Source organism: Thalia democratica, chromosome 5, assembly GCF_965202585.1.
Source record: "Thalia democratica chromosome 5, ktThaDemo2.hap1.1, whole genome shotgun sequence".
In the NCBI taxonomy this organism is placed as follows: Eukaryota; Metazoa; Chordata; class Thaliacea; order Salpida; family Salpidae; genus Thalia; species Thalia democratica.
Window position 1 is genome coordinate 68,267,587 of NC_139169.1, and position 72,089 is coordinate 68,339,675.

The 72,089-nt window shown below is 25.2% G+C and overlaps 1 protein-coding gene across 1 annotated transcript; it reads right to left on the reverse strand.

Annotated features, from left to right (window-relative positions):
* Positions 1 to 11,674: 11,674 nt before the first annotated feature.
* Positions 11,675 to 48,508, reverse strand: LOC145836800 (polypeptide N-acetylgalactosaminyltransferase 4-like). Its single transcript, XM_082944573.1, has 15 exons — positions 48,386 to 48,508; positions 47,340 to 47,393; positions 44,376 to 44,583; positions 43,870 to 44,101; positions 29,805 to 29,865; positions 29,119 to 29,354; positions 21,287 to 21,459; positions 19,972 to 20,091; positions 19,627 to 19,762; positions 15,671 to 15,899; positions 13,595 to 13,781; positions 12,882 to 13,006; positions 12,564 to 12,659; positions 12,014 to 12,160; positions 11,675 to 11,797 (listed from the first exon to the last, which is right to left on the reverse strand). The coding sequence occupies exons 1-15, from the start codon at positions 48,506 to 48,508 to the stop codon at positions 11,675 to 11,677; spliced, it is 2,250 nt and encodes a 749-aa protein (XP_082800699.1).
* Positions 48,509 to 72,089: the final 23,581 nt, after the last annotated feature.

Sequence of the window (72,089 nt, forward strand, 5' to 3'; positions counted from 1 at the left end):
GAAATATTAATTAATTAATTTCAAAATTTATTGACCTTACTGTTAAATTTTTTATTCAATTTACTTATGTGAAGTGCACTTTAACCCAGAACTAAAATCGAAGTTTCAAAATTTCTGTTGCAAAAACTTACTTGTTTTTTAAAGACTGCCAAAAAGTTCGAAAATGCTCCTTCTATACAGCCCCTTAACTAGTCATGGCCTCCCCTTTGGCCCCTTAACGGCTTATGGCCACCTGACTTCCTAAAATAGCCCCCAAGGGGGCTACTTGGCCCACTTTGGGAAACCATGTTCTAATTAGTGATGTACCAGACCCACAATTTCGGATCTGGCCGGACCCGGATCCGGACTTTTTTTTCAAATTAGAATCCGGCCGGAACCGGACTCGGACTTTTTTTTCAAATTAAAGTCCGGCCGGAACCGGATCCGGACTTTTTTTTCAAATTAGAATCCGGCCGGAACCGGACTCGGACTTTTTTTTCAAATTAAAGTCCGGCCGGAACCGGATCCGGACTTTTTTTTCAAATTAGAATCCGGCCGGATCCCCGGATATCAGACAAAAATGGAAATATCCGGCCGGACCCGGATAGTAAGTCCGGTACATCACTAGAATAAACTAGCCTGAGTCCGAATGAGGTTTTTAAAAACTGAAAAAATAAAGTATAATCTAATAATAAGTAGAACAGCTAGCCACAATGTTTACAAAATAAGATGTTATTTACAATTAAAAATCTGAAATCAAGTTCTTGAACAAATTACACTAGAAAATTACAAAATATTGAAAAATGGATCAGCTTAAAGCCAATCAAAATCTAAAAGAAAACTAGCCTGAGTTTTTATAAAAAACTAAACTAGCCCGAGGCAGTCTAAGATTTTCTAAAATTCCCAAAAATTTTCAAACTAGCAGGGTTGCCACTGTTTGTGTCATTAAAACTATCTAGAGTGAGTATAAACATGCTTGAGTCAGAATGAGGTTTTTTAAAACTGAAAAAATTACTTCAATCTAATAATCAGTAGAACAGCTAGCAAAGGTTGACAATTTGGTAGTAAAGTTGTGGACTGATTGTAATACACTTAACTTATTAGTACTACCCATCATATTTAAATCCTACCTTATTTAATTAATATCTAACAAATACTAAATTCTTACTGAGACTACTTTCTATAATCAGACACGAGAGTTTTGAGTGATGAATCTTTTATGTAAAGCACAAAAAGAAATACTAGCATATACAAAATTATTAATTACTTTGGTAACAATTTAAAAACTGGAAGCTCTTTAAATCTATATCAAAAGACTTAAAACAATAAACTAAAAATTAAATAAAACTTTTAGTAAACAGGAAACTGTAAAATTTTTAAAAAACTATTAAAATATAAACCTGGCTTAAATATTTAAACAATTAAACACCAGTTGAAATATTCACTTTTAAAACAAAACACTACTTACAATAACCATCCACAAAAACGTTCAAAATATTTTGTTGCATCAAGCTGCACACCAAACTAACTAACTGCTTACATATAAACTGCCTGTCATGTTCTGATGTATTGTTGCATTAGTATTTAGTTTGAAACATTTCGTCATATGAATCTCATTGGCTCGTACATTCAACCGTATTAGCTCTAGATATTCTCTGAGCTCAACTTTAAACAATAAATAATGCAAGTATTCATTCCACAGTTTTCAATTTTACAACATATGTAAAGAGTCACATTTCATGAAATGTTTATTTCATAGTTTAAATGTATACAAATGTAAATTAGTCACATGTACAAAATGAGCCAATCACAGTAGATGTGTAGTTTTAACTGACAAAAATGACTCTTATTAATTTACACAGGGTTTGATTTTGAAAAATACTTTTCAGTATGCTCTTTTTTACTAACTAGATCCGGGTCCGGCCGGATCTCTTTTAGGATCCGGCCTAACCCAGATCCGTACTTTTTTTTCAAATTAGAATCCGGCCGGAACCGGACTTTTTTTTTAAATTAGAATCCGGCTGGAAACGGATCCGGACTTTTTTTTCAAATTAGAATCCAGTCGGATCCGGATATCAGACAAAAATGGCAATACCCGGCCGGACCCGGACCCGGATAGTGAGTCGGGTACATCACTAGTATTTAATATGTTTTTTTTTTTTTTATATGATTCAAAATTAAACGATTCTTTGCAATGTCGCGTCATTTACGAGCTTAAATGCAAACAAATAAATCTGATCAGCACCAATTTTGTTTGTTATTAATTTAGCGATTAATTTTAACAATCGGAATAAATTTTTTTAGCAAATTAACAAATAAAAGTTTGAAAAAATTATATATTAAACAAAAAAATATGATCAGCATCAACTTTGTTTTTATAAAAGTAGCGATTATTTCAGCTTATTTGAAAATTTTTTTTTTTAATTAAATAAAAAAATAAAAGATTGGAAACTTTAAATGTTTTTATTTTAATCTAGAAATGCTAAGTACAATCATCGATAAACTACTCGGCTCGAATTCGTTTTTAAAACAAGGCGTCTGGCCGCTAAAGTGTTTTTCTGGTAAATTTAGCCCACAGAGAAGAAAAATTATCCACGTCTACTTTAATAAGTTTTAAAACTTTTCATATTCTCAAATATTTCTAAAATAATTACAAAATATAGTTACTTTATATTAAAAAAAAATAAAACATGTTCTACCTGTAGAACAAAATTTACTTTTTTTTTCTAAACTACTGCAATATATAATACTTTATTTTCTTTTTTTTTGTATAATATTCGTAGCAAAGTTTTATACCTTTAATTTTCGAAATAAGCAAACAACATGAAAGTATTTTTTTAATTTATTTTGAATGATAAGTAATAAGCGAATGATAAATTTAACAAAAAATAATAGTTAGGATCTGTTTTGTTATATTACTTATAATATGACATAAGACGCAAATAACTGTAAATATATATTTGAGTGAATTTATTTCGAATAATTTCTTTCTAAATAAAATTTGAGCTTTTTCGAAAATTTAGCGGCTTTTCTATGTATTACGTCATTAACAGAACTTAATGCAAACATTATTCAAGCATGGATTTTCTCTAAGTTTATAATCAAATGTTCTTTTGGCTATTTAAAATCGTCATCTTTCTGGTACGTAAAAAGATAAGTTATTGCATGTTAAATATTTGAAATGCTTATATGTTGAAATTTTAAAAAGAAAAATATTTTCTATTAACAAATTAAAACGGCTTTGAGCAGTTGAGTGAACACTTCAAATTTAGGAATTTTTATGAAAATTGAAACTAGCTTGCAAACTAAAATGGCTGATACAAAGCAGTAAACAATAATAAGTTTTAAGAAAACTACTATATAAAATATTTAAAAGTTTCGATTTTTTAAAACAAAGTTTTGTAAAATTTTTTTGCACATAAAACGTATTTTAAGCAAGTTCAGTACACTGATTAAAAATCGATAAACTTTATTAACAAAAGAAGAATACAAATTTATTTATATTACTTTCTATAAAAATAGTTATGTATTATACTGAAGGCTGAAAAATAGATAAATATTAAAACTTTGTATTAAAAAAGTTGAGAGTTTATTGCAACTCTAAACTTTTATACTAGATATGCTAAATAATATAAACCTTGTTAAAACCTTGATAATAATCATTATTATTTTGTATAAAATAGAAACGACTGAAAAAAAAAATCAACAAAAGGCCAACTTAATTAAGATATGTTTACTACATAAAATCCATTATAATAGATATATAAACGAATTATAACTAAAAAATCATAAAAAAGAAAACTTAGTTAAAAAACAAGTTTCTAAACTATAATTTGTAGCTTTTTGTTCAAATTTAGTTATTTGTATATTTGTTACTACAAATGTTTTTTTAAATAAAGTTAAAATTTTATATTAACTATACAACTTATATAAGATATACTATATAATAATTTTAACGTATTATTAAACATATTTATACAAAAATTATTCAATTTCAATATTTTTTATTATTTTAAAATCTATTTATTGTACAATTTCTTTAATATTTTTTAGAAAACAGTTTGTTTTTTATTCAATACAACAAAAAGGAAAGTGTAGCACTTATATAACTATAAAATAATTTTAATAATTTAACAGTTTCAATTTAATAAATTGGTAAATTGACTAAATCAATACTGTTTATTCAACAGCAGTCTCACAATACTTACCGTTATGTGATATATAAGATGAATAGTCAATTTAAACCATACTATTAGAAAAATATATGAAAAAAAAGTTGAAACACATTATATTATATTAGGCCTGTGATGTTAGGGCCCTCTAAAAATCAAGTTTCCAGTTAAATTAGAAGCCAGGATATCCAAATAATATCAACAATTTTTGCTAAAATTTCAGTACGTCTGAAAATTTTAGCGCTTTTATACAATTTTACGTCACAAACAAGTTCAAATGCAAGCACGTTGCAATCATTTTGCACTACTGTTCAAACATACGCTTTTCAAATTTTAATTGTTCAAAAATTATCTGATATATTTCTTTAATTAATTACAGTGAAATTTATCCATTTAAACTTATGTTAAATCAAGATATTTTAATTATTCAATGATATATTATTCAATAATACATAGCTGGAAAACTTAAAAGAGCAAACCTTATAACATAAAATTATTTTTAAGCACAATAAAAAGTTCAGTAACACCTAAGTTAAAAGACGTATTTTATCATTAAAGGTCCGTGGTATAAGACCGTATAAAATCAACCTTACATATAGATTGGTAACCAGAATATCTAAGTACGTGTAATTATTTACAAGATAAATTTTCAGCGCGTTTTAAATTTAATGCCCTCGTTCAATGTTACGTCATAAACAAGTTCAAATGCAAAACAGCATGTATGAATGCAATGCAGTTTAAATTCTAGTTAATAAGCAGTTCTGATAAATGTACATTTACAATATAGTATCTATTTTAATTGAATCTTTAACAAAAGTTGTTTGTATAAACTTAAAGTTTAAGCTGTCAGGAACATCTTGGTTTTTGTAATAAACTAATTAATGAAATTTGACTGAAAAGACATCATACAAAAATAAAATTGATTTTGATGGTTATGAACTTTTTATTTTAGCTAATAAAACGATTAAAGAAAGTAAAACTTAAAAAACTTAAAATTATTGCTAATCACAAGAAAAGGAACAACAAATTTTAGCTTATAAAAGCTATTTTAGTACTAAAGGCCTGTGATTTTAAGTACTTGTAAAAAGTAAACTACAATTTAACTTGATACCCTACTTACCCAAGTATATATATAGTTTTTAATTTTTAAATTTGTGTGTGTTTGTTAATTAATCTCTTACATACATTATTACGTTACAAACTAGCTTAGACGTTAGCATTATAAAAACAGTTTATTTAAATCATTTAAAACCTTATAATTACAACGGCTTATTATAATTTGTATAGGATTCAAGTAAACAACACAGTAAAAAACAAAAAGTAATGAAATATAATTTTAATGAAATTTTTTTAATGTAAATACCAGGTAGAAAGTTAATATCATAATAATTAAACTTAATTTTCAAAACACCAAATAAAGCAGAATTTTAGTTGTTTGGTAATTAGGTAATACATCATCGTAGTAACTTTGTTATTGATAAATAAAAGAATTATTTGTAGTTACTTTTTAGTAAATTAGGTACAATTAACATTGCATTTTTTTTTAATTTGGTAATTAATTTGAAAAGTCTGTTAAAATATTTAACAACGACCAAAAACAATTGTACTTTTACACAGATAACATTTTATAATTATCGTTAAGTCTTATGTTGAACAAAGTTTTTTTTGAGTTGTTTTTTTAAGCAAACTCAAAAGTAATAATTTTTCTTAAATTAAGAAAGTACTTACTACTTAAGTACTACTTATCAAGAAGTATAAAAATCTATTGTACTAAAATTTTATTCATTTTTGCTATTGTGTATAATATTTTTATTTCGTTAAATATTTTTAAGAAATTCAAGCCACGTCTTTAAATGCGTTGAAATTTATAAATCATAGATATTTTGATTATGGATTGACAATAAAAAATATAAAAGTTGTTTTAGATGGTATTTATATAACGATTTTTTGTAAATTATGCATTTTAAATTTTTCAGAAATTTGTGAGTTAGTTTTATTCTCATTAAATATTTATTGACTATCAAAGTGTGCTACTATGAATATTTAATTGAAAACAACGAAATTGTTTAAACTAATTTATTTAGAATTAATAATTTTGAATTTATGTTTAAAAATTCATTAAAAAAAATAAATAACATGTTTAAGTTTTTTTTAACTTTACTTAAAATTGTTTATAAGCAATTGTAGATGTTTTTGCGTTTTGTAAAAAAATTTGAATAAAATTATTTAGTATACCAATACATTTATGTAACTAAAAATTTCTTATCAAAGCAAACAAGAGTAGGTGCCAAAAAGTTCTACTAAGTAGCTTTTTCTCTTTAAATATTATTTGACAATTATAAAGCCAACTGTAAATCTTTAAATTAAAAAAAGTATAAAGTTTTAAGTGTTTTAATTTAATATTTGAGACTTTTAAAGAACAAAATGAAAACTTAAAACTAGAGTAAGTTGAATTTGTTCTTATTTTTGTTTAAAAGTGTAATTAAATTGATAATAGTTTAATGGCAGTAGCTCTAGTTTTCATTTATTTTCTATGTTAAATACTTGAAAACATACAAATAATTATGTACAAAACTAATTATATTATAAAGTTTCAATTACACTTTATTTGTACAACTTTTATATGAAGACAAAACAAAAGACTTTACTTTGTATAAATAATAAACGAACTAGTAACAAATTAAATAGCTTTATGCAAAAAGAGAGTTTTTTAATAAGTTTTCTTTATTTTACAACATATTTACAAAGTCCTCTAACATTCCTCAGCATGTGTAACTTAGATAGTGACTACAAAACTTTTTACAAAAAAAAAGTTGAAGTCATCTAATATTAGAGACCAGGCTAGGACCAAGTTAAAACATGTTAGTTACTAAACTTGTTAGAAAAGTATAAAATAGCTAAAAACAGTTATTATGAAAGGTCTGTGAGTAAAAAATTGATATTTGACTTGTTAAAGCTACAAACAATAAAATATTATTCTATTATGCTAACGTAAAAGGTCTGTAAGGACCTATTAAAAATCAAATTAAGTTGAAAGGTTGGTGTCCTGGGTATCCTAAATTACATTTTCGATTGCTGAACTTAATCTTAAAATATTGCATTGTTACGTCACTAGACGGCTCAACCGCGAGCGTACTTGTTATGAAATTTTGTAAAATCTAATGGCATTTTAACAGTGAGTTTTTCTGAAGCGGCTTAAAATTACAATGATTTTAATAAGAAAATGTTATAAGAGTATAACAAAGTTATGAATATTCTCATTAATCATCAAAGAATTTATGGTTAAATAATAACAAGTTATAATTACTGGTTATAACAATACGCAGTCTTCAAGGATATTCACGGAAAAAGTTAACATCTAGAATAAATTTAAAGTGAAAGCGATTTAATTAAGAATAAAAAAATTAAATATGCATTTTCAAATATGAGTACATCACTATTAAAGCCAAAGTTTTGTTGATAATTTTACAAGTTAAACACATAACTGCTTGAAATCGTCCCGTATAAAAAGAAACTAAAATTTCAAAAATAAATAGTGAATACACTTTGTATTTACAGTCTGGTTTGTAATAAACTTGAATTTGTAAATCCATTATATACGGAAAAACTTATACTTTTTTAGCCATTACTAAATTTACTAAATTAACTTAACATAGACTTTCAAAATTTTGAGAAAATTATTTTTAAAGTGAAGCTAGATAGAGTTAAGCTAAAAATTATAAACATCAAAACTAAGAACATTTACATTCTCCTTATATGTTTATTTTTTTACTAACTAAACCTATATTTATATCCACTTCTCTTTTTGTGTTAACTTATTCTATAAATAATTTTTACAAACTATTTTTAAAACAAAGTTGCTGTAAAAATGACAAAATTTTTACTGAAGAAATTAAACACTAAAAGAATGAAACGTTCTCTTTGCAAAGTTTACAAACGGGAAGCAATTTAGAATAGCAACAGTAATAAAAATTGATTAGCCATTTCATATATTGTTAAATAATTCTGTTTAATTAATGTTCAAAAAACTTTATTAAAAATAAATATTTGGAGTAAATATTCAAGTATGTTATTTTTGTATAAAGTGTTTCAATTTGAAAAATATTTAATAAATGTCTTAACTCACTACCTTAAAATTTAACAAATAGGCACACGTTTCAAATAATGATATTTATTATCTCTATTAATAATTATTTCATTATTAAATTTTTGATTTTATTTGTACGTTGAATGAGTAAACAGTTTATACAAAAGTTTCTTATGGTAAACCTGAGACAACTTTGTAATCTTAGTTGAAATAAATTTGCACTATTCAAAGCTTAATCTTAAAATAAACATTAGTTTTGCCAGCAAATAGTCATTCATTCTACAAGAGCTTTTAAGATAAAACATAAATGATGAGATTATTTACGTATTTTAAAAGCTGTGTAATTGAAAAAAAAACATAAACATTTAACGTGCTAGAGCAGAACAATAACATGATTTCGAGCAATTTTGTTACAAAACCATTTACATTTATTAGTATTGAAAAGAGGCATGGAGTTAAAAAACAAGGTCTAAGTTTGTTTTTAAAATTTTTTTTCGTTTAATTTTCAGATATTTATCTTAATATTATGTGATTTAATGTTTTTTCTGATACACTGGTTTTGTGAGCACAGTTTAGAAAAGCTTTGAAAATTTTCATGAAGTCATATATATATATTTACTTATTTTTATAGTTAATATAAAACAAAACTCTTGACCAAAAGAAATAAACGATGTTTTTCAGTTATTAGCTAAATAAATATCATAAAATAACAAAAGAAAAGTGTGATTCTTCTTAAAAACAAGTTAAATTGAATTAAATTTTGACTTAACCTACTTTTATTTGAAACTTAATAATTTTAAACTACTACTACTAACAAAGTATATCACGTTAGCTACTTAAAAAAACTACTTAAATACTGTTCAAATTCTTTTTAGAAATTAATATAGTTGTAAAAATAATAATTTATTAATTTACAATATAGAATACTAACATTTGTAAACTACTTAGTTTTTGAAAACATACAGTTTGCCAAAATAGTTTTTGTTTTCAAAAGTGTTTAGTATGCTCGTCAATAGATCACTATAAAGCTCTGAAAATGTGATAGTTAACAATTGTTATTTAACGTTAAAAGTATTAAGTCCCGAAGTATTTTATAATTTACAAGAACTTAAAACAAAATAAACCTAACTTTAAATAAGATGTTTTAACTAAACAGTGTAAGAATAGTTAAGGTATTTTCATTTTAAACAGTATTTTATTGATGTTAGAAAATTAGAATTAATTTACTTTTTTTAAACAAACAAGCAGTCAAACATTAATATTTTATAACTAAGGCATATTTACAGTTCTAGTATCAAAAACCTTAAATGTTTCAAAATTGGTATGAAAAAAATTATATCCATCAAAATAATGTTTTTAAACAGATTAAAACTTATTATTTTTATGTAAAAAAATGTTATTTTTCTATTTAATGTAAACCTGGATGAACAGCCTTAAGTCAAACAAAAATTATTTTGAGCCGCATTGTGATACATGTTTTTTGCGGTCGCATTTAGTAAATAACCACTTTAGAAAAAACAATAACATAATCTCTAACCAAATTTTAACAAAATAAGCACTAGTATTTGTTAGTTACATTAACAACCTACTTATAATATTTTATCACAACCACTTTTGTTCTTATTGTATGTTTTAAGCCAAAAAGTACATCGCGGACTGAAGTTTGCTGACCGCTGGTGTAAATTATAAAGTTAATCGAGTATTTTTTTTTTAACTTAATACTGAAGAACTTTATTTTCTTTAAACGTTAATAGTAAGCATCAAAAACTATCTAAAAAACTTTTTAAAATACAAAAGTAACAATTGTGAAGCAATTATAATTATGGCTTCTTTATGCATTCTTATATAAATTTAAAACGTATGTTTTATAATTAATGAATATATATTACTTTAACAATATGTTTACTTAAACTTTTAAAAAGTGGTGTAATATATTTTCTATATAAGTTTTTTTTTTGAAAAAATTGCTTTTATAAGTTATTAAGTCTTGTCTTAAAGCCATTAGAAAATCTTAATTTACTTTGCAAAAGAAATTACTATTTAAAATATTATCTAACAACTTGTATGTTAATTTGATTGTAAATAAGCTCAAATGACATAAGCTTAAAACTATACAATCAAACAGTAAAATAACATATTCTTAGAGATTTTGGAATTGTAAACAAAAAAAAAAACAAATGTCTACAGATACTGTAATTATTTTGTATATTTTATAGATTAGTTTGACATAACAAAACTTAAATTGTATTTAATAAACCACACCGAAGTATTAGTGTTGTAAGACAGATCGAAACTTTTAATAACTATAGATACGAATTTACCAAATTTTGAGTAAATTTATTTTAAAAAACAAGTTTATTTGATTCTGAAGTGTACAAATTAGCAATAAAGTAAATAAAAAATCAGTAACAATGCCTTAGTTTGTTAGACTTTAAACCACCCTTGAACCTCTTTAAATAAATATTTAGTCAGTATAAGTTAAAAAAAGTAAAAAAATGTTCGTCAGCAACTTAAAAAAAGATAATTTTCAGCGAATTTAATTGCACCTTCGAAATTGGCTTTTAATAAAAATACATTTTTGCATCAATTTAAACTTAATGTTTTAAAACAAATCTTAACTTATACGAGAGCAAAATCCTAAAAAACATGTACTTTGAATATAAGCAAGCTCAATGTTTTTCAATTACATAACTTGCTTATAAAAGAAAGATATAGTACATAATAATTCAATAAGTACATAAGAGATTGTTTAAAAAATATAAAAAATAATTAAAATTTTAAAGTATCTTTAAGACTAAAGTAAACTTTTAATATTTATAAACTATTTTAACTGTTTTTGTGAAAAAAAGAAGTAAGAATGGTAACATACTGCTAAAAAAAAGTTAACTAAAACAAATAAAATTTTGTGTACAAATCAATGTGCCTTAAAATTTAACTTCTATAAATTTATTTTCAAATAAGAATCATAACAAAACAATTATGCCAAGGAATTTTTTAATTTTAAAAAACTACACACAATATTATAGCTACGCTGCTAATAAAGTTTATATAAATTTTTTTATATTTATGAAGGCTTGAGAACTTTCTTACAAAAAGTATAAAAAATGTATATTTGCTAAATTTTAATATTTTAGTTTTAACGAGTAATCGTCGAAGGAATAACTTTTTAAAAAACTAGGAAAGATGTAATAAGTAAAGCTTAATAAAATTTTGTTTTTAAATCTAATGGAAATTTATAAGTATCTAAATAGTTATTTAAAACGAAATGTTAAGGTCTAACAGTTATAAAGTATAATAAACTAAATATTAAGATCTCCTAATGTTGAATTGTATATAAAAACAAATATAAATAACAATTAAATATTAAGGAATGCCAGCAAGTTTTTAAGTTCTCTAGAACTTTTTTTTTATAGTAAAAATCATCTAATGTCTTTTATCATTTGGCAGTAAATGCCCATTGCTGACTTATGCTTTTCGGGTTGCACTCAACCATTTTAACTTTGCCATCTGCTTCAAAATTCATACATAAACCGCTTTCAACACTTTGCAATAAGTTTCCCTGTAAAGAATGAATGTAGATATTATAAAAAATATTGTATAGTTGCTATGCTATAAATAAGTATTGATAACAATAGTTCATCTAAAAGAAAAAAAAAACAGTACTAATGATTACTTTGAATATATAATAGTTAACAAACTTCATTTAAGTCCTAAATTTTTGGTAAAAAAAAGTTTAAATTTGTTGATAAATAAAGTTTTTAAACGATCAACTTACTTTCAAATAATTCCATTTAGCATGTTTTCCGAGTACTTGAGTTTTATCAAAGCAATCTATGAGATCATACTTTTCATTTTTATATGCAAGGCACATTTCATGTTTAAATTCCAAATGAAGCTCTCCTTTTGAATTCAGCTCGAAATACTAAAAAAATTGAGTAATAATTTTTAAAATATAAACTAATTTCAGTTCTAAACAGATCAACACTTTAAGGTTTAAATTTTCCTTAAACTTTACAGTTTTATTATAAATTAACAATATACCCAAACTTAAAAAAAATGAATTTATAGATGAATTGTAAAAAATAAATAGTTATAAAGTTTAAAACTGCTTTAACTAGTGAAACTTTAAAATAATTCTAAACTTTTTATAGTCTTTTAGTTATAATTTAGTAAACGTTTTATTTATACTTACAACACTTCATAAAATATTTACGCTTTTTTTATTATCTATTTAGTTAGTATTTGAATTCAAAGCAAACAATTGATAAGCATTAGTTTATTTTAAGTTTTAAACATGTTAACTTAATGTCATATAAATTTCCCACCTGATTACCGTAACCATGACAACCGTATGTGGTTACTATGGTGTTTTCCCTACCCCTTACAGCTATGCACAATTGTGAGTTTGATTTTGGATGAAGCTGTATTCGTTAGAAGCATGCTTAAGTTGAAATTAGTTGTGTCTTTTTTTTAATACATCTAACATAAAAAAAGTTCAATGACTTTTTTTCTGATAAACATTTAAGACTCTATTTAATAATAACTATTTTAAACAAATTTTTGTTCAGAACGGTATAAATAAATGAATGTTTTTCACAAAAAATTTTATAATTTTTATTTTTATAATTAAAAAAAAAACGCACCAAGCCATGCTGATTAGGCAGATCTTCAGGAACGTATTGTTTCGAATGCACGTTGTCGAGATACCATTTAAAATTGTTGCATTTCAAATCTTCTCTCAACTTCAATCTGTCCGATACATCTCCTGCTTTTTGCTGTTGATAAAAGCAGCACTAAATTAAAGCTTTAGAGTTTTATCAAATGGTTTTTGCCATTTTGTAAAGTTTTACTAGTTATATTTATATATTTTTCGTAAACTAAAAATTTAAAGAGTTCAAATTATTTAAGTATGCTTTTTTGAAGTAGACGACTATTTATTAGAATAATTCATTAAAAACAAACAATTTTAATTTTACTTTATGTCATTCTGTTGTAGAAAAAAAGTTTGTAGTCATATATTAGTACTACATCTACTTACAAACATATTTTATTAAAAACCAACACTATTCATTTCTTTTTGTGGAAGTCGGTTGTATAACAGATGTTTGTAATAATCCATTACTACTACATCTATTTATATTTAAAATTATCAAAAACCAACACTTTTAATTTCGCTTTGTGGAAGTCTATTTTAGAACAGATGCTTGTAATCATAAATTATTAATACACCTACTTACAAAAATATTTTATTAAAAACCAACACTTTTCATTTCGCTTTGTGGAAGTCTATTATAGAACAAATGTTGGTTATCATATATGTTACTACATGTACTTAAAAAAATATTTTCCTTAATACTAACACTGTTCATTTCATGTTGTGGAAGTCTATTGTAGAAGAAATGTTTGTAGTCATCCAGCCACACATCAGCCACTCTCATGACATTCTTCCAAAAAGTTTTCCTGCTGTAAGTATTCTTGCTCCTACTCACGTGACCAATATGCGAACATGGAATTAATAATAACTGTCCACCGCACATCCATTGCTGTGAATAAATAAATAATAAATATTAACTTTTAAATATATATCAACTTTAAATATATACTTAAATTATATTAAAATATTAGCATGGAATTAACGATACTTATCGTCCGCAAATTCATTGATGCTAAAATAAAAGTATGTATATACTTGTAGTTTTATTTATCATTTTTTTTTTTTGCCTATACTTTATTTCTTAAAATAACAGTAGTTTTTTCATCTTATCATTAAGATATTTTTGTTAGTTTGTGGGCATTGTATGAGTACCAATTTTCCTCTGTAGATGTATAATGCAATCGATATTTTTTATAAAGATTTTTCTTTTAAATTAAAATTTTGTTATTCTACATCTATTTTTATGAATGTATGGGCATGAAATAAGTAGCAGTGGCGTTGCATGGCATTTTTCCTAGGTGGTGCAGAAAAAATAAATCGATTTGCCCTAACTCGAGTTGACCCCGCTCGAGTTGCTTCTGCTTGATTGTCTTTGCTCGAATTGCTTCTGCTCGAGTTGCTTCTGCTTGATTGTCTCTGCTCGAGTTGCTTCTGCTCGAGTTGCCTCTGCTCGAGTTGCTTCTGCTCGAGTTGTCTCTGCTCGAGTTGTCTCTGCTCGAGTTGATTCTGCTCGAATCACCTCTGCTTGTGCTGCTTCTTATCGAGTTACCTCTGCTCTGCTTAGCTTTGTTTTCATTTTTTGTTAACAATAGCTTGTGGAATGATTTTTAAGCCTTCACTGCTTTAGGGAATTTTCAACTTAGCTTACTTACCGCAAGATATTGACCTTGCGGTAATTCTTAAAGAAATTTTGCTTTTTTGAGTTCATTTGCGGCAGTCAGCTAAGAGTTTGCGGCAGTGAAGGAGCAAAATGGTCGTTTTCTAAATTTGAGTTTTATAAGAGGTTTTGTTCTAAAATATAACCAAACATTAAATACAATTAAATTTTTGTTACAAAATTATAAGGTGGTGCAAATGCGGCAGTGCAACACCCACACGACGCCCCTGATTAGTAGTAATTGATCTCCGCGCATCTAAAGCTGTGAAAACATAGGATAAAATTGTATAGAAATCCTGTTTTATAAAATTACTGAAGCAAGCACTTCAAATTTTGTTAAAATAAATAAATGATTCACACATTTAAAAACTACAGAATGCTGTAAGCTAGGCTGGAACTGAAGTAATCAATCTGTCAAGTATTATCAAGCAAAAATGTTAAATTGTTCAACACCGGGAATCTAACCCGGGCCGCCTTTGTGAAGGCAAGGAATCCCAACCACTAGACCACGTAGGACTTGTTTGTACCGCGCTTGTAGTATTCATAAATTATTTAGACAGCCAAGTGAGACGTCACCATGGTATAAATCTATAAGTATGGTGCAATAATTCTAACGCACAATGAACAGCATTGAAAACTTAACAACTGAGTTGCTAGTCAATATACGTAAAACTAACTTGTTTTTATAAACTTACGCAATTACAAATAAGCTTAAATTTATAACTTAGTTAAACTAAGTACCTTATTTGTCCTGACATTGAACTGAATCATTTTAAAAATATTTTGATTGTTTACAAATTTTAGACTATAATTTCTTGAACTTTAAAAATTAAACCGTAGAAACTTTTCAATAATTATAATAACTTGATATAACTAATTAAAAATACATAAAGCATTTTTGTTGCTAAAACCACGAAGTTTGTATATCAATCTTTTATTTTCACCACAAAGCTACTGACATCTTGACATCTAATGTTATCTTGCATCAGAAATTGTATACAAAAAAATGTTTTACTTATCTAAACAATTTTGCTTAAAAAAGTTTTCCAAATCGAAAACTCATACAACGTTTTCGCCTCTCTACATAGAAAATAAACAACAAAAAGTAAAAAATTCCCTACCCTGAAACTCATTTCCACGTTTTCACCTCCCCACACCTCCATTCCGACGTCGTAGCTTCCTGACGTCACAAACCACTCCTTATCTACGGCGAACAAACCACCCGACATGGTGGCCGTCTTGGTGACCTGCCCCGGTTGCGGGTACTCGTCTTGGGGGATTCCCCGCCAGTGGAAGTACAGGTGCCACGTGAAACCGCCAAATGACGGTATGAACCCGCCGTAATAATATCTAGAGAATTTTAGTATATTTAAAAAACGAATTAATGACATAATTCTTGTTATTTTTTAACTTATCGGTTAAGGTTTTTTATCCTCAGCTTTTGAGTTATATGGTTACATGACAATTCAAATTCGGACAACTCAAAATCCGACAATTCAAATTCTTTAAAAAAAATTTAAACTCTTTTTTGCAAAATACTAAATAATTTTTTAGCTATTTCTTGTTATTTCTTAACTTATCAGTTAGATTTTTTATGTTCAGCTTTTGAGTTATATCATTACATGACAATTCAATTTCGGACAACTCAAATTCCGACAATTCAAATTCTTAAATGAAAATTTAAAAGACTATTTCTCAAAATGTAATACAAATTTTTTAAAAATCAAATATTGTTTTTGAAATATTTTTAAGCTATTTTAAAATTACTAAAAATAACTATGTTTTTTTTTTACTTTATTTAAATCATATCTGAAAAAATATTTAATATTTTGTATAAAGAAAAAATGGCTAGTAGATATTAATAGGAACTACATGTGTATTTCTTAGATTTGACAAATATACATTACTTTTTTATATGTTGCCCTTTCAATTTTTTTTTAGGAATTTGAATTGTCCGAATTTGAATAGTCGTGCACCCGATTTTTCTTAACTTTAGAATAGTTGTATTATTTTAATTATCAATAAAAGGTACGAAACTGTTGTAGTAATTTCTTTATAAGTTTTATTTATTTTATAGAAATTTTTTCGTTTAAGATTATAATGCTCTCTTTTAAACCCTGTGCTCACTTTTTTGATAGTATTGTTTGAAGTTTGTATTAATAAATTAAAAAAAAAAAACTTAGTTTTTGTACAGAGTGAGCAAAATGTTTTCGAATAAATTGAATATTTTTTATTTTTTGTGTTTAACACAATAAGCTTAACAAAATTACAATTTATTTCATTAAGAACCAAAGTTCAAAACTAGTAACGGATTAAATATAATTCGGAAAACTATTTAACATAGCAATGCATATTAGAGAAATATAAAACTAAGAATAACAAAAAAAGCTAATTTTAAATGTATTAATGTAACTAAATGAAGTGCTTTTAAAGTGTTTTTGTAATAAAGTGTTATATATTTTAAACAAAACCTTTATTTTCAGTTCAAATATTTTATTTTCAAAAAAAAATGTTTTAATATTGCGTTTGACTATTATTAGTATTCTAAACACTAGGTAGGATTACTTGGATACATCTTTGTTATAAAGTCTACTACGAGAATAGTGGCGTTTAACATTTTGACTATTTATCAATTCTTTAACGTGGGAGTTTAATCAACAATTTTAAACTTTGTAAACTAAAATTATCTAAAATGACCAATTTTCTAACCACAAAAATACATAAAACTACTTTTGTTATAAAAAAAATTACATTTTAAACTATTGAATTTTTAGAAAAAAAATCTAAAGTAGGCTGACCACAAATTACGACAGTTTACAGGCTAAAACATGGGAATACGTTTAGATTCTGTCAAAAACAGTGTTTTTTACAAACGCAAAATACACAAAAAAAAAAAAAAAAATAATATAAATATTAATTTTGTTTTATATTTTGGCATTTCAAGATTATCGTAAATAACAAACAGTTAAAAGCTCAAATTTTATTAACTTTAAAGTAAGAGTTTTTCTTGACACTAAAACTCCAATGCTATTTTTAAATTTATATAAGAAATTAATTAAGTTAAATTGACAACAGTAAAGTATGTAAAGTTTTCAATAAGTCTAGTACTTTTAGTTTTTTCCGATTTTTTTTAATGTCGATTTAATACGAAAAAAACGCTCAAGTGATACATCAAAAATTATTCCTTTAAGCTAAATTTGGCGTTATATTTGCACTTTACTTCTATACATGGGCTAAATGCGTGATAAAAATACTTGAAAAAATTACAAATAAGAGTTTTTCAAAGTTTTTAAAGGTATTTTTTATTTAAAACACATAATTTTTTATGAAGTACTAAATTGTCAAACGTTTATAATAATTTAAATAAAAAAAGTAAGTATTTATATCTATATATATTTGTCAAAGATAACTATGAAAACGGCTTTGATTAATATAGTTTAAGTAAACTTTTTTAAAAGTTTAAACACAAATATTATGCTTTTTAACATAACCAAATGTAGAAATCTATTACAAGTTAATACCATTACGTTTCTTTTAAAAGCTATAAAAAGTAGATAAAATAAAATTAAAAAGAATAAGTTCATTTTAGAACTGTTAAATGCAAAAAAAAGAAAAAAAAAAGAAGTAACACAAGTATATTGTATAAAATATTGTGTTAAGTTATTAATTTGTAGAACAACTTTGAGTATCTCTACAAACTTACCATTAATTAAATTTTGAACTTTAGTCTTATTTTGTACTTAATTTAAAACGCTAAAGATCTTTTAACAAAAACAAATATACTTCAACAAATTTTCATTAGTTTGATTCAATTGTAAAAAAAAGGAATTAAACTTAAAACTTTATAATTTCATCAGATATTAGTTAATCAAGCAGATTACAAAAAACAATAACTAAATTTCTCAATAAACATAAGCAAGATAACATAAGAACACTAATTAACTACACAAACATAATGAATAATCAAAATCTTTCTCCTTACATAACAACGGTTTATTTAAATGAATGTATATAGCTTTAATTTTGACCGGTTCAAAAATATTGTCACAACTTGTAAACACTTAAGTTTAATTTTAAACTAAAATTATTAAAAGGAGCTACATAAAAACACTATTTTGTACTGGTGAAAGCACAACAAGTTTAACTTACTTTTCGGTTAGTTTAATAAAACAATATAATAGAACTTTGAGTGTTAAATGTAGCTTTAAGTACCTTAGAACACTTTAAGTACCTTAAAAACATTACTTTGTTATTTTTTTTTTATCTCGGACAATTTTAAGAAAAACAATTTTGTGAAATTTTAAATGACCTTTTTTTAAGTAGTATTTACTTTAATTTTTAATGACTTTTTGTTTTTAACGATTTTTGTTTTTAGATTTAAATTTCCAAATGCAATTGAAAAACGTTATGCTTGCTTTTAAAAATTAACACTTTTGCTTTTGAAACTGTGGCAAAGGTTTTGAATTTAGCTTCTACTGCATTCAAAACGTTTTAAATTTGCTTTTTTAAGAATAACCATCTAAGTTTTGTTTACCATGCAAACAGTTTATAAATAAAGCATGAGTTTGCTTACCGATATATTTCTTTGTTAGTGTATTGACAGAAAAAATATATATTATACACTCGATTAAATCATGAGACTTTTAGAAGGATTGCTAATAAAGTTTTCAGTTACAAGTCTGAATTTACTTATAACATATGGGAAAGGTAAAACTTTATAAAATTTAAAAAGCCCTTTTTTTTGAACTTTTAAACTATAATAACTAATTACATAAAACTATTTCTCTATTTTTTTGCTAAGAAAAAATTTCGAATCGTTTAATTTATTTTTGGCAATTATTAATTTATTATTTAAATTAAATTTCACATATCTATTTATTGAAGTTTAAGCAAGGTGTATAAAAAATGTTAGAGTCTATAAAGCAATTTAAAAAATCCATTTAGTGAATGTAATTCATAAAACATATTAAACAAAATTTTTAATAAATAAACTAAAAAGTTTTTAAACATTTTAAGATTAAAATTATATTTTTCCAAGTTTAAAAAAAAATCAAAATAAAACAAAATTTTAACAAACTTGAATGTATAACTGTCAATATCATCAGTCACAGGAATAGCGATTGTTTTCGGGTTTTTGAGAATTTGTTCCAATAAAGGTTCAAGCCAACCTTGCATGCATTCACAGTGACCATCTATAAACGCTATTGCTTTTCCTGTGAAAATACTTAAACACTTAAACTTTATGATTTGTAATTGTAAAATAAACCTTGAATAACTCTACAATGTTTCCTTTACCTTAAGCAACAATAAAATTCCAATACTACATTCAAGTATACTTATAAACATAAACATTTACTGATACAGTGGTTTTATAATTGCCATTCTAGTAATCTAAAGTACTTTAAAATCAAAAACATCAAACCTTTAGCTTCAGCCACCCCAATAAGTTTTGATCTAATTAATCCCTGCCTCTGTGAATTGTGTACGATTCTGACTTTTTTAAGTTTTGCCACTTCAATTTTCAATTGATCTAGGAAATGCTCTGAAATATTTTTATAGTTGTTAGAAACGACAAGTAATATATCTAGAATATAGCTCAGATAGTTAATGTATATTTTTAAATTTTGACAAAACTGTAACTAATACAAATAAAACTGATTTAACTTAATTGTACCAAAAAAGATAATTTTAATATTTAAGTTTGAAGTCAAAGTTAAATATTTAGATAAAATCTTTAATAGAGAGTAAGTAACATTCTAATATAAATTAAATAAATTTTAAGCTTATTCTTATAATTCATGTTAATTATCACTTAATTAAACTAAATATAAGGTTGATTATTTTTAGTAGTTAAGATTTTTTTCTGGATATTCTATTAGTTTTTATAATTTTTTACATATTTAACTTTAACTAGGTTAACATTTAATCTAACATTTAACTTATCCTTTTAAAAGTTTTGAGCGCATCTTTTACAAATTACCTAGATTGGTTATTTGCCAAACATTTGAATTATTTATAAACTAAGAAAGTTTTTGATCGATTTGGCATAAGTAGCATTATTTAGCTTTTTTTTAGTGTTTTTTGTGTTTACTTTAGTTTGTAAACTTAAACTACTATTTGAATATTAATAAAAATAGATTAATAAAACACAGTAGTTAATGCAAATCCTAAACTTTAACTTTAAAAGATGTTTTGTTTTGTTGTAGATTTCATATCATAAGTTGATGACATGACATATAAAAAACTTGGAAAGTTTTTTTACGAAAAGATACTTGCTTTATCTATAATTAAACACATGGCTATTAAAAAAAAATATATCTAAAAATGTTTTACAATACGAAGTATTGTTTAAACAAATAATAATATTGCTTATTGAATGTAAAATAAAAGCGCTCAAAATGTTTGGTCCTAAGACCTGGTGCAAGAAAAACTTTTCGGTTATCGAGTCGCACCCACTTGGATACCTTTTAACGTCTTGTCCAGGACAATATATTAAGCCTAAACTAATATCAAAGCTAAATATTGGAGAAATTTTAAAAACATGAAAAATCAACAATGTTATTGTGCTTTTAAGACAATAACTACGATATTTAAAACTAATTTTAAGTTAGTGTAATTATAAGTAAACGAATTAAAATAAAACAACGCTCATTATTTTAAAATTTCAATAAACGAGAAAACTTATAATAAAAGGTGTACTTAGTATTCAATGTTCAAACAATTCACAAAAAACAAACCATTATCGCTAGCATCGTCCACAAGTATGATTTCAACCAACAAATGGTCCGGGGTGGTGTGTAGAATTGAATAAATGGTTCGCATCACCAGCGATATTGGTTCGTTGTAAAACACCACCACAACTGATGTAAGTGGTAAGTTAGCGTAATCAAACTCTGGTCTCACTTTGCAACTGAAAAATAATAAACAAATATAAAGTATTGTTTTTATCTACATAGTTAACTTTGTTTAACTATTTTAGTTTAATTATTTACTACCACTAAGCTTTAAGGTAATCGAACTCGAGTTTTTCCTTGCAACTGATATTTAATTTAAATATATTTTTTAGTATTAGATCCTTTTTTTTTTTTATTAGTTCTGATATATTGTTGTAAGTTACAGTAATCTTATTTACTTTATTTGATGCAATAGATGTCAATGGTAAGTTTACAAAGTCGATTTTCGGTCTTTTTTGATACCAAATAAAAAAATCATTTAAAATTTAGTTTTAATTGCTTATTTAATAAAGTTGTTCTAGCTTTATATGTTTTTAAAATTACTATTGATATTAGTTAACAGTTTGAACTAGACTTTTTTACTCGAACTTGATTAGAAAGTGGTTATAGTTAAAATATTTTTTTAAGTAACTGTTATAATTCTAACACTAGTTATAATTTATACTTATTGTAATAATTTACCTACAAACTTGCAACTTTTATTAATATATAATAGGAAAACTAAAAAAATCATTTAGATGAAAACATCATATAACACCTGTTTCTGAAATAAAATATAAGTTATAAATATATTTTCATATAAAGGCTTGTGGTATTATGACCTTTTACAATTCGAATTTTGAGTGGGATTGGTATAAAGATTGTCATTTGTCAATAATATTTATTTGTAAAATGTTTGAAAATTGAGCGCTTTTATACACTTTTCCGTCATAATAAAGCTGAAATAAAAACAATATAAAAACGAATAGCTTCTTTGGTTCTAAACTCAAAAACGTTTGGCTCATTAGAATTATATTTTAAGTTACTTTAGGCAAAACTCAAGTTTGTGCATTATTTGTTAAATAATGAAGATTACAATCTTTTTTTGAGTTCCAAAAATCTTATTTGTTTATTGTTAAATTTCTTTAACAGTTTTTTAAAAATAATAAGTTTTTTAATTCAAAACAACAAAAAGGAAAGTGTAGCACTTATATAACTATAAAACAATTTTAATAATTTAACAGTTTCAATTTAATAAATTGGTTAATTGACTAAAACAGTACTGTTTATTCAACAGCAGTCTCACAATACTTACCATTATGTGATATATAAGATGAATAGTCAATTTAAACCATATTATTAAAACAATATTTAAAAAAAAAGGAAACACATTATATTATAAAAGGCCTGTGATGTCAAGACCCTCTAAAAATCAAGTTTTCTGTTAATTTGTAAGCCAGGATATCCAAATACTAATAGTAATTTCACGTTAAAATTAAAATATGTTTGAAAGTTAAGCTTTTTTTTACAACTTTACGTCATAAACAAGTTTAAATGCTAACATTTTGCAATCATGGTTTCACTACTGTTCAACCATCTGCTTTAAAATTTTAATAATTCAAAAATATTCTGATATAGTTCTCTTTAAATAAATGTTAAAATAAAATTATCCATGCAAACTTATGTTAAATTGACATAAACATTTTTATTTTTTTCAATAATATATTATTAAATGATACATAGCTGAAAAAAGTTACAAACTTACTAATTAGAAATAGTTTCAGGGGTTACTAATTTTTTGTCTTGGAAAGTAGTAAGATTAAAAAAAGCAAAATTAAAATATTTAAATTATCCTTAAACACAATAAAATGGTTAGTAACACAGTTTAAAATACATATTTTATCGTTAGAGGCCTGTGGTATTAAGACCGTTTAAAATCAACCTTACATATTGATTGGTAACCAGGATATCCAAGTACGTGTAATTATTTACCATATAAATTTTCAGTGCGTTTTAAATTTAACCGCCCTCATTCAATATTACGTCATAAACAAGTTCAAATGCAAAACGTGCAAGCATGAATGCACTGCAATTTAAATTTTAGTTATTAAGCAGTTCTAATAAATGTACATTTATAATATAGTTTCTATTTTAATTATACTTTTAACAAAAGTTGTTTGTATAGACTTACAGTTTAAGCCGTCAGGAACATCTTTGTTTTTGTAATAAACTAATTTATGAAATTTGACTGAAAAGACATCATACAAAAATATTATTGATTTTGATGGTTATGAACTTTCTATTTTTAAAAATAAAACGATTAAATAAAGAAAAACTCAAAAAACGAAAGACTATTGCTAAGTTACAACAAAAGGAACAACAAAATCTAGCTTATAAAAGCTGTTTATTAATAAAGGTCTGTTATTTAAGACCTTGTAAAAATAGACTTTAAACTCACTTTGTACTCTAGTTACCAAGTTATAATTTTTTTTTTTTTTTAAATTTGTGTATGTTTGTTAACTAATCTCCTTCATACATTATTACGTCGCAGACTAGCAAAGATGTAAGCATTATGCAAACAGGTAGCTTTATTATTTCTATACTTTATAATTACAATGTCTTATTATAATTTGAATAGAATCATGTAAACGACATAACAGAAAACAAAAAGTATTGACATAAAATTTTAACAAAAATTTTTAAATTTAAAAACCAGGTAAAAAGTTAACACTTTAATAGTTAAACTTACTTAAAAAAACAGCAAATAAAGCAGATTTTTTTAATTAGTATGTTATTAGGTAATACATTATAATAAGACTCTGTATTAAAAAAAAATAATAGAAAACTTTGTAGTTACTTTGTAGTAAATAAAATACGATTAACATTGCATTTTTTTTTAATTTGGTAATAAATTTGTAACAAATAACAAAATATTTAACAACGATTTAAAGCAGTTGCACTTTTACAACGATAACATTTTGTACATTTTGGTTAAGTCTTATGTTGAACACAAGTAACTCAAAAGCAATATTTTTTTTTACTTGTCATAAATACTTAAAGAACAACTATTTAAAGCCATAAACAAAAATCTGTTGTACTAAAATTTTATTCATTTTTGCTATTGTGTAGATATTTTTTTTCGTTAAATATTTTTTTTAAATAAAGCCATATCTTCAAATTTGTTGAACACTTTAAATGTGTTGAATACTATAAATAGCATTTAAATTGGTTGTTGATTTAGACAATAGTAAATAAAAAAGTTGCTTTAGATGGTATTTATATAACAATTTTTTGGTAAAAAATGCATTTAAAATGTGCCAGAAATTTATTAAGTAGATTTATTCGCATTAAATATTGATTGACTGCCAAAGCGTGCTACTATGAATATTAAATTGCAAACAACGTAATTGTTAAAGTTATTTTATTTAAAATTGATGCATTCGAATTTGTTTTTAAAAATCTAAAATAAATTTTAAATCTAAAATATTTTTTTAAACTTTTCTTAACTTTACTTTAAAACTGTTTACAAGAAATCGTAGATAGTCTTTTGTTTTGCTATAAAAAATAAAAATAAAATGAATTAGTATACCAACAAATTTCAGAATTAAAAAATAGATAACAAAGCAAATAAGAGTAGGTGCCAAAAAGTTCTACTACGTAGCTTTTTCTCTTTAAATATTAATTGACGGTTAGAAATGCATCTAAAAATCTTTATAAGTTTATATATTTATTTTGATATTTTCATTTCGTAGTTGAGACTTTTATAAAACAAAATAAAAGCTTCAAACTAAAGTTAGTTAAATATAGCCATGGGCTCCCCGTTAGGGCCAACTCTGTCAAATATATTTATGGGCTTTATAGAAAGAAAGGTGGTCTCTAAATACAAAGTAACTTATTATAGATATGTCGCAATTGTTTTGTACTAGGAAAAAATGAGAAAGAGATAGATGAACTTTTTAATGTGTTGAACAAAACACATTCTTCAATAAAATTTACTTCAGAAAAGGAAAACAATGATGAATTAGCTTTTCTTGATGTCTTAGTAAAACGACACAAGAATCAATTTTTGACAACCGTTTTTAGAAAGAATACTTTCACTGGTAACTACTTAAACTTCCATTCTTTCTGTAGCATGAAGAGAAAAACAAATTTAATAAGAACGCTTTGCCATCGAGCACATAAGATCTGTTCAAGCGAATTAATTGATGATGAAATAAAACAGATAAAATTGATATTTAATAAAAATGGTTATCCACAAGAACTTTTTAATAAAACTATAAATTTACATCTAAATAGTTTGAACAAAATAAAGCCAGTAGGGCCGGAGAAGTGCTTGATTCCTTTAGTATTGCCTTATGTCAATAAGAACTCAGGAATGTTAGAAAGAGAGATTTGTAAATTAGTAAGTAGGACGTATCATTCGGCTAAGCCAATTGTTATTTTTACATCGAAACCAATGTTCAGACCTGGAGGAAAAGATCCGATAGCAGAATTTAAACAAAGTATGGTAGTTTACCAGTTTAACTGCTTCTGTGAAGCTAGTTATGTCGGGATGACCTCAAGACAATTTGGCATAAGAATAAAAGAACATATTCCAAAAAGCATTGATGAATTTTGTAAGAGTAAGGAGAAAATTAAATCTATTAGAGTAATAAATGCTTCAAAAAGATCTGCTATTTCTGAACACTTAGTAAATAACCTTGATTGTGCTAGTAATTATAATTTAAAAAGATTTAAAATTGTTAAGAATTGTTTTCATATTTCGGATTTAATTAAACTTGAGGCTATTTGTATTTTATTAAGAAAACCTAAATTGTGTAAACATAAAGATTTTGATTATACTGTTTCGTTGTTTTCTTAAATTGTTTTATAAGTTGTTGCTCTGTTTTATTATTTTTTTTAGTTGCATTGTAATTGGAAGTACTTATGTATTGTTAATTACTCTTTGCTTTATTATTATTAATTACGTTGATTGCATTTCCACTATATAAGTTAGATTTAAAACTTTATTTTTATTGCTTAGTATACAACTGATGAAAGAAGCATGAAATATATTTTGTCCTAAATATTGAGTCTTATTTATACTGTTTGAAATAATTTAGTTAAATATGTTGTTATTTTTGTTCAAAAGTGTAATTGCTACCACATTTAGTTGAACAGTAGTAGCTCTAGTTTTCAATTATTTATATCAAATACTTGAAAACATACAAATAATTATGTACAAAACTATAAATGTAATCAAGTTTCAATTAAACTTTGTTTGCACATCTTTTATATAATGACAAAAAAAAGACTTTATATTGTTTAAAGAAATAAACGATGTAGTAACAAAATAATGAGCTTTATGCAAAATGAAAGTTTTTGAATTTGTTTTTTTTTATTTTGCAACATATTTACATAGTACTCTAATATTCCATTTAAAAGTATATTTACCATCTATAACTTAAATAGTAACTACAAAACTTATAAAAAAAAGTTGAAGTCATCTAATATCTTACAGACCAGGCTAGGACCAAGTTAAAACTTGTTAGTTACTAAACTTGTTACAAAAGTATAAAATATCCAAAAACAGTTATTATGAAAGGTCTGTGAGTATAAAATTGATATTTGATTCGATAAACCTACGAACAATAAAATATTATTCTATTATGCTAACGTAAAAGGTCTGTAAGGACCTGTTAAAAATCAGATTAAGTTGGAAGGTTGGTATCTTAAGTATCCTACGTTACATTTTCGATTGCTGACATTAAACGTAGTATTTTTCACAATTTTGAAATATTGCATTTTTATGTCACAAGACAGCTCAACCGCATGCGTGACTTGTTTTGAAATTTTGTAAAAGTTTAATGGTATTTTAAAAGTAAGTTTTTCTGAAGCGGCTTAAAATTACAATGATTTTAATAAGAAAATGTTATAAGAGTATAACAAAGTTATAAATATTCTCATTAATATCAAAGAGTTTATGGTTAAATAATAACAAGTTATAATTACTGATTATAACAATACGCAGTCTTCAAGGATATTTAAGAAAAAAATTAACACTTAGAATAAATTTAAAATGAAAGTGATTTAATTCAGAATAAAAGTTTGAATATAAATTTTTTTAAATGATTACATTACTAATTAAGCCAAAGTTTTGTTGATAAATTTACAAGTTAAACACACAATAGCTTAAAATCATACCAATTAAAAAGAAACTTAAATTTCAAAAATAAATAGTGAATACACTTTGTATTGAGAGTTCCGGTTTGTAATAAACTTAAAATCGATTGAAAAATAAAAACAATTTTTTAGTAAATAAATGTTGTAAATTCATTGTATACGGAAAAAGTCAAACTTTTTTTTTAGACATTACTAAATTTACTACACTAACTTATCATACACCAAATAAATATTGAGAAAATTCTTTTAAAAGTAAAGTTAGATAAAATTAAGCAAAACATTTCTAAAAATTTAAACTTAAACCATTTACATTCTCATTTTATGTTTATTTTTTCAATAATAAAACTATTTTTTTAAAGTTAGACAACTAAAAACTAGTATAATTTTTATTGTTTTACAAAAACATTTGATGTTAGTCGACACAAAACTTAAAAATTTACAATTTTGTTTGATATTTTAAAATTAGTATTTAAAATTATTCTATAATTATTATTAACAAATCAATCATTTTGATATTTAAAATAAAGTTGCTGCAGAAATAAAAAAAACTCACTATAAAAATTTAAAACTAAAAGAAGGAAAGTTTCTCTCTACGAAGTTTTACAAACAGGAAATAATTAAAAATAGCAACAATGGAAAGAAAAAAGATTTGCACAATAATTTAACTTCAAGTGATTTTTTAATAAATATTGTTAAAAATTAACTTTTAAACAAATTTTCAAATATTTTATCGTTGTATACAGTGTTTCACTTTGTAAAACACTGAGTATACATCATAGTTCATAATTTTTCAATTCAACAACTCGACACACATTTTATATAATGTTATTTTTTAACTTGAGTAATGATTATCACTTATTTAACTATTTAATTTTTATTTTTATCTGTACGTTAAATAAGCAAACAATTTATACAAAAGCCTTTTTTAATAACAAACCTGAGAAAACTTCTGTATTCTAAGTTGATACAAGTTTGCACTATTAAAAGCTTAATCTTAAAATAAACATTAGTCTAGCCTGAAAATAGCAACCTTTTCTATAAAAGCTTTTAAGATAATACATAAATGATGAGATAAAATTTTATGTATCATTTTAAGCTGAGTAACTTTTTAACAGAAAAATTGAAAGTACTTGAGCGAAACAATAAAGTTATATAGAGGAGTGTAAATTGTAAAGTGTAAAATGTATTAAGGAGTTTAGAATTCTATTACAAAACAATTCAAATAAAACACAAGTTTTAAAAAGTTACCTCTAACTTTTTTTTCGAAAAGCTTTTTATTAATTTTAGGATATTTATCTTAATATGATATGATTTAAAGTTTAAATTGATACACCAATTTTATAAGCAAACTAAGAAAAAAAAAAATACGAAAAGTATAAGAATGACAATCTTAAAATAACTTTAAAACTCTTGTTACACATATTATATAGTTTTTAAACATTACTAGTTAATTACTAATTAACAACTACCTTAAACTTTAAAATTATTTTATTTATTTCAAGTTGTATGCTGAATATTTCAAAATAGCAACAGCAAAGTGTACTGTTTCTTAAACACAAGTTAAATTGTATGTAATTCTTAGCATGTAACTTATTTTAGACATTTTAAACTGAAACCACAACAATTTATTACAACATAAGAGGAACATTCAAAACTACTTAAACAATTCAATTTATAAAACTTAATATACAAACCTTTTATGCCTGCTATCTTTTAGCAATCTGTGCACACTTATTTTCTCACTCAACGCGATGTTCACCCCGTACATCGACCACAGCTTCTTTCTCTCCTCCTCATCTTCGTAGGTTTCCATGACAACCGCCTCCCCCAACTCCCCTAATGTACCCCTGACTTCCAGCGGGGGTCGCTGCAGAGCAGGTCGCTTGTAATCTATGATCGTCAGGCTGGCGCTTTTGTCTGAGAGGAGCTCCTGTACAAAAATTAGTCCAATGTTTGTTTTTGTGTTTTAAAATTAAATTTTTGTTGTTAAAAAATGTTAATGAGTACTTGACTTCTGTTTTGGAAGTTTAAAAAGATAAAAAATCAATTTTATAAGTTGTAAATGAAAAACGATATTTTTTTTCAAATAGAGAGTTAATATTTTATAAAATTTATCACAATTAAGGTGTATAATAACTTGGAAATATGTATTCTAAATTATAAAACAAAAGGATTTACGTTTTTTTTTTCAAACACACACAATTCTGACAACAGTCTAAAACAAACACTACTGTTTTTAGTAAAAACCTAAGTAGTTTTACAGTGTAACATTTAAAATACGTTTATACTCAAGAATATATTGAAATTCGACAAAAAATCTTGTATATGAGTGAATTCTAGAAAAATACTTTTGTTTTGTACAAATAAACTTTATTCTTACCTCATTTTCCATAAAAGTTTCGATATTCTTGACCACCATGCCACCGAAAGCCTTCTTGTAGCTGTCGAAGTTCTTGTAGTTGACCAGGAAAAGTATTAAAAGTGTTAATACAATACCAAATGCGAAAAACTTTCTAATTTTCACCTTCATTTACCTTGAATATTTATAAGATTCTAATTGTTCTTTAAAAATAGTTGTTTGTTAGATGTATGTAGTTTACATTAGCTTAATTGAACAGAATTCTGTTAAGATTTTTGTTTGAAAATTTAAGAATTTAATTTGAGACTCTTTCGTTCTATGAAAGGTTTTTGTTGGAACTTTATAGTTTGGCTTAATTAGACAGTGTTTTACTTAAACTTTTTGTTTTGATATTTGTTTCAAAATAGTTCTCAAAGAATGATGGTGCAAATTTGCACTGCAAAATAATTATCAATATTTTTAGTTGAAAATTAAATTATCGTTGATGACATCACTAATGCTATTTTTATTTATTTTAGTCTCCTGGATACCATTAAGTTTCTTAATTGTATCTTTAATTTTCTAAAATTATCGTGTTTCATATGTATGTTTGTTTTTCAAAATATGAAATAAAAGCAAACTTTGGTACTTCTTTTATTTTTATATTTTAGTCGAGTTAAAAACTGCAAAAAGAAAAGTTTAATCAAAATTTGCAAAAAATGCATTCTATACAGACTAGATCAAGTACAACAGAATATATTCTATCAAACATTTCTTTAAAGTAACTAAAAGTTTTAAAATTTTTTTGTAAACTCAGAACGTTTAACAAAAGGGTGTCAGTTATATAACTAAAACTTTCTACATAAAACGAGTTATAACTTTGTCATAAATATAAAAACATTTTAATGACACTACTTGTCATTTTACCAAAACATCTCTCTGTGGATGGTAAACAACTTAAAGTACTCTCCGGGCACAACAGTCAATAGAACAACTTTGTAGTTGAAGAAAAACTAAGAAGTAGCCATAAGTAAAACAAGTTAGTTGCTTAAAAAACCTTTGTCTATTTTTCCATGTCAATTAAAAGCGTTTAACTTGAAACGAAGCACATTGCAAGTTAGCGAACTTTAATCTATAAGTACATATAAAATCAAAAATTTATTATCACAAGAAACTTATTAAATAAACTGCTTTAATTTTATTTTTAAATAAGATAGCTTAAAATAATTTGAGAACATTAAGTTAATTACTTTAAAGTATTTGAAATCTTTCACAAACAAATCAAAAAGAAAAGTTGTAACAGACAGAAATTAGACAATAATGAAACAGTTTATTAAACATTACTGTTTCACAAATAATAGCTTATCTTTAATTTTTTTTAGCTGCAATTTTGCAAACGTTTAGTAGCTATAATTAAAAACAACTACACACCAAACAAAATAAAAAATGAATTAACAAAAACTAACAAGAAGTCATATAAAGGCTAAACTATTTTATCTTAGTAAATAATTAATGAATGTCACCTGCAGACATGCAAATTAAAGGCTTTTAAGTCAAAAAATAACAACTTTCTGAACTCAAAATACTTTAATTTAGTTATTTTTAAACGCTTTCAGTTAATGTAAATAGATGGAAAGTGCTTTTATTTTACTTGAAGCAAACGTAATTAGTAGATAAAAAATGGTTTAAACAAAGACGAATAAGTATACTAATAAAAAACATTAAAATTAATTTGCTTCTTGTTTAATTAAACAAAAATCTCTTGTTAGAGGCAGACATAAAACTTTTAACAAAGTGCCAGATAAAAATCCATTGATTGAGAATTTATGGATAAAACAATGTTCCATGAGCAAGTTTAACACTGTTAATTTATCCAATAAAACAAGATCTTTAAAAAGAAGCATAGACTAAAAAAGTCTACCATCTAACTATCTTTTATTAACAACTTAATCATCAAAACTTAGTGATCAAAAGACTGTAAAACAAGAGATTAGTACTTTTCTGCTTATAATTAGTGATGTACCGGACCCGGATCCGAGCATTTTTTTCAAATTAGAATCCGGCCGGAACCGGATCCGGACTTTTTTTTCAAATTAGAATCCGGCCGGAACCGGATCCGGACTTTTTTTTCAAATTAGAGTTCGACCGGAACCGGATCCGGACCTTTTTTTCAAATTAGAATCCGGCCGGATCCGGATATCAGACAAAAATGGCAATATCCGGCCGGACCCGGATAGTGAGTCCGGTACATCACTAGAATAAACTAGCCTGAGTCAGAATGAGGTTTTTAAAAACTGAAAAAGTAAAGTTTTAATCTAATAATAAATAGAACAGCTAGCCACAAGGTTTACAAAATTAGATGTTATTTACAATTAAAAATCTGAAATCAAGTTCTTGAACAAAATACACTAGAAAATTACAAAATATTGAAAACTGGATCAGCTCAAACTCATTCAAAATATTGAAGAAAACTAGCCTGAGTTTTTATAAAAAACTAAACTAGCCTGAGGCAGTCCAAGATTTTCTAAAATTCTTAAAAATTTTCAAACTAGCAGGGTTGCCACTGTTTGAGTCAATAAAACTAGCTAGAGTGAGTATAAACATGCTTGAGTCAGAATGAGGTTTTTAAAAACTGAAAAAACTACTTTAATCTAATAACCAGTAGAATAGCTAGCAAAGGTTGACAATTTGGTAGTAAAGTTGTGGACTGATTGTTGTACACTTAACTTATAAGTACTACCCATCATAATTAAATCCTACCGTATTTAATTAATATCTAACAAATACTAAATTCTAACTAAGACTACTTTCTATAATCAGACACGAGAGTTTTGAGTGATGAATCTTTTATGTAAAACACAAAAAGAAATACTAGCATATACAAAATTATTAATTACTTTAGTAACACTTTAAAAACTGGAAGCTCTTTAAATCTATATCAAAAGACTTAAAACAAAAAACTAAAAATTAAATTAAACTTTTAGTAAACAAGAAACTGTAAAATTTTTAATAAACTATTAAACTATAAAACTGGCTTAAATATTTAAACAATTAAACATCAGTTGAAATATTCACTTTTAAAAACAAAACACTACTTACAATAACCATCCACAAAAAAGTTCAAGATATTTTGTTGCATCAAGCTGCACACCAAACTAACTAACTGCTTACATATAAACTGCCTGTCATGTTCTGATGTTTTTTTACATCAGTATTTAGTTTGAAAAATTTCGTCATATGATTCTCATTGGCTTGTACATTCAACCGTATTAACTCTAAATATTCTCTGAGCTCAACTTTAAACAATAAATAATTCAAGTATTCATTCCAAAATTTTCAATTTTACAATATATGTAAAAAGTCGCATTTCATGAAATGTTTATTTTATAGTTTAAATGTAAACAAATGTAAATTAGTCACGTGTACAAAATGAGCCAATCACGGTAGTTGTTTAATTTTTACTGACGAAAATGACTCTTATTAATTTACACAGGGTTTGTTTATGAAAAAATACTTTTCAGTATGCTCTTTTTTACTAACTAGGTCCGGGTCCGGCCGGATCTCTTCTAGGATCCGGCTTGACCCGGATCCGGACTTTTTTTTCAAATTAGAATCCGCCGGATCCGGATATCAGACAAAAATGGCAATATCCGGCCGGACCCGGATAGTGAGTCCGGTACATCACTAGTTCTAATCAATACCAGGAATTTGGGAAATATTACTTGGTTTATTTCAAGTATAAAACAAAAATTTTTTCAAAGTATATAATAACCTTTTTATTAACAAGTTTTAGAATTTTTTTACAAGCATCAGAGATGTTAAAATGCTAACAGTTACTATGGTAATTTAGCAATGAAGTGTTTTATTTTTGGTTTGTTTTAAGTTAATATTTTCACGCTTGAGTAAACAAAGCAGAGCTTTTTAACATGTCTGACAAGCATGTATCTTAAAAATAGTTTTTAACTGTTAGACCAGGGGCGTGTCTAGACTTTTTCAAAAGGGGTTCTCAACTATTTTTGTTCTTAATTTACCGCTTAAGTACGCATTTCTTATGCACTGCCAGTTACGTACGCAGTATTTAGCCGAAAAACTTTGTGTTTAAAATGCTTTTTTCTGCTTAGAAATAAATAAAAAACATATAAGTAGTAATGGAAAAATATTATATATTTTTATTTTCTAAACTGTATTAAGTTTAGATAAATTAAAACTAAATGAGCCGGATTAAAATAAATCTATAATAAGATAATTTTTTAAAGTAATTTATTCTATAAAAATTTGAATTTCACTAAAAAAAATTGGTAATTACCTAGAATGATGTCGCACCAATATCAAGCTGAAACTATATTTAATTCAATGTTGTTTTTAACCATAATTATAGGCTTAGAAAACATAAAAAAATCTTACTTATCATAAACCAATAAAATTTAAATATTTAATTGCTTTTATTTTTAAAATAGAGTAAATGATACAATAACTTATAAACATTACTATACTGTAAAATAAAATCAATTCAGTTTTTTAGTTTATAACAAATAAATTTAATTCTAAATACGTATTTATATAGCTTGTTTAAAAAGAAGTATAATTTTAGGTTAGTTATACAAGGCTTAAATTTTTGGTTTTAAGCTTAAAATTATGGTTTAAAAAGATATTAAAGATAATAAAATTTCAGCTTGATATTGGTGCGACATCATCCTAGGTAATTACCAAAAAATGTTAAGACTTTTACAACTAAATTAAAATATCTTTAAATCATGATTAAATGTTTGCCTGACGATGCAGGAATTCTTATAATGATTTTGAAATGTTTCTGAGTTAAAAATTTCAAAAAATCAAGAATTAACTTTGTGGCCAATAAATATACAAAAATAAAACAACTTAAATAAAAATACTGAAGTACTATTAAATGATAAAATAATAAATTGCCATGTGGTAAAGTTGTCTATAGTAGATTTTGAAAACTCTCTGAATTGAAATTTTCAAGGTTTAAATCCAGTTGGTTGACACACAAACAAATAATATAAATGCTAAAAGAATAAACACAACATTATCATATAACAGCATAACACAAAAGCTTCACAAAACATAATTATATAAAATAAACTAACCAAAAAAAAATTTTGTGATTATATTGGATTTTTTTTAAGTAAAATTGTACTTACTAGTTCAAAAACAATACTGTATGAAAAGTTGTTTACACGAAGTTACAATTTATAGTGGGAACTAAAACATCTTAGTAAAAGTTTCCTCGAAAGAAAATGCTACTTTAAAACTTTTACCTATTATGACGTCACAATTGAAATTTTATTTATAATCTATTTCAGCTGGGCAAAATAGAGCATTTTTTGTAAAGGAAACATTTTAATCTTTCAATTTTATAAATTCAACATTCATTAGTCAACGTTTATCAAATGATTAACAGAAAGTCAATAAACAACGTTTTTAGTGTTATTCTAAGATTTTTTTTCTTTTCTATTTTTTCAAGGGGTTCACAGAAAACAGGAAACCAGTCAAAACACGCCCCTGTGCTAGACTATTGAATATAACTTGAAATTATTAAATTGTATACATTTTAAAAGATTTTAATTAGAAAACTTGAGTATATAAAAAAAGATATCAAAAAGAGCTGAAAAATTTAAAATTATTATGTCTTATTTAAAGAATATAAAACAAAAACATTTTTTATTATGCTATTTAAATTTTATAACAAGAACAACCTAAACATATCTATGTTCAAGGTTTTTTAAGTGATTTTTGTTCAAAATTTATCAAATTCTAGTTTTTAACAGTTTATTTAACCTAAATAGCAAAACTTTTAAGTTTTGTTGCAACCCTGATGATAAGTATTTTAGATAATTTAATAATCGAATTTGATATTTACAATTAACTTAAAAAATTAAAAAAAAACTTTTGCTTTGTTGATCATTTAATTAGAATAACATACGTAGAAGTTGTAACTATTTTTTTCTAGTAGCTTTTACATTCAAATTATTTTATTTAACATATAAAAACATAATGAAATTCTGGAAAATTTGTTAACAATAAAACGAATATTTGCATCATTTAAATGAATATTACTTGTTTTTAAACTTTTGTTATAAAAATTATTTGGTAAAATTTTAAAATTTAATACATTTAGTAAAAATATTTATTAATTTTTTTTTTCGGATTTTTAGCAGACACAAAAAATAAGAAAAACTTAACAGTAAGTGTAAAAGTCAACAACTAAATACTACACAAATATTTTAACTATAAATAGATAAAAAATGATTTATTTTTTAATTACACTTTTAATCTCTTCAACTTCAATTATTAAAACATATTTTTTGTATTAGAGAACTTAAAAGTGTATTAACATACCATTGCTTATTGAAAATAAAACAAAATCATTATTTTATAACTATCAATATTAATAATATATTTCAGCAATGTATGCATAAACTTACTGATTGTCTTTTTTTTTAACAAACAACAATTGTAACATTTTAAAACTTATCTTGCAAACTAATCAAAACTACTATAGGCCTCAAGGTAAAGCAGTTGTTTTTACAATTAGAAACTTTCATTCTTTAATTTTTCAACAAGTTACAATTTTCTTTGAATGTTTTCTCTTTTTTCTAACTAAGCAAACTTTAGAGATAATGCTGATAATACAGTTTAAATTAACTATTTATTGTAGGAGCTATTTTGATAAGACACGGTTTGGCTCATTTTTAAATCATTCGTTTATTAAGACAAACAAAACTAAATTGTTTATGATACTATTTACTAACCAGACTCTGGTCAGCTTTATAAACAACTACAGTATAATTTGTAGTTTATTTGTTGATTGGTATACTTAAACTGGGAAATTACTTTAAATAAATTTATGTAGAAACTCCTAAACCCAATTTAAAAAAGATTTTTAGTAATGCTTATTTAAATTTTTTCCAGATCGCTCAAGTTTAAAAATAATTTATTCGAAAGTATATTGTAACCTTATAAATAATAGTTTTGAAAATCTCTACAAGTATGTATTTTAAAATTAGTTTAAGAAAATATTGCTGATTCATCAAATATGCAAATCAGGTTGACCTTAAAGTACACTTTCCATTTTAAACTTTACTTAAATTAAATATAAGACTTTTTTGTTCTTATTGTGTTTAGCAGGCAAAATTTAAATGCTCGCATACTGCGGTTTTACCCTCTGAAGGCCGCAAATTACTATAATTTTGTAAACATCAGTAAATTTTACTCCGCGTACCGTATGTTTTCGTCAACTTCGAACTCTTAGGCATCAAACTTGAGAAGCTTCAAGACATCTATCATTTTTGCCATTATTATTTGTATTTTTGATCATTAATAAAAAATCTAGACTGAACGGACAATCATAAAAGTTAATTTCAACATCTAAGACTGCATAGTGCAGTAAACATTATAAATAAAACTGTTTTCATTTAATTAAATCTTTTAAACGTTTTTAATTTAAAATAAAAGCACATATCTTTTTTTTTAATAATTTTTCTAACTAATTGTTTCTAAGGATATAATAAAAGTTTTCAAATGTTTTCTAACAGTATACAACATTTACAGCCCTTTGAAAAAATTGCTCCAATTTAAACCACGATTGTTGTTATTATATGACGAGAAAAGCTCTTAAAAATTTTTCTTAAAGGCCCAGGCTATAGAAAATACGTTTTGAGTATCCAATCATACTTAACGGAAACAGTTTTAGGTCTAGTCAAGGACCATTTTAATCTTATTTTATTATTTAGTATTTTTCTTACCTTTTGAATGCAAAATGTAAACTCGTGATTGTTATTTTGTTTTTCCGGCAACACTACAAACAATACTTCCGGTTGGACTTAAAATTTAGCTAAATAGTTACTTAGAAACGCTAACTTCAAAAATAAGATTTTATAGTAGATATTATAGTTGTTAAGAAGCATTGCTTTTTTTTTTACTCAAGCATGCAGTTTTCATTTAAACGAAACAAAAACATATACACCTCACTGCTAAATTGACATAACAACTGATAAAATTTGACAACTCTGGAAAGAATTGGTTTATTGCGGAAATCAGATCCAATTTTGTTAATTTTATTATCATAAATGCCTGCCTTTAATTCAGGTGTTAGTCAAACGGTTCAAAAATTTTATAGTGTATTTTTTTTCTAATTAGATCGTCAAGTGTTTAATTTTGTGAAAAAAAATTGTTCAAAATTTTATTATAGTCTGCTACTACCTTGCTTCTATAGTTGCTAACGCAACGTTTTCGTAGAAAATTGATTTTAGATTTATAAAGTGCTTGCTTTTTTTCACGTTTGGGTTGAACAGAATGTTAAAAAATATTTTTTTATCGATTTAACTATTACCTTTTTAATTTTTCTTAAGATCAATTTGTATTTAAAACAAACTGAATTTAGATGATTTTGGTGAGTCTGGCCAATATTTCAAAAAGAATCTTTGTTGCTGATAAGTTATTTCAGTTTTCCACTAGTTTTTTAATGGCATATTTTTCAACTTTTATAACAATCTATTTATACGTACAACTGTATAAGAGCAAGATTGGTAAATTAAATTTAAGTTATAACATCATAAAAAGTTAACAGATGTTCAACTTCTTACTTTTATAAAACTTTGTTTTTAAAATACATAGTGTATAACATGTAGTAGATAAGTTTTTTTTGTTTATATATTTAATAAAACTTGCTCTGTTTTATTCATACTTGTAAATAAAAACGTCGAAGACTAGTAGGTGTTTTAATTAGCTAAAAAATAAAAAAAATATCGGTTATTTTTAAGTTAATAAATCAAAATAATATAAACTTCAATTTTAAAATAGTTAGTCAACTCTATTACCTTTTACAATATTTTTAAACCTCATAAGTTTTAACTTTTGTATGCTCCTTTATATATGTTAATTAACTTAGTATCTTTTTTTGTATAATAAAATCCTTATACTATACTTTCGTCTATTTATTGATAAATTCAATATTGTAAACTATGTATTGTTGTTTAAATAAGATAAATAATTTAGGATAATAAGAAGAAATATTTACATGTCTCACAATATAAATTAAAATAAACCATTTATTTGTTAGAAGCTATAAAAAGTCAGCCAATCGATTAAAAAAATTAAAATTATTTTAAGCTATGTAAAAAGTATTATCTATAAATTAAAATCTAAGGAGCTTACTAAGCCCTGTCTGCAAGTCTTATTCTAGTTTATTTACAATATAAAAAAAATGTGAAAACCCTGGTTAGTTTATATTGTTAAGACTGAACAAGTGAAAAAATAAGTATATTACTTCAACATTAACGGAAAAATTTAATTTATCATTTATTAACTTAAAATCAAAATAAAAATAAACTTTAATTTTATCAACTGTTGAAAGGATTTATATAGTTTTACATCAAAAATAATGAATCTAGACAATTTTTTTTTTCAATAATTAGATAAAGTCCAATATTAGACTAAATCAAATATCAACATTTACATTTTACACTAAAAATATTTAATCAAAATACCCTCTCCAGACTATAGCTTCAATAGATATAAAGGTTTAATAAATGTTTTCTAAAAATACTTTTTTGGGTTTAAAAATTAAAAATAAAAAATCAGAGTATCTTAAGCCGGCTATAAACCCGTTAAAAAATCTTTTATAAATAGTACTAAATAGTTTTTAGAATAAGAGTTTAAATATTTAACCCATCATTTTATCAAAAAAAAAAGAAAAGAGCACAAACTAAAAATAAAAGTTAGTTACAACATTTCAAAAAATGAAAGTAAATTTTGAAACAGCATTATTATAACCAGCTATAATAAACGCTTATGTGATTTAAGCCGTAGTAATTGATATGCTTTCGTGCACTTCAATTGTCGTGCGTTTAAGTAAAACAGATGACTAGATAAACATACATTGATTGCCTTCTAAAATATATCGTGGTAGTTGCAGTTTTGACGTAACTTAAGCTGTTTTGAAGTTAGTAAAAACTCGAGAAAAGAAGGACTAATTAAGATAACGTAACACTTTTAGATTTGGTTTTATAATATATAGGTTACTAATTTGTTAGTGCGGTTTTATTTTGTCTAAAAGTAGACAAACATAAATGCGCACCTATTAAAGTTTGATAGTTAATAAAAAAGCAATCACTATTTTACAAAAAAAGGGTTAGGTTAACAATGATAGTAAAGAAACACATAAAAAAGTATCACAAAAAAAATAAATCAGAAAGAAAAATAAACTAATAAAAAATACAGACCGAGGGTAAGGGTTAGGGTTAGTAGTGGTAGTAAAAACAAAAACTTAATAAATCGTTTAGGAGACGTTTTTTTTAATCATAAGCTGTTCTTCGGCGACTTAATCACTTTAGTTAGTATACTGGAGAATATGTTTAGATAACAACTTAAATAATATTTTAAATGATATTTAAAATTAAAAACAACTGGTAACTTATAAGAACAACGTTTAATAAACAGTATTCTATAAAAAATGTTAGTTAAAAAGACATATTAAAATAAGTAGAATTGCATAAAAAGTCAACGAAGCTAAAAAATTACTTAATAACTTGGTACTTTCTTTTGATACTTAAAGTAACAAAGTGTTTAATACAGTCTATTCGCTTTTTGATGTTCCAACTGAAGGGTACAATCCAATTTAAAGTAGAAGGATATTAGTACAATGTCATCAACAAGAGTTAATCTCTAAACTGTCTTTACTGACGCTAAAGACTGTACTTGTATCAATAATCTGTCCTTATGCAATCATCATAATAACTTATTCAAATTCAAACTTAGCATTGCTTTTAAATAGTTTATTTATAAACAAATGTTAACTCTTACTTATAAATCAGGGAAAATTCACGACTTTCAGTGCATATTTAACTTTAAATTTTATAAATTTAATAAACTTTTAATGATATAAGATTTTTCTATAAAATAAGCGTAAAGTTCAATATATACAGTTTTTTTTTATAAACTTAATACTTTTTTGTATGTTTGAGGCAAATTTGGTAATCACTTTCAAAAAAGATAAATAAGGTAATAATCCTCCAAAAATAGCAAAGCTATAAAAAAAAGGAATAAGAACGTCTTGTCTGTATAATGTAGCTTGACTTTACTTTGAGTCCGGATATGACAACATTGAACTTATTGTCATAGCAACTAGTATTAATATCTTGTCATTTTTTAATAAAAAAGAAGACGTTTTATACTTTTGATACTTTTTGACAAATATGTTTGTATGCTTTCAATTTTATAAAACTGTAAAGCTCTTCGGTTGTTATCATTATGTTTGCTATATGTTTTTACTAAATACGAATTAAAATAATTTCTATCTAAAAACAAAGTTGTATTAAAATATTTAGGGATGTTAAAACTAAACACATAGCGCAATTTTGTTCAGAAGATGGAGATGGAAAGGTCATAAAAAGCAGATGATCAGAAAAGATAAACCAGATAGGCAAGAGCGGAAGTAGCAAAGAGATAGGGGAAAATGGAATCCGAAAAAGAAGATTTTATTTTGGTGATGCTAACTGCAGATTTACATGAAGTGTTTTGACAAAAAAAGTAAAATACTTAAAAGTTTAATTAGGTTTAAACTGAGGTAACATAATGAGCATAATTAGTTTTTTTAATGAATCCAAGGACTTTTACAAAAGAAAGTTTTAATTTAGTGGTCGACAACACGTGTCCCACGAGCCAACTGCGGTCTTCAAAGAATCTCCGGCCCACGAGAATGCTTTTAATATAAACGGGTTGCGACTTTGAATTCATGAGGTAATTCTATTGCCTGCAAGTATGTTGATCTGGCACACTAAATAACTTGTTCAACTTTATATAAGAGAATTAGTATAGTTATTTGTAAATCTAACAATGCAAAGCTTTTAGTAGTAACTACCAATTACAGTAAGTTTTAAAGTGTTTCTATTTTTGTTGCCTAACAAAATTAAGCAAATATCGTAAAAAAAATTAATTTCACCTTTTTTGATTTATATTTGATTTAAAAAACTAACACAACAAAAAGTACCTGAACTAATACTTTTAGGACACAATTATTATTAATGTCATAAAAACTGGTGGGATATTCATTCAAAATCATCAGTAAAAATAGTTTTGGTCTAAGTTTTTTTATGAAGTTTAACGAAGAATCTATAGAAGTTTTAAACTTTAATCCCTCAATCTCTATTAACAAAATATAGAAAAAACATTTTGTAACTTAATTGAAAATCAATAAAATAAAATCAAGTTGTATAAAGACCGTATGACATCAATTTTACTTTATTCATCTCTTTGTTTAATTTATACACATTTAAGCTCGTTTGTATGAGTGCTAGGGAATAGTTAATTAGTTAGACTACTAAGCATAAAATATTAGTTTATTCGACAGCTATATGAGTGGGTAGCTATCAAATTTGCACGATCGTACAAAATTTCACGAGGGGACAAAATTGCACAAGTGCACAAAATTGCACGAATATACTTTTGCACGAGGGGATAAAATTGCACGGAGACATTTTTGCACGAGTTAATTTTTTCTTAATTTTATTTAATTTTTTGATATTTTTTTTCACTATCACTGGTACCCCTAACCCTTACCCTCGGTTGATAGCTTTTGTTTTTAACTTTTTTTTTTTTTGTTATATTTTTATTTTAAATTTTACTATCACTGTTACCCCTAGCCCTTACTCTCGGTCAGTAACCTTTTGTTTATTTTTTTCTGTATTTTTTTGCTCTCATGCGAAATGTAATTCGTGCAAATTGGCTCTATGCATTTCTGTGCATTCATGCATTTGAGACCCGTTCCCATATTAGGATATGGACAAGAAACGCAGTTTTACCTTTCAATAATAAGCCCAATATGTATATCTAAAACTCAGACTGACTCGTGTACCAGACTAAAACTAGGTAATTTTAAATGTGTAATTGATACTAAAACTGCGGCCCGCAAAGATGCTTCAATTCAAAATTTGGCCCATAAGTACCTCAGGCCAGCCGACACCTGTTTTAATTTATATTTTAAACTTTAATGTTCATTTTTAAATAAAATATTATCAGTAAATGGAATATAAAATTTAATACTTCAACATTTTTAAAAAAGATGACGATTGTACAAACGATGTATTGAAGTGATTTAAAATATTTTTATTAGACTTTTTTACAATGCTAAAAGTATTTAGTTAAACAAATCGTTGTATTTTTACATTTTTGTTATTCTTTAGAAAGTATTTAAAATTTGAAATATTACTAGCATTATGCATTTTGTTTTTTACATTACTATCAACTATTAAGTCATGCAATTTAAAATTATGTATAACAATTATTGATCGGTACGATAAAAGTCTGTCTGTCTGTGTTGCAACAAAACATGTAAATTTAAAAGTTAATAAAAGTGAAAGACTGAATTATAAAAATTTAATTTTTACTATACGAACCTTATTGATTTACACTTAAAAATATATTTCCTCATCTTTAATTTTTATGATAACATATAGTGATTGAAACATATGTCTGAGAACTATCATTTTTAACGAAATTATTAAACTATCTCTAAAGCAAAAACGTTGGATTTCAAACAGCATAAAAGTTTTAGTTTTTGCCTCAAACTAGTTACTTATTTCGTCTAGTCTAGCATAACATCATCCGAGTAAGTCTAAAATTTAAGCTAAAATATATTCTTTTAGCATGATAGTTTTGTGCCAAAAATAAAAGTTTATAAAAAACTAAGGTAGAATATACAGTTAAAAATATATAATTTAGGAAAGTTTGAATATATATTTAAACTATTAGAAGTTTGCTTTTGTTTCTTTCTAATAGACAATGATAAAAAGGTATTTATATTTAATCATAGGTATGAGACTTATAAATTAACATTTAATCAGAAAAAAAAACTTATTATTGTACAATTGTAACTTAAAAGTGCAAAAACCTTCAGATAGTCTTAAATACAACACATATAACAAAATTATAAACATTTTCATAAACTTTTTATTCACAAAATTAAAGCAAAAGATTCAATAAATAAACACAGAAGCAGAAAGCTCCTAATAGTCTTACAAAGATGTTGCTAATAGAGTACAAAATGAATGATAGCAAAACAGCTAGTGCCGTCAATAAAAGATAATACCTTATATCTTCAAACGTAAGTAGTTTATCATTAGCAGCCTTGTACTTCTCAGGATTTTCCGCCAACTTTTCAGCTATTTCCTGCTTCAACTCAGGAAACAGCTCACCGAACTGCTTATCATCACTGCAGTGACGTAACGACTTTAGTGCCAGTTGTTTCTTGTATTCTTCTGATCTGATCATTGCTCCTGTATCAAAGTGACTAGCATTGTCAACCATGAAAGATAACAAACCTGTAAAAATTTTATATACGAACAATCGGAATATTATGTTAGACAACTTTTCTAGTTGTCGTAAAGAAATCAAAACTTTTTGAAAGTTATGTTCACTAAATAAAACTATGTGAAAACAAAATTAGGTAAGTATAAACTAATTTAAGCAGATGATACTGCCACAAAAAAGAAGATCTAGAATAATGTAAGATACTTTGTTTAAGTTTAAATGGTTCCTGAACACTTAATAATATAATTATTTACACTACCAGTTAAAAACATTTATAATTCGTACCATTAATTAAGGTGCCTATATTCCAAGCAGGGTTCCATGAACTCTGCTGAAAGTCGGTCATTGAGATGCACAGATATCTGTTTGGTTTAAATCTACCGCTAGGCGTAATCATCCAGATTTTTGGTGCTCCCAATGGGTAATTTTGTGGAAAGTTAAGTACTCCGTGGTAATATCCTCCTTCATATGGAGTGTTAGTAGGCCCTTCTACCTGCAAAGTTATCATATGCTTATTTAGTTTATCAGCCTTAATTCGTTTATAGCAATTGAACTTGCAGTTAACTTAATCCAAATATTGAACGCTTGATGGTAATAATTTCCGGTAGACGAACTATATGAATAATTATAATTTTTCTTAAAGTCCGTTCTAAATTAAGTTTCTATAAAAAAAGCTCTATATTAAAAAAAAATGTTTCTAGTGAAAATTTAAAAGTCCATTTAAAACAGAACTTAAAATATTTTAAGTAATTAATATATTTTTATTACTCTACGGGAGTCTGAGAAACTTAAAAAAATTAAAAAAAAACTTAATTTTACATAAATATTGATAAGTTTTGAGTTTGATGTATTCTAATCATAAAGTATATAATTGTAATATTTTTTAAGAGGATTTAGTAAATATGTATAATTATACAATTGAGAAAGGTTTTAAGTAGTGATCAACCATATCCAATATGGGGACTCGGATTCAGCCAAATCTTATATTTTAAAACAAGATTAGGACTTATATCCGGCCGAATCATAATTTCAAATAAGATTAGGATTCAGATCCGGTTCAGACTTCTTTAAACTATTTTAATTTTACCCAGTTGTTTGTCATAAGTTAAATGAAATGTAAAACTAAATAATAATTTTGCACTGGAGTTGATAAAACGGTGCTTTTTCACACTTATAAAAGTATTGTCAACTTTGATTTAGAATTTTGCAAACAATATTAAAACTATGAAAAACTGTTTTTGCTATACTCTCAAATTATTAAGTACATAGTTAAGCGTTTAATCTCAGCTTTTCGGATACCGCTCTAAATTATTAGTCATGTGCTTAGTTTTTTATGTTTGCTTGTGAACCTATTTCGGATCAAATAACATTTTGGCTTTTTTCTTACGAAAATATAAAAAAACATTCTTGTAAGTTATTTAACTTCTTTCATTTTATATAGAATACCCTCAGATCACCTCAGTTCAGTGAAATCTTACCTGCATAGCTCAGACCTCACGACAATTTTTTCAAAACATCTCTATTAAGGTTATTTTAAAAACTTATGACATTTATTATATTGTTATATTTATAGAGTTTTTTGTGGGAGATCTAGTTTACAAAGACCATGTAATTATTTAAATTATCCATGGTTGGCTTAATATGGTTTAAAGTCTCAATTTAGATTTTATTGATTATTTTTTAATTTGTGTCATAAATGATTTGTTACAAGGAATCTAGGACTCGTATATTTTATTTTACTTTTTTCCTAACTTAAAAAAAAATATCATGTTATTGTGTCTTTTTTGGAGAGCCTATTAGTAAAAGAAAAAAAAATCAGTTATAAATAGGTTGGTTTTTTTTTTGAGATTTATTATATAAAAGTAAACTATTTATACAAAGAAAAAATAAACAAATTTACATATGTAACCTTAAAGCACATGCTTGCATACTTTTAGCTTTATAGTTTCATATTAATATTTTTTTTACATATTGATTTAATAATTTTAATCTATGACATATATGTTATAACTTCAATCATTTTAATATTTTATCTGCAAAAAATGTTCTAAATATAAGAAATCAATCAAAAAATATCTTAATTAAGTTTTTATAACTATTTTTTTGATGTTCTATTTTTTGTAGTGAAAGATTGTTTTGTAAACAAAATCTTAAAATAGTAGAAGTTATATCATTCTATTTAGCAAGAAGTGGAGACCTTCAATAGTTATTTATCTTTAAATTATATATTTTTTTAACTGCTAGTTGGTTGAATAAAAATTTTAAGTGAGTTTGGCATGGCCGAGAAACAAAGGTAAACAAAATGGCCAAAACATTTGTAATTACATTCAGGATATGTTTAGTAATTGAAATATTATCTGGGATCATGTTCACGTTTTTTTAAGAGACAATGCAAGAAACATTAAGAAGCACAATAAAACAGAAAAGTCTTGCTTCGTCTTCAAGACGTTGATACAAGGTTGAACTGAACATATATTATGCTTGAGAGACTGAAAACTCTAAAAATAGCTGTCCAGTACTATGTGGCTAACTATAAAAACGATAAAGATTCGATTATTACATTCATTGTTAATCACACCATTCTATTGCTCAAACCTTTTTTTTTTGCAACAAAGGAGTGTGGTAAAAACAATGCATTGCTCTCAAGCGTGATCCGGCATGCAAAATCACTTACAAAACTTTTAACACCAATTAAAATTCAGAAGAACTGTCAAATGTTTGTAAAACTTTTGCAAAAATTACAGGAAAAAACTTGCAAAAAAACGTTGGCAGCGTTTTATTCGGGACGAATCTAGTAAATTTTTTATTGTCCTCCCCTATTTTATCCCAATAAAAACAACTTAAAATAAATGACAACAAATCACTACTAGTCACAACAGCTGTTGATACAAGATATCGACTTTCCGCTTTCCCTCCTTACCTCAAAAATAATATTTAAGAGCAGCTAAAATATTATTCTAAGAAGCATATTTCTTTCTAGGCTGTTCAAAAAGGTGATGCTCCTATATTGCTACAAGAAAAACCAAAATCACAAAACTCTGTAAATTTTCATTAAAAGAAATTTCCAAATTACTATTCTTCGTTTAAAATTGAATCATACACAGCTACAGAGGATGACGAGCAACAGGATTCTACTGAAAAGAAATTTGAGCAGAAAAAAAGGGTTTTATGCTAAATAAAATTTGAATGCACAAAATGAAGAGGATAAAGTTTTAAATTGATGGAACTTGAACAAGACAAAATACCCACATCTTGCCAGCTTTGCAAGGAAACATCTTGCTGCTCTTTTATCTTCTTTGTATTCTGAAAGACATTTTTTTGACGATCGAAATTTATAGGAGAAAAAGCGTAATTGCTTGTTTCCAAATACAGGAAAATTGTTTTATTTCTCCACCACAACTAGAAAAAACACAATAGTCTTTTGTAGCATAAAAGTACATCTTTGCAATTTTAGTTCGTTTTATATTTCAAACTGTTGCTAAGAATAATCTATTATTTATTTTTGTAATGGTAGAACAATAAACCTATTCTTCTGTTAGGCCTTTACTGTAGTTTGTTATATTTTTAAATTTATTACGGTTCAATGATAGTTTCAATACCACTTTGTTTGATAAATAAAAACACTTCTTAAAGTTTTTGTTTTAATTCGTTAGTGGTCACAATAAAAACTAACTCATAAATTAAACGTTAAGTGTTTTAAAACTGTTTGTGATTTGCTCACTGCTTTAAGCATGTATTAAAGTCGATAATTTATTTATTTTGCATAACAAAAATACATGTTAACTTTTAATGTTGCTTACATGGATATAAAATGTTTAAAAATAAGTTCTCGTGTATGTAACTTAGTTTTTTTTCAGCAAGACATTCGTTTTTTTTAAACTAAATTATTCTTAAAATTGATTTGTTTATTAGTAGTTAAAATATTGTTTAAACTTAGTTTTGCAAACAACTAATAGTATAATTAGCATTTTTTATTTTAAAACTTGTATTGTATTTACATAACAAGCGACTTAGATCTTTAAGAATCCAATTATTAAAAAAAATCGGATCTGAATTAGGCCGAAACATAATTTGAAACAAGACTCGGATTCACTATTGGCCGAATTTTTCGAACATATCTTGGAATTGGTGCATCAATAATTTTTAGTAAATGAATAAAAATTATAAAGTAGTGGAGAAACATTTTTAACACGAGCAAAAAAAACTCATTGTTAAAAATAAGTGTAAAGTTAAAGTAAAAAAAAAACTAAGTATTGCTTTTTAGTTAAAGATAGCACAACATAAATATAACTTACGCAGAAATGAAACTCAAGCATATTGTCTTCCAATGGTTTTATATCTCTTACAAATGGAATAGGATTCTTTTTAAGTTCTAGAAACTCTTTTTGCAATCTTTTAATAGCTTTTGGCGAAGCCATGTCTAAATACTTAGTATATTTCTGAAAGAAGTTAAAATGATTTTAAACTTATTTTAAGTAAAAACTACTTAAAGTATAATCGTGTTTTGTATTATACAATAAATGTTTAAGCATTAATCTAAAAAGTTTTGAAACCCTGTGTGATACATTTATTTATTTAGTATTAACTGTTTTGACAAATAATAAAAGCTGTCTTAAAATTTAGGTAATCCAAATATTCAAACAAAAGACTTTTATTTAGGACAACATACACATATAATACTTTTTTAATTGGAAAATGTTATGAGAAATCTACAAAAAACTATCAATTTTGTATATTCATATAACTTAAAAAGCTTAATTTAAGTATTGTTTATAGAACGACAAAAGTTTGCTCAAAATATTTAATCCTAGGAGCTGGTGTATAAAGGAACATTTCAATAAGTTGATCAAATTCGACAGTAAATATTTATATTAAAGCATAACTAAGAAATTCCTAAGTAAAGCACTTGAATTTGCTACCAACTTTAAAACAGTCACAAAACAAGAAAATTCAGTAGAATTCAAATAAAAGAACACATTGATGCTTTGAAAGAAAAAGGCTACAAATATGACATAAGTTATACAAAAGTATACAAAGAAATAACTATAAAAAAGATAAAGGAAAAAGAAAATGCATCTGGTTTATCCCTACATATTGCTGTTCAGTTATATCAAGTGTAGGAAGTAAGTTCTCAAAAATAGTTAAGAAAAATTTTAGCAAAGTAAGCAATCTAAACAAGTATACTAACAGTAACTGCATAAAAGTAGTTTGTGTAACACTTTTTTATAAATATATACTAGAAAACATCTATTATAAATAGAATAAAACAGATACTAATTCTAATTAAAGAAAACCTACTCAATAAATTAAATTTTATAATCTTTTTTTTTAGTAAAAAATTGTATAATATGTAAAACTTGCTAGTTTAGGATTTGAAAAGTATATTAAAATTTATTGACACTATTCAACTATAAAAGCAAAGCTAAGTTTAAAATTAAAAAAATCAGCTATGAATGTTGCTTAGAAAATAAAATATTTAGAGTAAAATCTATTTAAATTTTTTTATTTTCTAACATAAATTTATTCAAAAATATTTTAATACAAAAAATATGATAAAATATATTAATATAATAAAAATATAATTGAAATAAAAAATGTTAAAAATACATTGTAATAATTTACATATTAATATTTTTTATATTTTAATATTGTACCATGACTTTAAATCATAATTCAAGGTTTTAACTTTTTAATGCTCAAATTCAAAATTTTAGCAGTCTTGATAAGTTAAATTATATTGATTATATGTCTTTTATTTATTTGTCTTTATTATCAACAAAAAAAAAAACAATTCAAAGTTAAATTCTAAATAGTTTACTAAATTAACATAATAAAAGTTTAAAATTTGTTGAAGTAACTAATAATTATTAAGTAACAATTATTATCTATGAACAAGTAACATGAGTAGAACATTCAATATACAAAAAATAGTTAGTAGACAACATTTCAAAAAGTAATATACAATGAAGAAAATGTTAATGTGGTTGCAGGCTTGAGGTAATTTTGTAAAAATATTATAGTAAAAAAACAGTTAAAAATTCTTAATTAAAAAATATATTAAAAAATAACTTGATCTAAGATTTATTTTAGCCATATTTAAAAAAGTATTAAAACTTTGTAAAAGGAATTTAAAAGGTTCATCCATAGGTAATTTATAAGTTAACAAGAGTGAATTCATTTTTCAAAAATTTTACTATATTTAAAAAAATGGCATTGTTACTAGCTTTTTCAAGATTTTAAGATAGTTGTAAACCCCTAGGATCAATAACAATAGGTTACAATATACTAAACATACTATTAAAATGTATATTATTTGGAGTATCAAAAAAATGCAAAAAAATATTGAATTGGTTTTATTAAGCATGATTGTTGAAGGGTGGCAACTTTAAATTAGATCAAGCTAGTCTGATATGTATTCAGTTTTTAAGAAAAATTAATAATAGCTAAAAAGAAGAGAAAAAAGTCAGTAAACCGAATTTTTGGTCAAAAAACTGATCAAACTATCTTGGGCGAGCTTGAAGTGTCCTGAGTTATCCTGTGATATTTCAAATCCCTAACAAAATATAAATTTTAAAACTTTTTGAAATAAATGAAAATCAAATTATTTAACAAAATTGGTTATGGTAGAAAAAAACCTTTCTTTAGACCATTTCAAATCAGAAAACTATTCTAAGTCAGCTTAAGTTAAAAAAAAAACACTGATTTATCCTAAGCTGTCCTGAGTCATCTTGAGGTTTTAAAAAACTTCAAAATGTCCTGATTTATCCTGAGTACTTGGCAACCCTGTATGTTGAGTGTGGTGTAAAGTAAACCGAGTAACAGTAATTAAAAAATATTCAATATTACCATTTGATTTCTTTTTGAGTATACATATACTTATTCATATTAACCTGAAGATATTGCTCAATTTACTTTAAAGTAGAGAGCTTATCGTAATAATAATGTAAGTGAAAATAAACTTTCTTAATTTACCAAGTTTCGGTTAGAAAGAATTCTATTTATATATTATTTCATTAAAATACAAATATGATAAACATTGACTTAAAATTTTGAACTTATTAAAATATTGACCTTAGCATTAAAGTTTTTCTCAAATTTACTTATGCAAAATACACTTTTAATCTAAAACCAGAACCAAAAACCAAACAATTTAAAATTTCTGTTGCCAAAACTTACCTGTTTTTTAAAGACTAACAAAAAAATCAAAAATGTTTCATATGGGTCGTTTATAGTCCTCCTGACTTCCTAAAATAGTCCACAAGACGGCCACTTTGCCCACTTTGGGAAATTCTGTTCTAGATCAATACCAAGGAGTTTGGGTCATATTATTGGTTTATTTTAAGTTTAAAACAGAAATTTTTCCAAAGTATAAATAAACTTTTTAATTAACAAGTTTTAGAATTTCGAACAAGCATGTATCCTAAAAAAATAATTTTCAACTACTAGACTATTGAATATAACTTAAAATTATTAAATTGTATACATTTTAGAAGGTTTTATTTAGAAAAATTGAGTATAAAAAAAAGACATTAAAAAAAATTGAAAAATTTTAAGTTATTATGTCTTATTTAAAGCATATAAAACAAAAACATTTTTTATAATGCTATTTTCATTTTATAACTAGAACAACCGAAACATATTTATGTTCAAGGTTTTTTAAGTGATTTTTGTTCAAAATTTATCAAATTTTAGGTTTTTACAGTTTTTTTAACTTAAGTTGTCAAATTCCAGATTTTTCCAAGGTTTTGTTGCAACCCTGATGATAAATATTTTAGATAATATAATCGATTTTGGTATTTACAATTAACTTGAAAAATTAAAAAAAAAACTTTTGTTTTGTTGATCATTTGATTAGGATAACTTACGTAGAAATTTGTAATTATTTTTCTTTAGTAGCTTTTACATCTAAGTTGTTTTATTTAACATATAACAATATAATGAATTCTGGAAAATTTGTTAACAATAAAACAAATATTTTTATCTTTTAAATGAATGTTACTTGTTCTTAAAAAAATGTTCTTGTTTTTGTTATAAAAAGTTATTTGGTAAAATTTTAAAATTTAATATCTTTAGTAAAAATATTTATTAAAGTTATTTTTCAGATTTTTATCAGATACAAAAAAATCTAAACAATAAGTGTATAAGCCAAGAACAAAATACTATACCAATATTAGAACTATATATAAAACAAAAAACGATTTATTTTTATTAAATACTTATTTTCTTCAACCTATACATATACATATATATACAACTTATACATATATTTTTTATCAGAGAACTTAAAAGTGTATTAACATACCATTGCTTATTGAAAATAAAACAAAATATTTCTTTTATAACTACTAATATTAATTATATATTTGAGCAATGTTTGCATAAACTTACTGACTTTCTTTTTTTTAAGAAACGGCAATGGTAAATTTTTAAAACTTATCTTGCAAACTACTCAAAACTACTAGAGGCCTCAAGGTAAAGCAGTTGTTTTTACAATAAAAAAATCTTCATTTTCATCAAGTTACAATTTTTTTAAATGTTTTGTCTGTTTTCTAATTAAGCAAACTTTTGAGATAATAGTGATAATACAGTTTAAATTTATTAGTTATAGTAGGGGCTTTTTTGATAAGACACGGTATGGCTCATTTTTTAATCATTCGTTTATTAACACAGATAAAAATAAATTGTTTATGATACTATTTACTGACTAGACTCTGGTCAGCTTTGTAAACAACTACAGTATAATTTTAAGTCTATTTGTCGATTGGTAAACTTAAACTGAGAAATTACTTTGGACTAATTTATATATAAATTTCTAAACCCAAATCATAAAGATTTTTAGTGATGCTTGTTTGAATTTTTGCAAGATTGTTCAAGTTTAAAAAGAGTTTATTCAAAAGTATATAATAGCTTTCAAAGAACAGTTTTAAAAATCTCTGTAAGTATATATTTTAAAATAAGCTTAACAAATATTACTGACTCATCAAATAGGTAAATCAGGCAGATCTTAAAGTATACTTTCCAATTTAAACTTCCCTTAAATTGTAAATAATACTTTTGAGTTCTTCGTTTAAAATCCTTTATCATGTTGTTTTGTTTCAAAATTGTGTTTAGCAGGGAAAATTTACATGCTCGCATACTGCAGTTTTACCCTCTGAAGGAAGCAAATTACTTAAATTTGTAAACATCTGTCAATTTTTCTCCGCGTGTCTTATGTTATCCACAACTTCCAAGGCTTAAGCACTAAACTTGAGAAGCTTCAAGACATCTATTATTTTTGCCATAACTCTTTGTAATTTTGATGATTAACAAAAAATCTAGACTTAACGGACAATTATAAAAACTAATTTTCAACATCTAATACTGCATATTGCAGTATACATTACAAATAAATCTGCTTTCATTTAATTAAACCTTTAAAACGCTTTTAATTAAAACAATAAAAACACATGTATTTTCTTAAATAATTTTTCTTATTAACTTTTTTTTTTACTCTTTCAAATATATAGTTAAAGTTTTTTAATTTTTTCGAAAAATATTCAACATTTACAGCCCTTTAAAAAAATTGCTCCGATTTAAACCACGATTGTTGTTCATTAGATGACACAAAAAGCTTATGAAAATGTTTTTCAGGGCTTGGGCTATAAAAAGTCATTTTGATTATCCAATTATACCTAACGAAAATGGTTTTAGCTCTTGTCAAGGACCATTGTAATCTTATTTTATAATTTAGTATTTTTTTACCTTTTACTTACAAAATAGAAATTGAATTCAAAAAAAAAATGTGTGATTGTTATTTATGAATTCAAAATGTAAGTTCGTGATTGTTATTTTGTTTTTCCGGTAACACTACAAACAATACTTCCGGTTGGACTTCAAACTTAGCTGAACAGTCAGTTAGATACACTAACTTCAAAAATAAGATTTAATAATAGATATTATACTTGTTAAAAAGTAGATATTATACTTGTTTTTTTTTTACTCAAGTATGAAGTTTTTTTTTAAACGAAACAAAAACATATACACCTAACTGCTAAATTGACATAAAAACTATTAGCAATTTGACAAATCTGGAAAAAATTGGTTGTTTGCGAAAATCAGAACCAATTTTGTTGATGTTATTATCATAGATGCCGGCCTTTAACTCAGATGTTAATTTAACGGTTTAATATACTTTATAGTGTAGTTTTTTCTAATTAGATCGGTAAGTGTTTAATTTTTTGACCAAATTTTGCTCAAAATTTCATTATAGTCTCGTACTACTTTATTTCTATAATTACTAACCAAGCCTTTTTTAATAGTTCTTCAGCTTTATAAACAACTACAGTCTAATTTGAAGTTTATTTGTTGATTGTTATAATCAAACTGAGAAATAACTTAAAATAAGTTTATATAGAAACTCCTAAACCTAATTCATAGAGATATTTAGTAATACTAATTTAGGTTTTTTCCAGATTGTTCAAGTTTAAACAGAATTTTTTCAAAAGTTTATAATAACTTTATAAATGATAATTTTGAAAATCTCTAGAAGTATTTATTGAAAATTAGTCTAAAAAATTATTGCTGACTTATCAAATATGCGAATCAGGCTGACCTTAAATTATACTTTCCATTTTAAACTTTCTGTAAATTGCTTATAAGACTTTTTTGTTTTTCGTTTAAAACCCTTTATCATGTAGTTTCAGTTTCAAAATTGTGGTGAGCAGGCAAAATTTACATGCTCGCATACTGAAGTTTAACCCTCTGAAGGCGTGAAACTTTTTAAACTTGTAAACATCAGTCAATTTTACTCTGCGTGCCGTATGTTATCCACAACTTCCAACTCTTAAGAATTAAACTTGAGAAGCTTCAGGACATCTTTTATTGTTGTCGATATTATTTGTAATTTTGATCATTATTAAAAAAATAAGACTAAACGGACAACCATAAAAATTAATTTGCAATATCTAGTACTGCATAGTGCAGTATACATTACAAATAAAGCTGTTTTCATTTAATTAAACCTTTAAAACGTTTTTATTTAATATAATAAAAGCACATGAATTTTCTTTAAAAATTTTCTAACTAATATACTATTTATTACTATTTCAAATTATAGTTAAAGTTTTTTAATGTTTTCTAACAGTATACAACATTTACAGCCCTTTGAAAAAATTGATCCGATTTAAACTACGATTAATGTCCATTAAATGTCAAGAAAAGCTCATGGAAAATGTTCTTCAGGGCTCGGGCTATAAAAAAATTTTGATTATCCAACTATACTTAACGGAAACAGTTTTAGGTCTTGTTTAAAGAACATTTTAATCTTATTTTATAATTAGTATTTTTCTACCTTTTACTTTAAAAATAAAAGTTGATTGTAATTTAAAAAAAAAAAATGTTGTTTTTTTTTTGTGAACTCAAAATGTAAATTTGTGATTGTAATTTCGTTTTTCCGCTAACACTACAAACAATACTTCCGGTTGGATTTGAAACTTAGCTGAACTATCTGTTAGAAACACTAAATTCAAAAATAATATTTAATAGTAGATATTATACTTGTTAAAAAGCATTGTTTTTTTTTTGCTCAAGCATGCAATTTTTATTTAAACAAAACAAATTCATATACACCTCACTGTAAATTGACATAACAACTATTAGCAATTTGACAACTCTGGAAAGAATTGGTTGTTTGCCGAAATCGAACCAATTTTGTTAATGTTATTATCATAGATGCCTGCCTTTAACTCAGGTGTTACTAAAACGGCTTAAAAAACTTTATAATATATTTTTTTTCTACTTAGATCATCGAGTTTTTAATCTTTTGATCAAGTTTTATTCAAAATATTATTATAGTCTGCTACTACCTTGCTTCTATAGTTGCTATCGCAGCTTTTTTTAATAGTACTTATGTTTTAACTTCTTTATGGTCGTTTTCATAGAAAATTGATTTAAGATTTATAAGTTGCTAGCTTTTTTTCACGTTTGGGTTGAACAGGATAGATTTAACTATTACCTTTTTAATTTTTCTTAAAATCAATTTGTATTTAAAATAAACTGATTTAGATCATATTAGTGAGTCTGGTTAACATTTTAAAAAGAATCTTCGTTGCTTATAAGTTTTTTCATTTTTCCATCAGTTTTTTTAATGGCGTATTTTTCAACTTTTATAACAATCTATTTATACGTACAACTGTGTAAGAGCAAGATTGGTAAATTAAATTTAAGTTATAACATCATAAAAAATTAACAGGTATTCAACTTCTTACTTTTATTAAAGTTTTTTTTTTAGTATAGTGTATAACAAGTACTAGACAAGTGTGATTTGTTCATATATCCAATAAAATTTGCTCTGTTTTATTCAAACTTGTACACAAAAAACGTCGAATAGTGGTAGGTGTTTTATTTAGCTAAAAAATTGAAAAGTAAATGTGTTATTTTCAACTTAATAAATCAAAATAATAAAAACTTCTAATTCAAAATAGATAGTCAACTCTGTTACCTTTTTTAATTTTTTTAAACTTCATAAATTTAAATTTTTGTGTGCTCCTTTATATCTGTTATTCAACTTAATATTTATTTTTAAACATAAAACCCTTTAATTATATTTTTGTCTCTTTATAGATAAGTTCATATTGTTAATTATGTATTGTTGTTTACATAAGATAAATATTTTAGGATTAATTTTTAGGAATAATAAGAAGAAATACTAAAATGTCTCACAACTTTAATTAAAATAAACCATTTATTTGTTAGAAGCTATGAAAAGTCTGCAAATCGGTAAAAAAATTAAAATTACTTTGAGCTATGTAAAAATTATTACCTATAAATTAATTTCTAAAGAGCTTACTAAGCCCTGTCTGCAAGTCTTTTTCTAGTTTATTTACAGCCTACAAAATAAAAAGTGAAAACCCTTGTTAGTTTATAATGTTAAGAATAAAGAAATATAAAAGTAAGTATATTACTTCGGATTAACTGAAAACTTTATTCTATTTTTTATTAACTTAAAATCAAAATTAAAGTAATTTTCAACTTTATTAACTGGTTAAAGGATCAATATAGTTTTACATTAAAAATCATGAATTTAGACAAGTTGTTTTTTAATAAATAGATAAAGTCTAATATAAGACTAAATCAAATATCTACATTTACATTTTACACTAAAAATATCTAATCAATATACCCTCTCCAGACTATATCTTCAATAGATATAAAGGTTTAATAAATGTTTTCTAAAAATACTTTTTTAAGTTTAAAAATTCAAATTAAAATATCAGAGTATCTTAAACCAGCTATCTGTTGAAAATCTTCGTAAGTAGTTCTAAATAAAGTTTAGAAAAAAAAGTTTAAATAATTAACCCATCAATTTATCAAAAATAAAGAGCGCACAAATTAAATATTAAAGTTAGATAGTTAGTTACAACATTTCAAAAAATGAAAGTAACATTTCAAACATCTTATCATAACCTGCTATAATAAACGCTTATGTAAATTAAGCCTTAGTAATTGATATGCTTTCGTACACTTTAATTGTTGTACGTTTAAGTTAAAAAGATAAATAAGAAAAATATAGATTCATTGCCTTCTAAAATATATTGACGTAGTTGCAGTTTTGACGTAACTTAAGCTGTTTTCAAGTTAGTAAAAACTCGAGAAAAAAAGGACTAATTAAGATGACGTAATATTTTTAGATTTTGTTTGATCATATATAGGTTACTAATTTGTTAGTGCGGTTTTATTTTGTCTAAAAATAAACAAATATAAATGCGCACCTATTAAAGTTCAATAGTTAATATAAAAGCAATCACTAATTGACAATGATTTAAATCTAAGAAATAAATTAGCATACAAGATGTTAATGATGTGTTCTTTGGGAAAGAGGTCAAATATGCACAATGAATTTTATGCTCAAAGGGACACTTTTGTACGAAGACACTTTTTCACGAAGGTCTTTTTTGTGCAGGGGTAATTATTGAATTAACATGAAAAATTAATAAAATGACTAAAAATATAGTTGAAATAAAGAAAATAAAAATTAACAACATAAATTCAAAACAGAAAAGATACCGAGAAGGGTTAAGAAAAATTAATAAAATGACTTAAAACTGTAGTTGAAAAAAAGAAAATAAAAATTAATAACATAAATTCAAAGCAGAAAACCGACCAAGAAGGTTTAGGTTAACAATGATAGTAAAGAAATATATAAAAATATGACAAAAAAATCAGAATAAAATCAGAAAATAATATCAGAAAGTAAAATAAAAAAAAATGATATACAGACCGAGGGTAAGGGTTAGGGTTAATAATGATAATAAACACCAAAAAAAAAACTAAACTAGTGACAACTTTTAATCATAGAAAAGAAAGATATTAAAAAAAAGTCTTAATAAAAAAATAAAAACTAAAGAAAATACCAACCGAGAGTAAGGGTTAGCGGTAAAAGTAAACGAAATTGATAAAAATTTAAAAAAAAATAAAAATAAAATAAAAAATCTTAACTTAGGCATAAATTTCTTCGAGAAAAAGTGATCCTTCGTGCAAATGTAACCATTTGTGCAAAAATTACGCTGTGAATTTGAGTAATATTCCTCTTTAATGTATACTAGAAAAACATCTATGTTCTTTATCTACTTAGGTAACTACAACCAATTGTGATTTAGTTTGAAATTTATGCACTGGTATAAAAAAAAGTAAACTAAAAGTTTATAGGAATTAACTTTTTTTTAAAATTCAGATTTAGATTAGACTTGATTTTTATATAACACATTTTGTTACAACTAAATAAAGTAAAAGGTAAATTTGAATCAAAAATACTTGGATTTATTAAATTTACTGTATATTAAGATGTTAATTGACTTTTTGTTGCTTTTGAAAAGATACATCTAGTTTTTTTATGTCTTTAATGTCTTTTATAGTGTAATTGTTTTAACTTATTTGAACTTAATGTGGTTATGTGATATATTTAATCCTTTACAAACATAATTTAAATTACTTAAATGAGTAAATAAATACTATAGATGCTACAAAGTTAAGTAAACTTCAGTTATTTATATTTAATTTCAAATAATGTTTTGTTTCAATTGTAAAAAAATTTTAAGTCTTTTTTTTTGAGTACATTTTTAAGTGCATGCTGACAATTATTTTAGAAAAAAATAGTTAAGTATAGAAAGTTATTTATTTTGCAACTAAAAACGTTGTGATTAAGTAAATGTATTCAAATTTTCTCATAAAAACAGTTTTGCTCAGAACATTTTAGTTATATATTCCTACTGATTAATTGACTCAGATATTAACTTAACAATTTTTACTCAGAATTTTGCTCTAATAACAACCCTAAATTATTAATATAGTTTGCATCATTTAATAAGTTAAAACTATAAATCGCACCTATATATGTTACGATGACAAGTTTTTATTGCTTTTATTTATACTATTTTATTAAAGTTACAATTAACAAGTCTGATATTACTTTATATAATAATGATTATAATTTAAAAAACTGCTTAGCGAAATTTAAACAGAAATAAAAAATTGAATAAATATAAGTTAATTAATTTTTTTATAAGTAAATTAATTTGATGAGATGTTAAAAGTTCATCAAATGTTAACTAACTACTCTAATTTCAGCTAACGATATGTATATTAAACAATTACAAATATTTGGTATTAAGTATTAAGTGTTTATAATCTATTTAATTATAACTTCGCATTGCAAACCATTAAAGTAAAGTTATAAATTCTTTAAGCATAAAAAAATAAACCAAGGATGATACAATAAATGGGCGACTTAATACTTAAATTTTGTTATTTTAATAGTTGAAAACTTAACATTACTATGTAATGCTAATATGTTTATACCTAATTGTAAAGTTTTAAGTTAGTTTATACTTACAGGCTTATACAAGTTACAAAGCGAAATATGAGTTCAGCTGAGGAAACTTATTTTTCTCAAGGGAAGGCGTTTGCTAAATATTACTACCACTGCCTTCAAAACCGTCCTGAAGAAGTGTACAAGTTAGTTGAAAAGCAAACTGATCTTCACCAATTATTAAACAATTTCAGTTAAATTAGTTTTATAATAAATTAAATTCATTATAAAACTTAAACTTGGTTTTCGTTTTTAAAATGTTAGTAGGAATGTAAAGTGTTTAAGTGTAAAAATATAAAGTTTACTCGTTTTAATAAACAATAATTAACTTATATATGCAGTTTGTATCAAGTTTTCCTTACTGAAGTAATTAAATTTTTCTCAAATAAATATTACAAAAAATAATTTTTTTCTTATTAAGCAACAAAAAATTATTTATGAATAATATATAAAACCATTTTTTTATAGACTATATGCTGAGGACTCTACTTACCACCACGATGAAAGCAAGAATGCTGGTAGCAAATTTGTTTTCAAAAAGGCCAGACAGGTTATTTTAAATTAATATATGTAATACTTAATTTATTTATTTTCATTTTATCAAGTTTCATTATAAATATAAACTTTTTTAACTTAAAATTGTACGTTTAGTTTTAACAGAAACTTTCTGATCTCAAGTAGTGAAATATTTTAAACTGTCATGAAATTTTAATTAGAAAAAGTTTTATGGTATCTCTTTATGAATTTGTTATTTTTTATCATTGTTTGAGTGAACAAAAATGTATGTGCTGTTGTTCTCTGAAAAGGAAACTTCAAGTCGTTTTTAGAGCTAAACCTATGATACTAATACAAATTATTTTATAGGAATTGAAAGAAAACTACGAGCTGTTGAAGTTTGAAAACACAAAGTTCAAAATCCTGCACATCGAAGAAGAAACCGAGTCCCAGCACCCCTTGTACTCCATGTTCGGAATCGCCACAACGAACGAGACAACTGAAAGAAAGTTCATACAAAGTTTTGAACTTGTGAGGCAGGAAGGTGGAGATTCGTCATACGTCAAACGATCCATGTTCATGTACAAGGATTGGAAGCTTGACTTTATTGACGAAGCAGAAGAAAAAATCATCAGAAAACAGAAAGATTACAAGAGCCTTGGTGAGATGGTAGACGATACTTATGAGGGAAAAATGTCTCGGGAGGAGTTTGCATCCATGTTAGACGAGTTAGTTGAAATGAAAGATGGAGGAAAAAAGACAAATAACAACCGACCAGAAACTGAAACTTTTGACCAGCCAAAAAGAGGAATTGTTCAGGAAAATTTTTCTTTTATGTTTGATGAAGTTTCGGAAGATATAAACGAAGATCAAAAGGAACTGGAAGCTAATGAGGCTGACCAACAGGTAGCTAGTAATAATGTCCATTCAACAAAAGTTAACTTAAACAGTTCCTTTCCTAGTGCTACTTATGAAGACGCTCAAAAGATCTTCATTCGCAAGCTGAGCCACGACAACAAACTTTCAAAAAGTCAGATAAAAGAACACTTCAGCAAATACGGGCGTGTTCTTCACGTTGAGATCATAAAAAGCAAAGACGATCGTAAACCAATCTTCGGATGGGTCGCGTTTGAAGATCAGAAAGCCGTAGACTTAGTGATGCAAAATAAAGTAAGTAGTTTAAGTTTCTATTATTAAACAAATAGTTATATAGTTTGTTAACGGTAAATAACACAATACCATATATTAACACATCTGATGTTGTTAAACGCTAATGTTCAGACCTTATTATAATTTATTTTTAGGTCAACAACAGCCAACAAAACAAATAAGTTACGTAACTTAACCCTTAACACTGCAAAACAACATATACGAACTTTAAATTAACATAAATTTGAAAACCAATAAATCTTTTAAAGGATTACGCGTCTGAGATCTTGCATCAGAAGCTTTCTATTCATCGTTACATAAATGATTACATACTTAAACGGGGCAGCTTCAGAGGAAGGAGAGGTAATTTTCAAGGAGGTAGGGGACGAGGACGTCCAGGGAGCGGCAACATGAATGGACCACCAACGAACCCGGGCTACGCTCAACCAATGTACCATTTCTATAGACCTCCAATCAACAGGCACATTAGGCCTCCTATCTACAGACCACAACCATTCCGTTTTGATGAACCTCCAATGCCTCAACCTAATATTTACCGCGGCAACGGAAAACGTGGGAGCCGTGGTAGAAACAGAAACAACACCAGGAGGTACTAAAAAGCCTTAAAGTTTCCACATACACACATTGACGTATATTATATTTAAACAATAACCACAAAAGTTTAGATGAAAATGCTAATGTAGTGCAGATTTTACATTGCTTTTTTTATAAATTGAGTACTCAAACTTTGTTAAAATCATTTTACGTCAAAGTTTTAGTTGAATGCTACCATATCCTACTGAATTAATGATTTAGTTATTTATCTGCAAAAATTTTTGTTTGGTTTTATCTAGTAGTGTGGTTTTTTATAAATAATGAGGTTTAGAATAAGTAAAAATGAATGTATTATGTTTTTCCTTAATTAGGTAGTGAATTTATTATTTTTCAAAATGAATGACGTTGACTTACTAGAATAAATTTATAAATTTTTTTGTTGTTCAAGTTTTATGATATTTAAAGTGTAATTTTATAGTGCTACTTATTTAGAATAAAACAGATAAATTTTCATTGAGCATAACAACAAAACAAAATTTTCTAATACTTTTTAGTAAAAAATGCTCTGAAAAAAAAAACAGAAGTTCAATGAAACTAAGGAGTTAAATATCGTTTAATTTATGATGTTATAACTAAAAATTAAATACAATCTTGCTCTTAAACAGCTTTAAGTATATATAGATTGTTATAAAAGTTAAAATAAGTAACAACAAAGATTATTTCAAAATGTTAAGCAGACCAACGATAATGACTTAAACTTAGTTTATTTAAAATGCAAGTTAATTTAAAATAAATTAATATTTGAAAAGTTATAGTAGAGTCGAGAAATAATATTATTTTAGCAAAACCTGTTTTAGCAAAACGTGGTTTCAAAAAAAAGCAAGCAATTAATAAATCTAAAATGATAGTTTTCTATTAAAACCGCAGTACAATAAGTATATGCTGTATTAACAATTATTATAGAAACAGAATATTATCAGACTATAATAAAACTTTGAAAAAAATTGGTCAAAAAACTAATCACATGACGATCTAATTTGAAAAAAAAAACTACACTATAAAATTTTTGAACCGCTTAGATCAATACCTGTGTTAAAGGCAGGCATCTATGATAATAACATTAACAAAAATTATTCTGATTTCCTTAAACAAAAAATGCTTTCCAGAGTTGTAAAATCGCTAATAGTTGTTATGTCAAATTAGCAGTGAGGCGTATATATGTTTTTGTTTCGTTGTAATAGCAATTGCACGCTTGAGTGAAAAAACAAATCTTTTTAACAATTATGATAACTACTATTAAATCTTATTTTTTAGGTTAGTGTTTTTAACTTAATATTAAGCTAGGTTTTAAGTCCAACCGAAAGTAATTTTTGTAAAGTTACCGAAAAAATAAATTAACAATCACAAAGAAATTTTTTAATTTCTCAAATAACTTCTTTTAAAAAAAAAAAGAATAATAAAAATTACTATGAAAAACAAGGAACATAATAGTAAAAAGATTATAAAAAAAAAAAATTACCAAATGAGTTAAAGGGTTATAGGTAACAATAATAGCAAGAATAAAATTTGACTAATAAAAATAATAATTAAAAAAATATGTATAAAATACAATGAAAATGATTTGATACAAAATCAAAAAACGAGAAAAAAGTTACCCTCCCAAATTAAGGGTTAGGGGTAACATTGATTATAAAATTTAAAATATTGTAAATTAATACAATTCAATTGGTGTAAAAGTTTCTACGTGCATATTTCACACCTACCAAAAACAAACACTGTTTTATCTCATACTTAATAATTATTAAATTTAATTTTTAAAGAATAAGTATTTGCTTTAACGTATAAATATATATATATATATATATATATATATATACAGTAGTAGGTTATTATCAGCACAACCTAAACATCGGATTATTTCCTTCAGAATGATTGTTAACATTATGACTTTTTTTTTACTTTTTGGAGGATTTGGGTTTGTGGACTTCATTGTTGTTATTTTTAGAGTATGCTGATTTAAATCCTTTTTTGAAAAGAAGTCTTTTATTGGTTATTTTATCTTAATTTGTGCTGTTTTTTGAATTTTCTTTATTCAAAGCTTCAAATATATTATTAATAAATTTATTTTGCGTTTCATTTATTATATAAATGTTAACATATGTTTCTATTGCCTATGAATAAAATTAAATTATTCTTCTATAGTCTATCAAAACTTCTAATAGTTTAGAAAACTTTCAAAATTTTCATGAAGTTTTATTTTTAAGCCATAATATTCTTTATGAATTTCCTAAAAATTGTTTGTTGCTCAAAACGTTCATTCAAAAATCATCTCATTTAAGTTATGTAATAGACTTCCTTTAACAATATTATGTTACTCGAAATAAGTAACAAATTAAATTGAAACTTATGTGTTAACTTGAATTTTACCTTTTTGTCTCGGAGCGAGCCAAATTTTTTCGTTAACATACAATTATAGTCAACTATATGATTGAACTATTTTAAGTTTAGGTAAAAATTTAAAGATGAGGATATTTATTTCATAGTATAGAGTAATAATGTTGGTATAGTAAATAATTAAGTTTTTATAACTCAATATTTCTTGTTTATTAACTAGTATATTTAAAAGTTTTGTTTCAACTCATAAAGATATTTTTTTTTATTCTTAAGAATCAAAATTACTGCAAATAAATGTAAGTTTCATTAGTGAGTAGTTAGTGTAGACAACAAAACACATAATTTTCTAAATTTAAAAACAGTTTGAAATGAAGAACAAAAGATAATATTCTCTAATTTGTTCAACTAAAAATTTATAGCATTGTAAAAAAGTTTGTAAAAAAGTTAGACAAACCATCTATAAAATCTTTAACATTATAAATAATATATAAGTATTATAAATTATAGTTGTTATTTATTGATTATGTTCTGTTAAAATTTTAACAAAAAAATTAAAACAAGGGTATACTGGCTAAAGGTACTCATGGGCCAAATTTTTAATTTGAAACATCCTTTAGGGCCGCTGTTTTATTTTTAATCACACATTTAAAATTGCTTAGTTTATGTTTGAACCACTCTAACACATAAGTTTATTTAAAGTCTAGCCTAATGTCTTTTTGCATGTTTAAAAAAAAAAACTATTTATTAAACTGATGATATCATTTGATTTACTTCAAACGAATAAAACGTTGTTTTGTAAACAAATTTTTAATATACGAAATGGTAATAATACTTAAGTATCAAGTACTTTTTAAACCTAGCTCACAACAACTACAAATACAATTTAAACGGAAGAGAGCGTAAAATAGTTACTTCTATTTATTCAATTTCAAAATAATTAGTTTTCTTATACTTTAGTTTAAAAATAACAATTTACAACATCATTAATAACACACAAATCAGAAACTCACAATTGAAAAACAAAAAAATATTCAGCTCTTAGAATGGTCAGTTTTTTACACGAAAAAGAAATAAAAAAGAAGCTCTCAGAAATATTAATTAGTAATATAAACACCGAAAACGTTGCAGCATTTTATCTCTTTGCAAACTTTTTCGGCCTTTCCGATCTTTCCATCCAAGGTATGTTTTACCTTATTTCTAATAATTTTTTTTTATGCTTAAGTTATCCAACGTTAGACTACATAAAACGTTGCTTCACGATGATCGTCGAAACTTCTTCCTCTGAGGTTTCGAAAAATTCCGACCTCAAGCCAACCCTACGTCACGTCGGAAGTTGAAGTTTTTGCCGACGCGTGGTGGCGCTATAACGAAGAATGAAATATTCAAGTTTGCAAAAACAACTGAAAGTCCGCTTTCATTTTTTCTCCGGTCAACGCGCTCAAGCAAGTTGCAATGACAAAAGAAATTCAATATTTACATCCGGGTACTTGGTATGCACACAGATACTGCAATAAAAACAACATACTTGTTTGTGGCGGTGTCCAGTTAAAATCTTCTAAAGCAGCAAGACTTATCAAGAGAGGCATTTTATTCAGTGTTAAAATTATTCCAACAAGTAAGAGACAACTTAAATACCGGCTTGGTGCTGCTTGCGCGGAAGGAGAATATTTTATGTTTTTTAACAGTTACCTAAAAAGAAAGTTTGTGGAGAAATTAAAGCTTAACACCAATAAAAAAAGTATTTAAAGTTGTCGACAAAAGAAGGCAGTTCGACGTTTGTGGGTGCATGCTTAAATATTTGTTTTTGGGGTTTTTTACGAACAGCATCAACGTGACTGACACTTGCTTGCAATTAGACACGAGACATTGCAAGTAGTCGGAAATCGTCCGATGAGCGACGCAAGACGAACGACCTTGGACTTGTAAGCTCAACGGAATCGTACGACCCTTTTATTGGCTGATGGGAGCCAATACCGAGCTTAACAAAGCCGAGGTCACGTTTTGGTGGTTGCGAGAAACATGCTTTTTGTGATCGGAAACAGCGACACCGCGTGCAAAGTTTTTGGGCGGATCGCGCTCCGTCGCATTCGGAAAAATTCAAAACTCCGCGGATTTTAATGCGCAGTTAAGCAGTTGCAATTGGATATTTTTACACAGCGGGAGGGATTCATTCAATGTGTGGCGATAATAAAAATGAGAATGGGAGGACTGTTCGGATCTCGGAGATCTTTGTTGTACTGCATCAAGATACATTGTTACTGTTGGCTTCATCTTTTGCTTGACTTCATTGGCTTTGTAGCTAATAGAACAATCATAGAAATTTATATAAAAACTTTTAAGCTATTATTTGTTTAATTGCAATTGCTCGAATGTTTTGACTTTAAAGTGACAAATTTTAACGATTATAGACTTATAGTAATAGAGATATTCATTTATAAAAACTTAAATTTTTTCTCAAATCAAGATTAAATTTGTTTGTATTGAAATGTTGATTTTAATTCCGTTGAAAAACCGTAATCCTTAATAACCATAGTAGGACGAAAAATAGGTTTCTAGTTATTTATGATCAATTAAATTAATTTTAGGTCTAATTAAATTACTTTGATCTAAACTTAAAGTAACTTCATAAAATTAAAGAATATTAAGTTTACAAACTGCTAGACAAAAGAAGCTATCTTTAATAATAAGTGTGTTTTAAAAACAAACTTATATTTATATTTGTAAGGTAATACTTTGACTTATTAAATAATCATTGGGATTTATATTTATATTTTTTTTGTTTACAATGTATGTAAATTAAGAGATGTGATGTAATAACTTTGTTCTACATATTAATAAGTTTCTACAGTAAATCAATGTGTGCTGTTTTGCTATCAGGTATTTGACTGTGAAAATTCTAGTTGGGTTCAAATTTAGACTAGTTGATAAATATTAGTTTTAAACATGAGTAATGTGTGACAAGTGCGTAAATTACGGACTGATTGTATTATTTTAATAATTATATGCTAGTTTGATAGTTGCTTAACGGAAATGCAAATAATTAGAAACGGTACAAGGTTTTTTAATTTAATTCCCTGTTTTAAATATTGTGAGTTTGTAAATTGGTCAGTATATAGTAGTAAAATCTTTACTCTTTTTTAACTTACAACTGAAAAAAAAAGATTTAATCTTTTTTTACGAATTTGTTTAAATTAAATTTATCTCTTATTGAAAAATAAAGTATCAGTAAAACAATACTTTGTAAATGTATTTTATAGCTGTCTGTATTAGAAAAATGTATCTATACAATTCAAAATTTCAGAATTACCAGTATCTTTTTTCTATCTGTTTTGCATGTTACACATAATGTTTTAAATGTTGGATGGAAAAATAAAGTTCCACTTAAGAATAAAGATTACGTACTTATTATATGTAAAAACTTTTATACTTTTGAAAGCGATGAGTATCTCTTAACTATTATTTTTTTTAGACTAACGTAATTTTTATTTTTGCATATTTATCAGCAATTTTAAAATTTAATTTTACTGTAAATAACGTTAGTAAAGCTCGGATATAACTTTTCTGCTCTAGAACGTTAAATTGTTTAACTTGGCTTATTAAGTATTGATTTTTAAAATAAATTAGTAAATCTTTAGCCAATTGAATTATACACAGCCATTCATTTTCTTTTAAATAGTAGACATCAAAGTATTTTTTATTTAAATATATACATATATCTTTTTTGATGTAATTTCGAGGCTTGATAAAACAAAATAGCTCTATAAACTAATTTCTAAAAGTTTTAAATTTTATTTTTCATTACAACTATTTATTTTTGATTAAATATACGTGCAAAGTTTTAATGTTATAATCAAACTAAATAAGCAATATTTTCAGGTTTAATGTTTTTTTTTTCTTTTTTTTTATTATATTAAGTTTCAAAACCGTATTAAAAAGTTTAAGCACTAAGTATGTACAAACTGTTGTCTAAACTAAGATTAGGAGAGTTAACAGTCATATGCACATACTTTATTTATTGTTAACGCTATAGTGCTGATTATGGTAAGATAAAAACGATATTAAATATAACGCCTCTAACTCAACTTTTTTCTTTTTTAATTTTTATAATATAAACGTGAACAACCACTTGATTTGTTACCAATAATTTAATTAGGAGTTATTTTATGATTTGCCTTGTTGTGCCTGATAGTATTCTTACATTTTCTTACTTCTTATATGAATATCTGCTTCGCAAATATAGAATATTAGATAGTTTCTAACCTTACAAAACTATGCCATAATCGTTCAGAAATGAAAAAACTCAATTATCAAAAGTTTTTATTTTTAGCGAAACATTATTAAGAACATTGTAGGAAACAAGATATTACAAATAGAAAAAAATAAATGTTTTTAAGTTTTTTTAATCCACTACTCGCAGTAGTGTCAAGAGTAGAAGTCACTGCAAATTTTAAAGATTTGAAAAAGAATATCTTTTAAAGATGTGAAACGTAAACGTCTTTTATTCCCTTCATCGCTACTAATCAATTCACCTGAAACATTTGGAAACTTGTTGAAATTTTGAGGATTTTGATTTTCCGGTGCAATAATGATGCTTATTCCTTTGTAAATTTTTTCTTCGAATTCAACTTCCTTTCTGAAATTTATCATCACCAAGTTACTGTTCGGTTGGTGAGTTATGTTAAGATCATCTTGAACATCTTTAAACACGGATCTGAGATGAAAAAGAACTCTTGTCTTAATGTACCGCACACAATCTTCTTTTTTGGAAAAATCCATATAGAAACTCATAAATTCAAAATATAACTCTGTCTAAATAAGTTTAGTAAAATTTAGGTGTTATGTAGAAAGTTTTTGTTAACCTTTGAAAAACAAAACACATTTTTTTTCAGAAAGCTTTAAACTTGTATCATTAGCTTTAAGATAACTTAAAAGAATTACTTACTAATTTATAACACGATGTTTTAATTACACTTGCCTCTACGGTATTAGATTTTATAAAAAAAGGTTTTGGTTAAACTACAATGCTTGGAGTTATTTATTAAACTAAATTTTTTTAACATTTCAAACTTGATCAACATATTAGCTTTTAACTAAAATAAAATTAATTAATAAATTCCACAGAAAAGTACTTTTTGTACCTTATAAAAAGTTAATCTAAGTACTATTTTGACTAATTTACAAATCAAAACATCAATATTTTGGTAAAGAAAAGGAAATTCTTGATCATTGTTAACATGTTAGATTGATAAGATTCGTTAGTGTGAACAAATTCAAGAAATAAAGAATTTTTGTTTAGTTTAAAACTTCAAAATTTTTTATCATATAAAAATAAAGTATTTATTTTATTTTAAAATTACGTTTTAGCATTTTTAAATTTAATTGATATCTACATGAAATATTATTAATCTTAAGTTTGTTATAAAAATAATAAATAACAAGTTTCAGTTGATTATAAACCTAGTTAAGTTTTGCGTGAAAAATAAGTTTACTATGTATAAAATATTAGAAAAATAAGTATTTTATTTACGAAAGTGTTAAATAACAGCTAAAAACTAAACTTATTTATAAAATCAATTTGTTTGTTCAATTGTAATTCAATTAACTTATATTAAACTTTATTAACTAGAAAAAAAAATTGAAGTCAAAGTATTAAAAAAAAACTATCAGTTTAGTGTTTGGTAATTGAAATCTATATCATTAAGTACAACTTTTTTTTTATATTTTAAGAATATGGTTTATTAACTAATATGACTTCTTTCTTTAGTAAAAAATACTGAAACTAAATTTAATTTTTTATATATAAAAAATAATACTTACAAGTAAGTTTAGAATAGATTATTTAGTTTTTATCAAAAAACTCATCTTACTTTATTTTCAATCAATTTTAACGTAGTTGTACTCGAGTAGTATTGAAATAAAACTTAATTTTATTTAAAAAGTCTTTTAAAATTTGTTGAATTTTATACGTTTTAGAGTGATGTTTCTTCAAAAATAGGTTTTAAAAATTTTTTCTGGTTTTTAACTATTTAGATAGTGTTATACAATAAAATTCTTTTTAAAATACTTGAAAAACCTTTCTATAAAATATTTTAAAGTTAATTATAAGCTACAACTGCACTTGACTTTTTTTTATTATTTTATACATTTTATACATTATACCAGGGGTCGGCAGGCAATTGGTTCTCACGAGCAAAATTTAAGTTTTTTAAATCTTTGCGGGCCACATTTTTAGTTTTGGTCACATTTCGATAATCTAAAGATTTTAGTTTTAGTCACGCAAAATATAATATTGTTTAAGTTTTATTCAAGTATTTTCTTTTATTCCCTTTATTATTTTAAATGAATTTTAGCTATACAGAGAAGGCTTTTTTAATATTATATTTTCATTGAACTAAAACTTACTTTGAGTAATATACTTAAGTCTTAATAATCTATAAACTGTTTTGAAAACTTTATGCATTTAATACTACGCGGCAATCCTATGCCTAAACATTAATGCTTTATTAACTAAATAAAGACAAAAGGACGTACTATTTTCAACTCCTAATAACCAATTAGTTGAAAACTAATTTTTTTAATTTCATTTAAATAAAAGTAGTAAAACAGCTTTAATCTTAAAAGTAGAACTTCAAACTAGAATAAGCTTGCTTAATTTTGACAAAATTTAAGAGAAGTCTGCAATATCTAAGTGTACAGAAACACTAAAAACTATTATTAAACACTAAATCTATTAAACAGTTAGACTAAACAAAAATAATTTTTACATGATAATACAGAAACAAAAAAAAAAATATTAGAAAAAGTATTAAATACATCCATAGAAATAAATAGCTTATTTTTATATTTTATCATACTTCTTTAATGGTTTATTTTGTTAAAGTTTAATTTTACTGTGTGGTAACCACTGCGTATGTGGAATATTTTTTTATGCTACTTTTAATAACTATAAAAAATGTAAACCTAAAAACAGGCCATTAATACTGTGTTACTTTATTTTATTATCCTTAGTAAAATTAATTTCGTACACCTAATTAAAAAGCAAGGCATTGTTAAGTACAGCGTTGTTCTGTAAAATAAAGTTTAAATGTAGAACAGTAATTTTAAATTTCTTTTCAAATATTTAAGGATCAGGGCTTACTTTTTTTAAGGTGTTTGTAATTTATTCTTAGTGACTAATATCTAGCTTGAATCAGCCTGGGTTTATTAAATTAATTAAAAAAAGGTTTTAAGACTAAAATACAGTTGCGTTTAAAGCCAGTGTACGGTTTTTAAACTTATAGGTATACAATTAATATAAGTATTATTTTAACTGTTAGCACCTTTAGGACTAAAAGTTTTACATATAATTAAAACAAAAATTGTAAGTTGAAAAAGACATACATCAAAAGTTTTCTTTGCCAATATTCGAAGCAAAATAATCAGCCTAATGATTAAAACCAAGACGGAGGTTTTAGAATTAAAAAACAGTAAAACTAATTTCTTTTTTTCAAAAAATAAAGAAGTGCCACCATAAAACTTTATTTAAAATGTCTTAAATTGGGAACAATTTTTTATGTTTTAAC

Excerpts from the sequence above, each read along its gene's own strand:
- LOC145836800 (XM_082944573.1), bottom strand. The coding sequence starts at position 48,508 with ATGGCTTCGCCAAAAGCTATTAAAAGATTGCAAAAAGAGTTTCTAGAA. Across the intron at positions 29,355-29,804 it reads AAACTTTTATGGAAAATGAG|GAGCTCCTCTCAGACAAAAG; the intron begins GTAAGAATAAAG and ends ATTTTTGTACAG. Across the intron at positions 20,092-21,286 it reads GGACGATGCTAGCGATAATG|AGCATTTCCTAGATCAATTG; the intron begins GTTTGTTTTTTG and ends AAAATATTTCAG.